The sequence below is a fragment of the Plecotus auritus genome (assembly GCF_963455305.1).
Source record: "Plecotus auritus genome assembly, chromosome: 11".
Classification (NCBI taxonomy): Eukaryota; Metazoa; Chordata; class Mammalia; order Chiroptera; family Vespertilionidae; genus Plecotus; species Plecotus auritus.
In genome coordinates, this window is record NC_137777.1 from 56,459,996 (window position 1) to 56,532,084 (window position 72,089).

Sequence of the window (72,089 nt, forward strand, 5' to 3'; positions counted from 1 at the left end):
CCTCCACCCAGCAGGGCTTGATAGGGGATCTGAGGATGCGCTCCCCACCCAGAGCCAGGAGGGGCTTGACGGGGGTGGGGCCAGCTGGGTCTGGGTCTCCTGTGATTTCGAAGCACATTCGGATGGGCAGGGACTTGACTCTGGGTCCCACAGCATGCCCCAGACTCTGACAGGAGGGAGATTTTCATATACATTTTAGTAATTTTCTTTCATCTCTGACACTTCTATTATAGAGAAAGGGAAAATAGCAATATTAAAATATTTCCTCTAATTAATTCCCTTTTAATGTGCACAAATTTTGTGCAACGGGCCACTAGTCCTATATAATAAAGAGCTAATATGCAAATGGTCATCATGCCCTCAGACCATCATACCATAACAGCTCAGACACTCAACACTGGGGAGAGAGGAATGGGGACCAGCCAGGCACAAATGAGTCACAATAGAGGAATGGGGACCAGCCAGGCTATGGCCCAGGAGAGGGACAAGCTGCATGCCCCACAGTCTCAGGTGCCAGCAGCTGGGGTTGCATCTCGGGAAAGGAACAAGCCTCCTGCCCCGCAATCCCGGGCACCAGCAGCGGGGGCTGTGGCCCAGGAGAGGAACAAGCTGCCCGCCCCACGGTCCCGGGCGCCAGTGGCTGTGTCTGCACCTGTGGCCTGGGAGAGGGACAAGCCTCCCACCCATGGTCCCCTCAGCTGCAGCCAGCCCAGACGAAGCCAGAGGGAGGAAATCCCGGATCCTGGGTGCCTGCAACGGACCAGAGAAGGGAATCCTGGGTCCCGGATGCAGGGCAAGGCAGAGGTGGTTAGGGATGATCAGACCAGCAGGGGAGTAGTTAGGGGCAATCAGGCTGGTAGGGGAGCCGTTAGGGTCAATCAGGCAGGCAGGCAGAGGTGGTTAGGAGCCAGGGGTCCCAAATTGCGAGAGGCAGTCGGACATCCCCCGAAGGGTCCTGGATTGGAGAGGGTGCAGGCCAGGCTGACAGACCCCCCCCCCCCATGCACGATTTCATGCATCGGGCCTCTAGTATAATATATGCCTATGATGTATAGATACATGCATATAATATATAGATACACATGTAATATGTTATCCATACAAGTAAAGTACGGATATATAACATATTAAATATCTACAATATATAGGTGTGTGTAAAATATAGATACATATACACTGAGTGGCCAGATTATTATGATCTCTGAACCCATAATAACCTGCCAGTGTGTGTGTGTATATATATATATATATATTAGAGGCCCAGTGCATGAATTCGTGCATGGGTGGGATCCAGCCAGCCTGGCCAGGGGGAGGGGACATGGGCGGTTGGCCAGCCTGCCTGCTGGTCGAACTCCTGGTCGAGGGGACAATTTGCATATTAGCCTTTTATTATATAGGATATACACGGAGTGGCCAGATTATTATGCGTTCAGAGATCATAATAATCTGGCCACTCAGTGTATGTACTGTGTCATACATGCATGCAAAATATAACACATACATATAATATACCTGTTATATATTACATGAAACATGTAGATGTATCCCTGTAATGTGTTTTATGTGCCTCTAATATATAGATTCATGCATGTAGCATAGATAAATACACACAATATGTATTATGTAATGCATAGATATGTTTGCATAATACATACATGAACATAAGACTATCTTTACTGACCGCAAGTACCTTACTTAAATAAACTAGACATCTATTCTAGGCACACATGGGAGCTTGGGTAAACCTCCTCCCTTCTGCTCACCCCCAAGTACAGCCAGTTCAGCAATTTTCTCACTGTATTCAAAAATCCCTCCTTTGCTCAACCTCCTTCATGCTAAGCATCAAGAGCCTGGCACCAAGCATTTCACATTCCTTTTATACGTCTGCCCAGCTTGGCTGAGAACCTACGATAGAACTGACTCAGAAGGTTCACAGGACACTGTCACTCACCCCCGGGACCCATGATCAGCTGCAGTCACACGCAGCCCAGCCCAGCCCAGCCCAGCCCAGGAACCTGGCTCAGACAACGCCTGCCAGACGTCCTCATTCTCACCCCAGGCTCCACACCACCACTGGGATGGCAGCCGTGTTTGCCTTTTCAATTAGCACGCAACTCCAAGGGGATTTTTATCTCATAGATCAACAGGTACCCTATTACTGTCCAACTGGCTTGTTTTTAAGAGCTGGCTAATGAGACAGCTCTGCCAGCGCTTCTGTGGGTGGCTGTTGGATCTCTGCACTTCCTGAGCACTAATGCATGCTCTCTCTGTGATACGAGAAGCTTGACAGTCAAAGCAAGCACCCCATAGGCCTGGGCAGCCAGCCTGTGGCGTTAGTGCCATGGAGGGAGGCTCGGGCCAAGGAGGCTCTGGGATTTCTTCCCTGCTGCAACGTGTAGGGAGAGCTGCATTCTCAAAGGACTCCTTGATCAGGCTGTGGCTTAACTGCATTCAAAGTCGTAGTGCTAAGCACTTGTTTAGTTTAGATGTTATACATGAGGTTATTTAAACAAGAACGAGTTACAGCAGGCACAGGAGGGATAGTAGATCAAAACTCACTGTGCACCAGATCCAAAAAGACAGTTTGGTTACTCTTCACACATTTTGCCAATGTTCATGTGTAAGATCACACGCTACATCATGTGAATGAAAGTGTTACAGCCAATTACCTGGTCTGCCTGTCTTACTTATGTCAGTCAGTGCAGATATATTCCTTGTGCTTCTCACAGAAGAGTAATCTTAGAAACTATGTCAACAGAAAAACATCCAAGGCTGGAATAAATGCTAAGCCTCTAAAACCTGTCCGGTCCTCTCTTGGAACACCTGGGAGGCAGGAAATACATTGCCTCTTTCTGTATGTGCCGCACAGCGTTCACCCTCAAATGACATGAAACCAGGACAAAAAAAACCGTAGGGTAGAGCCATGATTCAGAATTGAAATTAGTTCATGTGTCACATTGATGAAGCACTTCCAGGCATGTCAACTCATTCGTCCCCACTGTAACCCTCACGAACGAGGAAAGTGGATAGGTACCGCGGGCACTGAAATTGAGACTGCAACCAAGCACGCCCCTGCTAACGTGTTTTAGATGAGTGATTGAGACCGAGCACTGTGGAGACTCCAGAGCCTCTGCCCAGCGACCCACAAGTTACAGAGAAGGTATTGCAAACGCGTAGTATGGCACCTCCTCTGGGCAGGCTGGGTCTGTTCTGCCTGTTAGGTAAGTCAGGATTAGTAAGCCCACTTGCCAATAGCTCTAAGTCACATTCTTCAAGTTTCAGGAGCAAGTTCATATTGTGGTCCCCATCTCCACCGCTCTTTTGCTTACTTCTCAGTTGGTTCGGAACTTCAGATAAAGAATATCACTTTTTAGCTCCATCATATCTCAATAGGGATAACAGTTACACCACGAGGTTGTCTTAATAATGTAATATTTGGTAGAATGTAAGACATTTGTATCTATAGGAGTTAGTATTTCACTCTCAGCCAGTTTTTAAGGATTTAGTCATTCAATCAGGTGACAGTTTTGACTAATTCTACTAAGAGGAATAAACTTAAGTTTATATCTAATTATGCTTGAAATAAAACATCTTCCATACAATGTTGTGAGTTGTACATGGTTTATTTTTAAATATTTAATGCAATTTTAATTTTCTAAAAGGTGACAGAAAGTATTACTGCACTGGATACAGTCTAGAGTTTAGAAAATTGTCAGAATGTTGGCTGCAAAGATTTTTTTAAATCTGGTACTTTTTCATAACTTTACCTCTGTGAACTGTAATGACTTTTAAACATGAACTTGTAACTTTGAAAAAACTGAAACTTGACATGAACACACCTAATAATTCTGCATGCTTCTAACCCAAGAACAGCTGTCTTCACCTGGCCACCCAGCACGCTCCATGGCCTGCAGTGCACCCAGGCACTGTCTCACATTCCCGCAATGTCCTGGGCAAACAAAACAGAGACGGCCCTTGTCTTCATGGAGAGCGCATTGGAAACTAAAGTATGGCCACATCGTTTTGATTTGCAAATCACTTTTCAATATTTCATAAGCCAGCCTTGATCATTCTCACTAAACTAAAATTGGCAAGGCCCCAAATAGTTTGAGAAAGAAAATTAATATTTATTGTGTATAGCCTTATACACATAATCCTGTTTAATTCCCATAATAGCCTTAAGAAAGATATTTTTTCACTATTTAATAGATGAAGGAAGTGAGTAAGTCTTGTCAAAATTACGTAATACCAACGAAGTCATGCACTTTGGTTGCTGAAAGAGGAGACTTCTAACTCATGTGATCTGATTCCAAAGCCCCATAGTTTTATGCTAGAATGGTTCAGTTCATATCCCAATCAATATATATCCCAAGTCAAAATTGTTATTATGAGAAAGACTTTTAAAGAATAAAAATGATGTACATGACAACTTTCGTAAACTATTACTAGAGACACATCAATAGTTTGATTGCTAGACTGAACTTCTTTAAAACATATCCTTGCTCACGTGTACAATAACTCCTCATATAACAGTGTTGACCGGAAAAGTAATTCACTCTCCTTCTCTCATTAGTCTCACTGCCTGAGTGCAGTTGAACAGATTCAAGATGCAGTAATGGAATTTCCTTGGTTCAAATCCTGGCTCTACCACATAACAGCTGTGGGACCTCACACAAGTAATTAATGTTGCTGTGCCTGTTTCTGCATCTGCAAACATGAGAGGAGCATCTAGTGCAGCCGTGGGCAAACTACGGCCCGCAGGCCGGATCCGGCCCGTTCGGCTGTTCTATCTGGCCCACGGAGCTGAAAGAGCGGAGGGTTCTCTTGCTCTCCCCTCTGCTCCTTTACTTTGAATTTATATTAGTTCACACACACACTCCATCCATGCTTTTGTTCCGGCCCTCCGGTCCAGTTTAAGAACCCATTGTGGCCCTCGAGTCAAAAAGTTTGCCCACCCCTGATCTAGTGCCTAGTGCTTTGGTATTAAATGACCGAGATACAGATATGAGGGCTCTTGGCTGGGCCATAACTGCTCCATGAACCTGTCAGTGTCCTCTAGCCAAAGACCACCAGGGGCACATCTGCTGTTCTAGAAAGCTGCTTCCCTGCCTCACTGCAAGGAGAAAGGTACACCGTGGGGAAGCATGGGGTGTCTCAGTAAGAGGCTATTAGGAAAAACTTACTACAGGATAGGGCTTGTCTTAGGTAATTTGGGAGCATTCAAGGAAATTGGGGATCTTCCCTGCATTGGATGCTGTCTGGAAGCAGGAGAAATTCTCTGATTGGGTATCTTAATTCTTATCTGGGCCATGAGAGGAGTGAAATCAAGCTAAAGCTGCAAATGGTAAAGAAGCAGTAGGTTCTCATCATTAGCCAGGAAAGGGTGATGTGTGCTCATTTGGGGTGTGGACTATTTATTTGTCTTTTCAGATCTGATCATGAAGTGGCCTTATTTTTTCTTGCTCCACTGCCATCACAAAGTGGTCTTGTCTGAGGCTGGTGTTCTCTGACTGTGTTTATATTCAACAGGACTTCACAGATTCACAGTGAGTGACAGGCATGCTCCCAGCTGAGAGAGGCTGTGTTCTTCCTTCTTAAAGTAGATAAGAATTGTTATTATCTCTCTATATAAAACCCTAGTATGCAAATAGACCGAACAGTGGAACAACTGGACAACTGGTGGCTATGACATGCACTGACCACCAGGGGGCATGCGCAGAACATGGCGGGCGTGGGCCGCAGCGGGATGGTAGAGCAGGTGAGCAGGGGCGCCAGACCAAAGCAGGGCGCTGGTTGCTGTCATTGGGGCGAGCATCTGGTGGTTACTGAAAATTCTTTGCTCCTGCACACTGCAGTCCCGCCCGGCGCTTGCATCCACTGCCAGCGCCAGAGCCACTGCTTGCGCCTGCTGCCACTGCCAGCGCCCAGCACCGGTCCTGATTGCTCGGCACTGTCAGCGCACGCGAGCAGTGGCTGCCAGCACGATCGCACTCAGGGCTTCTCCACCTCCCCCTGCTCCTGAGGACAATCGGGGCCGGCAGCCGCCTCCCGCACCCACTGCCGGCGATAGCCCCGCTTGCACCCACTGCTGGCGCCGGCCCTGCTCACACCCACAGCCAATCCCAATCACTCCACGCTGTCAGCGGATAAAAGTGGGGCCAGCGCTGTCAGTGTGTGGGAGCAGCAGTGGCAGGAGTGGGGCTGCCAGCAGACAGGGGGCCAGGGGCTGAGGCAGGAGCGGCCAGGTGGGTGTGCGGAGGATGGGCTGAGACCTGCCCCTGTGCCCACAGCAGCCTTGCCACCCACAGTTCTTTTCAAGGTCCACAAATTCATGCACTGGGCCACTAGTTTACTTATACAGTAGGTCCTCGGGTTACTTCGGAGATCCGTTCCTACGGCACGATGTAGCACAAGTTTCGCCGTAAGTCAGAACCCACCTACATAACCACCTACGTCACTCACATGGAGCACAGACACAGCAGTAATGAAGTGAAACAGTAAAAAAAAAAAAATTTAAAGAAAGGTAACAATTCCTGACCTTTACTTGTTGTAAATAAATAATAAAAAACATAAAGCACATATGTACATACGTCAAAATGACGGACCTTTTTCTTTTTTTATAAATAAATGGGAGATGGCGACGTAACCATGAAACGACGTACCTCGAGTCCGACGTACCCCGAGGATGGCCAGTAAATGCCTTTTACAGTCATTGTGTATCTTGAGCCACTCGGAATCCCAGGAGGTAAGCAGGCCATAGGCCCCACAATGCACAGGTCCAGGGCCCATTCATAATGTGCTCCATGGGAAAGTCGCTCCCAGTGTGACGGTGATCCCTGGAGCTGTTTAACACGGCTGCGGCAGCAGGGAAGACATTGCCATTCGCTTCCTGAGAGTTCCTTTCCCAACAAACCTTCAAGTGCGCTCTGGCCCCTGTTCAGCTGCTGACGTGGGAGCCCTGATTCAGTCATAGTTTCCACACCCCTTGCCCTCTTATGACCTGGACAGCCTGGGTAGCACTGCCTCTTCCACAGCTTTGTCTGTGTTTGCCCAAAACAGGACACTACAAAGAGTGCTGAACTTACAACCTCTTTCACACAGTCAATTCCTAAAACAAAAAAAAGCGTGTGTGTTTTGCTTTAAAAAGTTAATATACCTTAGTATATTTTGCTCAAAATATTCTGCTAAATTCAGGGGCTGAACGTTTAAATGCAGACTGAGTGACTAGCAACATAGCTTTCCACACTCTTGAAAACCTGCCAAGTAAAATGTCAAAGGAAAGTGGAATTTCCCATGAAATACCTATTAATAATAAATTTTGCCCAGCACCATCTTTTTATAGCTGGGAAATTCCCTCTGGCTAGTAAATTTCTCTCCTGAGACATTATATAAAGTGAAACTGAAAGTAGAATACCCCACTGATAATTGCAAGCAGTTCCCGGAAAGAACATGGGCTTTGATTCAAACAGATTGGTTCAGGAATCCTGTCTCTGTAATTTACAAACTATGACTGAGCGATTTACTCTGCCTCTCTTTCATTACATCACCGTGCATGCTTCTCTCCTCTAGTACCTGAGCGCCCTGGACTCTCCTGCCAGAGCACACTTGGCTGTAATTGCTTCAGGTCTCTCTCCCTTAGAACACTAACAGCAGGGACCATGTGTAATTTGTTAGCCTTGTATTTCTAGCACCTAATGTTATGGCACATAAAATATTCTTTATTTGTTGCCTCAGGGGAGGTGGACTGGAGTTCTGGAGAATCTGGAAGGCTTACTTTTCATTTTCATATGTTTTTATAATTCTTGAATGTTTTACCATGCTGATTTGGTACATGTGCTTCTTTTTAATTAAAAATCATATTCATACAGTGAGAAACCAAGATGGTGGCATAGGTAAACACCTAAACTGCTGCCTCGCACAACAATTTCAAAACTACAACTAAAAGACAAAATGGACATCATCCAGGACCACAGGAAGGCTGGCTGAGTGGAAATTCTACAACTAGAAGGAAAGAGAAAAGCACACTGACACTCAGAGGAGCTGCAGAAGGCAGAGGTACGGAGACGCGCACGCGGAGAGGGCTGGCAACTGAGTATGCAGCTGGCTTTCTCAAACGGGAGGGAGACAAAAGCTCCCGACTGCACTGAACTCCAGTTCTGGGCGAGACTCTGGGGACCCAGACTCATACGGGGTGAAACTGGACTGTCCGGAAAGAGAAAAGCACACTAAGACTCAGAGGTACTGCTGAAGGCAGAGGTACGGAGACGCGCAAGCGGAGAGGGCTGGCAACTGAGTATGCAGCTGGCTTTCTCAATTGGGAGGGAGACAAAAGCTCCTGACTGCTCTGAACTCCAGTTCCGGGGGAGATTCTGGGGACCCAGACTCATTTGGGGAGAAACTGGACTGTCTGGCAGTGAGCAAAACTCGAGGGCAGCTTTCTCTCAGAGGTGCTTGCAGCGATTACTGCAGGACACTGAGACCCAGGGGCCTCTTAGGGCAGGGTTGACAGGAAGCCATTGCTGTCTGCTCCGCCCTAAGACTCCGCCCTATCCAAGTGGAGCACAGAAGCTTTTGCAAGTCTTATCTCATAAGGGTGTCTCCAGCACAGAAGTTCTCCCAGTGTAGACACAGCTGATCCTCACAGCCAATTGGCCTGGAGGTCAATTCCTCCCAGTGATACCAACAACAGTCAAGGCTTAACTACAACGAGACTGTGCACACAGCCCACAAAGGGGTGCACCAAGATTGTCCACATCAGGTAACTGGGGAGGCTGAGCCACTGGGCCCTATAGGACACCTAGCACACAAAGCCACTCTATCAACTCAGGGAAGCAGCCAAAATGTGGAGACAAAGAAATAGTTCACAAATGGAAGAAATGGAGGAAAGCAAATGACTGGATATAGAATTCAAAACCATGGTTATAAGGTTTTTCAAGAATTTTCTAGAAAAGGCCAATAAATTTAGTGAGACCCTCGAGGATATGAAAAAGGACCAACTAGAAATTAAGCATACACTGACTGAAATAAAAAATAATATACAGAGATCCAACAGCAGACTAGAGGATCGCAAGAATCAAGTCAAAGATTTGAAATACAAAGAAGCAAAAAACACCCAACCAGAAAAGCAAAAAGAAAAAAGAATCCAAAAATATGAAGATAGTGTAAGGAGCCTCTGGGACAACTTCAAGCGTACCAACATCGAATTATGGGGGTGCCGGAAGAAGAGAGAGAGCAAGATACTGAAAACCTATTTGAAGAAATAATGACAGAAAACTTCCCCCACCTGGTGAAAGAAATAGACTTACAAGTCCAGGAAGCACAAAGAACCCCAAACAAAAGGAATCCAAAGAGGACCACACCAAGACACATCATAATTAAATGCCAAGAGCAAAAGACAAAGAGAGAATATTAAAAGCAGCAAAGAAAAGCAGTTAGTTACCTACAAGGGAGCACCCACACGACTGTCAGCTGATTTCTCAACAGAAACTATGCAGGCCAGACGGGAGTGACAAGAAATATTCAAAGCGATGAATAGCAAGAACCTACAACCAGGATTACTCTACCCAGCAAAGCTATCATTCAGAATTGAAGGGCAGATAAAGAGCTTCATAGATAAGAAAAAGCTAAAGGAGTTCATCACCACCAGGCCAGTATTATATGAAATGCTAAAAGGTATTCTTTAAGAAGAGGAAGAAGAAGAAAAAGGTAAAGATAAAAATTACGAACAACAAATACATGTCTATCAACAAGTGAATCTAAAAATCAAGGGAATAAAAAATCTGATGAACAGAATAAACTGGTGAATATAATAGAATCAGGGGCATAGCAGGGGAGTGGACTGACAATTCTCAGGGAGAAAAGGGTGTGGGGGGCGCTGGAAGAGACTGGACAAAAATCGTACACCTATGGATGACGACAGTGCGGCGGGGGGCAAGGGCAGAGGGTGGGGTGGAAACCAGGTGGAGAGGAGCCATGGGGGGAGAAAAGAGGAACAATTGTAATAATCTGAACAATAAAGATTTATTTTTAAAAAATCATATTCATACAAAAGGAAGAAAATGTTTCTTATGCATTAATAAGCTAATAAATATTTAGTAGTGAAATAGTAAGCTCCTGATCTATCCAGCTTCCTTTTTTTTTAAGCATGGGATTAAAATAGTTGATTTTAAGGCAAATTGTTTTCTCCATCTTCTTCTACATAATAAGCCATATGTATAATTTGAGGACTAACATATAACTTCATTTGAATGTAGTTTTTCTTTTCTTATGAAAAAGGGATAGCCAGCCAGGTGTATCTTAGATTCAGAACATCCCAGTGTGAGGTTAGGTGGAGGAAGGCAGCAAAGGGGGGAGATTCCTTGGGCCTTTGGTTTCTCGCTCTATCAGCTCATCAGAGCTTTGAAAATAAACTACCCGTTATCTTCTTCTCTGTGTGTACAGATCTATCTGGGCACCTACTTCATGGAACAGTAGGCCTGTGGGTTATGGCATGATGTAATTAACCCCGAGTCCCTTGGCCTAATGCCACCAGATACCACCAAAATCCTTACCCCATTCACTCCACTCTGAACTTTTAGCAAGCAAGCTTTCCTGCATCGAATACTTCCAAAGACGTTAGCTGCTGATCATCATACTCTGAATGACCACCATAAACCCGTCAGCTTTTCCAAAGGACTTCCGTTTCTGAGCCACATAACGCAGATCACGCTGATGTGAAAAGATTTGAGTCAGAATGTATGTATCAATTGAATATTTTCTACAGTTTATGCTCTATATTTCCCATTTTAAAGGCTTATCAATATGATCGGTTTCAATGGGAAAATAAAATGAGAATTTGACTAGGCTATAATTTAACAGGTGAAGGGAAAATTTCCTGAGATTTTATAATCTAAGTGAAAAATAATTTCTAGATCCTAATTTATCTGGTTAATTAATGAAGAGAGGTCTCTAGTAGTTACCTTTAGATTCTGAACTTATTCTGGCCTACATTTTTGTTGACTTGAAAACACAGACGGGAAAGCAAGCAACATCTACTGAGGGTGTGCCATCTACTAAACACCACACATACATTACCTCATTTCATAGTTACAATGTTAGGTAGAGCAATACTTTCACAGAAGGAGAAAATAAGGCTCAAAGATGTGAAGCAGCTGCCCAAGATACACAGTTCATACGTCAGGAAGCAGAGAATTGAAGTCAGGTCGATGTTCTTCCAAACATCGTAATTCCTGAAAAAGACAGCCAATATAGCAAAATGCAGACTTAAGAGATTCGTGAAAAACTAGAAGAATGGAGCTACATCGATATGAGAAAAGTTAACATGATTAAGTTCAAAATTGAACTAGGTCTACAGGTGAGATATTACTCCACACTTACTAGACAGCTACATAGTAGCAATATTAAATGCTGATAGGATGCAGAGAGATGGAGCCTCTCATATACTGCTGGCTGGAATGTAAAATCACACAGTCACTCTGGAAAATGGTGTGGCAGTCTCTTCAAAAAGCTAAACATGCCCTTACTATTCACCCAGCAATTACACTCCTGGCATCTGTCTTATAAATGAAATGGATGTCTGCATGAAAACCTGCACACAATTGTCCTCACAGCATTATTAATAACAGCTGAAACCTGCAAACAACTAAAATGTCTTTCAATAGGTGAATGGGTAAAGAACCTTGGAGCGCCCTACCCTGAAATACTATGCTGCAATAATAATAAAAAAAGAATCAGTTACTGATACAAGATACAACTTTGGTGGACCACTCCTTGTGGACATTATGCTGAGTGGACAAAGCCAACCTCCAAAAATCACACACTTTCACTAACATAACATTCCTGAAATGATGAAATTATAGAGATGGGAAACAGATCAGGGGTCAGGGATTGGGGGTATGACTGTTAAGGGGTGGGATAAGGGAGATATCTGTGGTGAGATACTAGCTCTGCATCTTGATTGAGGTTCAAGAACCTATGATCATGACAAAATGCATGGCGCAATGTGCATGCATTGGATGAATGCAAAATTGCTGATTTTGATATTAGCTTTTCGAATTCCTGTTATCTATATTCTCCAAATGGAAAAAAAAAATGTACCTTGGGTGTTTTAGTTTCCTGGGCCTGCCATAAAAAAGAACCACAAGCTTGGTAACTCAAACCACAGATATGTATTATCTCCCATTTCAGGAGGCTCGAAGTTCAAAATCAAGATGCTAAAAGTGTTGGTTCTTTCAGAGGGTGGTGAGAAAGAACCTGTTCCATTCCTCTCCCCAGGTTCCTGGTAGGCTTACGCATTGCTTGGCTTGTAGATGGCTTTCTCCGTGTCTTTACAATATCTTCCCATTATCCACATGTGTCTCTGGTCCAAGTTTCCCCTTCTTATAAGGAAACCAGGCATATTGGATTGGGCCCATCCTAATGACCTCATCTTAACTTAATCAGAAGCAAAAACCCTGTTTCCAAATCCAGTCACATTCACATATACTGGAGGTTAGGGACTTCAAGTTGGGAGTACACAATTCAACCCATAATACTCAGTCTAAAACAGTCAACTGCACAAGTACAGGAGAGAAAACCTCATTTATAGGCAGTTTATAGCCCTAACTGGTTTGGCTCAGTGCATAGAGTGTTGGCCCGCGGACTGAAGGGCCCCAAGTTCGATTCTGGTCAAGGGCATGTACCTCGGTTGCGGGCACATCCCCAGTAGGGAGTGTGAAGGAAGCAGCTGATTGATGTTTCTAACTCTCTATCCCTCTCCCTTCCTCTATGTAAAAAAATCAATAAAATACATTTTTTAAAAAGATAAAGGCAGTTCATATTTTTTTTAAAAAGGAAAAAGAAAAGAAACAGTTAACAAACAAAAATATCTAGTTTTAGTTGACCACAGGCTCAACCTAAATTAATAGTTTAACAAGACGGCTTTAAAAAATGAATACTGTCTTCCAGGGCACTAATAGATTCAGATCAGAGGCAGGCACAGTCACTCTCCCTCCAACCTATCCAATCTCACATCAAATTTTCTAATCTGTTTGGACGTAGGAGAATAATGAGAAAGTAAAAGTGGATTTACAGGAGGACTACGGAGTCTGAAAACCAAATGGACGTAACTGAAGATACTGAAGACTAAAAATGACAATCTGTCTTCAAAGTACTCATCTTTCAAATCCCTGATACCACCTTAAAGTGTTATCTCCTTTTGTTTGTTGAAAGAACAACAAAGCTTAAATTGTCTAGATAGAATTAGACTTATTCAATGTAACACAAGCAGGTAATACTAAGAATAAAAGGACTTCCTAAAACTTAGAGAAATTCAACAATAGAAATCTCTAACCAATGAAAATGCTCAGCTCAAGCCCTAGCCGGTTTGGCTCAGTGGATAGAGCGTCGGCCTTCGAACTGAAAGGCCCCAGGTTTGATTCCAGTCAAGGGCACATGCCCAGATTGTGGGCTCGATCCCCAGTGGCAGACTTGCAGGAGGCAGCCAATCCATGAATCTCTCTCTCCCTCTTCCTTCCTCTCTGAAATCAATAAAAAAAAAAAAAAAAAAAAATGCCCAGCTCAAAATGCAGTGAATCCCCTATTGCTAGGACGTGCTCAGTGAGGTAGGTGTCTGACCCTTTGTCAGGTGTTCTAGCATTAGGTTGAAGAGTGTGCTGAGTGTCTCCACCTTTTGTTTCCCTTTTCAGTACTTTTCACAGAAAGATGTTAGTTTAACCTCCTTGGGAATTTTTTTTAATCCTCACCCAAGGATATGCTTACTGATTTTAGAGAGAGGGGCAAGGGGTTGGGGTGAGGGGGAAGAAAAGGAGAGAGAGAAACATCTATGTGAGAAAGAACATCAATTGGTTGCCTTCTGTACATACCCCTACTGGTGATCAAGCCCAAAAGTTAGGTATGTGTCTTGACCAGGAATCGAACCCGAACCTTCTGTTACACGGGACAATGTTCCAACCAACTGAGCCACACAGGCCAGGGCTTGGGAATTAAAAAAAAATAATAATTTCACTGTTTTCTAAATACTAAAGGATAAAGATGCAACTTTAGATTGAAATATATTTAGCCCTGGCCAGTGTTTCTAAGCGGTTAGAGCAGGGGTGGGCAAACTTTTTGACTCGAGGGCCACAATGGGTTCTTAAACTGGACCGGAGGGCCAGAACAAAAGCATGGATGGAGTGTTTGTGTGAACTAATATAAATTCAAAGTAAAGGAGCGGAGGGGAGAGCAAGAGAACCGGATAGAACAGCCGGATCCGGCACGCGGGCCGTAGTTTGCCCACGGCTGGGTTAGAGCATGGGCCCTGACCACCAAAGGGTTGAGGGTTCCATTCCTGGTCAAGGGCACATAACTGTGTTGAGGGTTTAATCCCCAACACTGGTTGGGGCACATGTGGGACATAACTAATTTATGTGGAGGCAATCAATCAATGTGTCTTTCTCACATCAATGGTTTTGCTGTTTCTCTCTCTTTTTCCCTTCTTCTCTCCCCCACTCCCTCCTTTCCACTCTCTCTAAAAATCAATGGAAAAAGTATCCTCTGGTGAGGATTAACAAAACAAAAAAAGAAAGAAAAGAAAAAAATGTTTAAGAAGTATTCTGCATCTTGATTTTAATATTATCTTTACTAGTAATTCAAGTGTGAGAAATATTTACTTTTTCCAACTGACATCTGAAGAATTTGTTTAGTTTAATTATCAGAAAAAGCATCATGTTATCAACCAATTTTTAAATGGCATCATGTTTAATCTCAGGTCTGAACATAATTAGAATGATTAAGTGAGAAACATTATTGTGCTCATTAACTGTAAAAATGTGTACTTCTCTGGCTCTTCATAACAATAGACTCCATGTCATCAAATATATCAAATATTTTTGAGATTGATTTTTGGGCAAAAGATACCAAATGTGCCCCAAATGTTAGTTTTCCCATGCAGAACATTCATTATTATGTAATTACCAGAGGCCCAGTGCACGAATTCATGCACCAGTGGGGTCCCTCACCCTGGCCTGCAGGATCGAGCCAAAACTGGCTCTACGACATCCCCTGAGGGGTCCCAGATTGCAAGAGGGTGCAGGCCAGGCCAAGAAACCCCAACGGTGCGCGATCGGGGCTGGGGAGGGACACAGGAGGTTGGCCAGCCAGTGAGGGGCCATGGGAGGACTCCAGGGCGTGTCCAACCCATCTCACTCAGTCCTGATCAGCTGGACCCCAGCAGCAAGCTAACCTACCAGTCGGAGCGTCTGCCCCCTAGTGGTCGGTGCATGTCATAGTGAGCAGATGAGCGGCCTTAGCATATCATTAGCATATTACGCTTTGATTGGTTGAATGGACAACTGGACGACTAGACACTTAGCATGTTAGCCTTTTATTATACAGGATAGAGGCTTCGCCAGTGTTTGCTTTTAAAACTTACTAGATGCTTTTGGACTAAAAATACAAAAATTAGAATATGAGATGTTTTAAATCCTTGACTTTTTAGGTAGTTTCTTTTTCAATTTTTCGGTCTTGTTTCTAAATTGAAGAGATAAGAGATTTCAAGCTACTATTTCCTAAAATAGCAATGGAAAAACAAATCAGTGATTTTATAGGATTTTCAACCGGTGAATTCATGTTATCCTAATTTGCATAATTACTTTCATTATTTTTTTCTCAGTCAATTGATGTAGTTTAGTATTCTTTAAGTTTTTTATCTTCTGCCAATTGATTATGGGAATTAAACTATATAAATAATAGTGTATGTTTTTAAAACTGTATAATGGTGAAAACCATCATGAAAGGTAAAGGTTTGAGGTTTCGGTAAACTGAAGATAGTTCTTCCATCCTGGGGTTCCTCCACCCACATTGTCCTAGTCCTTTGTCTTTCTCTTTGTTGACTTTCTCCCATGTTTGTCAGAGCACATCCTCTAGTAGTTTTTGTTGTTGTTTTAAGGTGGATAGATGGAAAGTACTTGCTTCCTTGTATGTGTGTTTTCATTCTGCCCTTGTACTTGATGGGCAGTTTGACGGACTGCAGAATCGAGGTTCCAGTTACTGCCCTTCGGGACTTAGAGACACTTCACTCACAGCTGCGCTTTCTTTCGCATAAAAATTCGGAATCCGGCCGTTCTGCCGTCTGAACCGCTTGGAGTCCTGATCGTGGTCCTGAGCTGCCTCATGAAGGCTTCGCGGGGTCCTCACAGGCTCCAGGGCTTCTGGCCCGGCAAAGCGTCTCAACTATTCATTTCTTTCCCACTGGTTTTCTGCTCTTCTTTTCTGGAAGTCTTTGTTACCTGGATGAGTGAATGAGTGAGTGCGTAAGTGCGGAGAGGATGTAGTGCGAGTGACTGACTGAGGGAGTGAGAGAACAGTAAAGTAACGAATGAAGAATGAATGAGTGCACACGTGAGCGAGTGAGCGAGCAGGGAATGAGTGAGTGGGTGTGGCTGGCTGACTGCGGAAGAGCGCGTGAGAGGAGGAATGAAATGAGTGCATAAGGGAACAAGTGAGTGAGTAAAGGAGTGAGTGAAGGAGTGAATGAGTGAAGGAGTGAATGAAGGAGTGAATGAAGGAGTGAATGAAGGAGTGAAGGAGTGAATGAAGGAGTGAATGAAGGAGTGAGTGAAGGAGTGAATGAAGGAGTGAATGAAGGAGTGAAGGAGTGAATGAAGGAGTGAATGAAGGAGTGAATGAAGAGTGAATGAAGGAGTGAATGAAGGAGTGAAGGAGTGAATGAAGGAGTGAAGGAGTGAATGAAGGAGTGAATGAGTGAATGAAGGAGGGAGTGAAGGAGTGAAGGAGTGAATGAAGGAGTGAAGGAGTGAATGAAGAGTGAAGGAGTGAATGAAGGAGTGAAGGAGTGAATGAAGGAGGGAGTGAAGGAATGAATGAAGGAGGGAGTGAAGGAGTGAATGAAGGAGTGAAGGAGTGAATAAAGGAGTGAAGGAGTGAATGAAGGAGTGAAGGAGTGAATGAAGGAGTGAATGAAGGAGTGAAGGAGTGAAGGAGTGAATGAAGGAGTGAATGAAGGAGTGAAGGAGTGAATAAAGGAGTGAAGGAGTGAATGAAGGAGTGAAGGAGTGAATAAAGGAGTGAATGAGTGAATGAAGGAGTGAATGAAGGAGTGAATGAAGGAGTGAATGAAGGAGTGAAGGAGTAAATAAAGGAGTGAATGAGTGAATGAAGGAGTGAAGGAGTGAATGAAGGAGTGAATGAAGGAGTGAATGAAGGAGTGAAGGAGTGAATGAAGAGTGAAGGAGTGAATGAAGGAGTGAATGAAGGAGGGAGTGAAGGAGTGAAGGAGTGAATGAAGGAGTGAATGAAGGAGTGAAGGAGTGAATGAAGGAGTGAATGAAGAGTGAAGGAGTGAATGGAGTGAATGAAGGAGTGAATGAAGGAGTGAAGGAGTGAATGAAGGAGTGAAGGAGTGAATGAAGGAGTGAATGAAGGAGTGAATGAAGGAGGGAGTGAAGGAGTGAATGAAGGAGTGAAGGAGTGAATGAAGGAGTGAATGAGTGAATGAAGGAGGGAGTGAAGGAGTGAAGGAGTGAATGAAGGAGTGAAGGAGTGAATGAAGGAGTGAATGAAGAGTGAATGAAGGAGTGAATGAAGGAGTGAAGGAGTGAATGAAGGAGGGAGTGAAGGAGTGAAGGAGTGAATGAAGGAGTGAATGAAGGAGTGAATGAAGGAGTGAAGGAGTGAATGAAGGAGTGAATGAAGGAGTGAATGAAGGAGTGAATGAAGGAGTGAGTGAAGGAGTGAAGGAGTGAATGAAGGAGTGAAGGAGTGAATGAAGGAGTGAAGGAGTGAATGAAGGAGGGAGTGAAGGAGTGAATGAAGAATGAAGGAGTGAATGAAGGAGTGAAGGAGTGAATAAAGGATTGAAGGAGTGAATGAAGGAGTGAAGAAGTGAATGAAGGAGTGAAGGAGTGAATGAAGGAGGGAGTGAAGGAGTGAATGAAGGAGTGAATGAAGGAGGGAGTGAAGGAGTGAAGGAGTGAATGAAGGAGTGAATGAAGGAGTGAATGAAGGAGTGAAGGAGTGAATGAAGGAGTGAATGAAGGAGTGAATGAAGGAGTGAATGAAGGAGTGAAGGAGTGAATGAAGGAGGGAGTGAAGGAGTGAAGGAGTGAATGAAGGAGTGAATGAAGGAGTGAATGAAGGAGTGAAGGAGTGAATGAAGGAGTGAAGGAGTGAATGAAGGAGGGAGTGAAGGAGTGAATGAAGGAGTGAATGAAGGAGTGAATGAAGGAGGGAGTGAAGGAGTGAAGGAGTGAATGAAGGAGTGAATGAAGGAGTGAATGAAGGAGTGAAGGAGTGAATGAAGGAGTGAATGAAGGAGTGAATGAAGGAGTGAATGAAGGAATGAAGGAGTGAATGAAGGAGGGAGTGAAGGAGTGAAGGAGTGAATGAAGGAGTGAATGAAGGAGTGAATGAAGGAGTGAAGGAGTGAATGAAGGAGTGAATGAAGGAGTGAAGGAGTGAATAAAGGATTGAAGGAGTGAATGAAGGAGTGAATGAAGGAGTGAAGGAGTGAATGAAGTAGTGAAGGAGTGAATGAAGTAGTGAAGGAGTGAATGAAGGAGGGAGTGAAGGAGGGAGTGAAGGAGTGAATGAAGAATGAAGGAGTGAATGAAGGAGTGAAGGAGTGAATGAAGGAGTGAATGAAGGAGTGAATGAAGGAGTGAAGGAGTGAATAAAGGATTGAAGGAGTGAATGAAGGAGTGAAGGAGTGAATGAAGGAGTGAATGAAGGAGTGAAGGAGTGAATGAAGGAGTGAAGGAGTGAATGAAGGAGGGAGTGAAGGAGTGAATGAAGGAGTGAAGGAGTGAATGAAGGAGTGAAGGAGTGAATGAAGGAGGGAGTGAAGGAGGGAGTGAAGGAGTGAATGAAGAATGAAGGAGTGAATGAAGGAGTGAAGGAGTGAATGAAGGAGTGAATGAAGGAGTGAATAAAGGATTGAAGGAGTGAATGAAGGTGTGAAGGAGTGAATGAAGTAGTGAAGGAGTGAATGAAGGAGTGAAGGAGTGAATGAAGGAGTGAAGGAGTGAATGAAGGAGTGAATGAAGGAGTGAATAAAGGATTGAAGGAGTGAATGAAGGAGTGAAGGAGTGAATGAAGTAGTGAAGGAGTGAATGAAGGAGTGAAGGAGTGAATGAAGGAGGGAGTGAAGGAGGGAGTGAAGGAGTGAATGAAGAATGAAGGAGTGAATGAAGGAGTGAATGAAGGAGTGAAGGAGTGAATAAAGGATTGAAGGAGTGAATGAAGGAGTGAAGGAGTGAATGAAGGAGTGAATGAAGGAGTGAAGGAGTGAGTGAAGGAGTGAAGGAGTGAATGAAGGAGGGAGTGAAGGAGTGAATGAAGAATGAAGGAGTGAATGAAGGAGTGAAGGAGTGAATGAAGGAGTGCATGAAGGAGTGCATGAAGGAGTGCAGCCGGGCTGACTGAGGCACCCCCGCCAGGCACCCCGGGATGGACACGGGCGCCCCTGAAACTCGGGCTGGAGGCCGCGCTGCCCGCATCTCCGTCACACGAGCGGCCGAGGCCGCCCTGCTGTGCTCCGCAGTGCGTCGCTGAGGCGGGTGGCCCGGGGGCGACGGGTCCGCAGTTCACGGGCTCAGGAGTGCGTGAGCCCGCCGCCCTCTCTCCACCCCTCCCCCCACAGCAGACCCAGCGGAGGCCACACCTGGGCTCGCGCTCCCTCAGGTGCGAGGCCGCGTCAGCGCCCGAGCCTCCCGCGCGGCTCGTCAGGCAGCGGAGCGGAGTGGAGGGGACAGCGCGGTTCCACCGGGCAGGGGTCGAATGGCGCCCGGCTCCTCCACGGCCCGCAGGGTCGCCCCGCCAGCCAGCGGGTGAGAAGCGCGAGAGGCGCGGAGGAGTGGCGCCGGGAGCAGCCAGGCGCGTGGGGGCGGGGCCGGCGAGGAGCCGGGGCGGGTGGGCGGGGCTGAGGAGGAGCCAGTGTGAGAGGCGGGGGCCTGCGAGGGGCCGAGGGCGGGACTAGGGAGGAGCCGGTGGCGGGTGGGCGGGGGGTGGGGAGGAGCCAGCGGAGGGGCGGGGCCGGGGGGCGGGACGGGGAGGAGGCGCCTCACCGCTGCGGCCGCTGGGCCACCAGTCTCAGCCCGGGCTGCAGTCGGTACGACTCCGGGAAAGCGGCGGCGGGCAGCCGCGCGGGCATGGGCGACCTGGCGACCTAGTGCCCACCTGCAGCAGGAGGTCTGGCCGCCCGCGGGGCGGGGGCGGAGCCGGAGCCGGGCGTGGGCAGCGGGAACGGCTGCGCGGCCGGAGCCATGAGCGCCGAGCCCATCTGCAGCGCGCTGCCCGCCGTGCCCTCCCACAAGCTCGCCGACCTGCGCTTCCTTAGCCGCGGCGCGTCCGGCACCGTGTCGTCCGCGCGCCACGCCGACTGGCGCGTGCAGGTGGCCGTGAAGCACCTGCACATCCACACGCCGCTGCTCGACAGGTAGGCGCCCCGCCGTCCCCTCGCCCCCTTGCCCCCTCGCTCCCTCGCTCCCTCATGACCGCGGCTGCGCGGGCGCCGGGCTCCGCGTCTGGTCCGGCTCGCGCTCTAGGCTGCGCTGCCCCCGGCGGAGCGCCGTGGGTGGCCCGGGTCGGGACGTCTGGGCTGGGCCCGCTGTGGCCGAAAGCGGCGCGGTCGCCCGCTAGACGGCAGCCGGCTGTTCTCGCGGGAGAGCCCGCCCCGGGAAGGACTGTGTTCCTGCCGACGGCGGCCTCAATCCGCGCTACCACAGGGCCGGAAACGCGGGCCGCCTGGCACGTCCCGCCCGCGACGCAGTGCGACGCGCGTGAGGTTCTGGAGAAGCGGGAGTTCGTTTCTGTTGCCAGGGAGCGCCGCAACCGCACGCACCGCCGTGACCCCGCAGTGCTCAGGGTCCAGACACTGCCGAGCTCGCGGCCCTGAACCCGCGTCCCTGCCGGGCGGCCGGTTTCCGACTGCCCTGGCGTCAGGCCCGCACGGCCCAGATCGCACGGGAGGCCTGCGACACCCCTGAGGCGGTTCCCTGCCGGCTCACACGCGGATCCCGGCCTCGTCAACACTGGGTGCGGCCTGTTTTCGCCGGGCCTTGAATGCTGAGCACGTTCAGGGCGAGTGTGCAGGTAACTCGGCGACCTGCGCAGGCAGGCGGAGCGGCCGATGTGCTGTGGAATGGACTCTACACATGCGTGGGGTCCAGCGCCGAGGGTCCTGTTAGTTAGAGTCATTCTAAAGCGAACGGAGCCTCCCGTGGTGGGTCGTAATTAAAGTTTTGTGCCACGTGGGGCCAAGGAATGAAGAGGAAGTTCCCTTTCCTTACTCATTAACACTTTCCATAATCTAAAATCCTCCACTACGTGGGCAGGAAACTAACTGTTGTCAAAGCAGCCATGCGCCCGGTGAGACCCGGCATCAGGAGCTTCTCCCACTGGCTTCCGGGATGCGAACAGCCGCAGGGGCTGCACTGCCTGAGCACCGGCTGCTCCGCACGGATCAAGTGGGAATAGTCAAGACAGGGACTTGCGGTTTCTGGCCTGGATGATGTCTGCATGTGCTTTGGGGTCACTTGAAAGAAAAGCTAGTTTACGTTTAGGGATTGGTCAGCCCTCCACACCCGATTTCTCCCGGAGAGGGCCTTCCCCAACTCCCAGCTCCTTGTGAGTAGATGGGACTGGTTGGTTGGTCAAACACCCTGTAGACGCCATAATTGTTTTTTGGCTGGTAATTTTGGTGATATGTCTACAGAAGCTGTATTTCACAGTTCTATGTTTAAAAATATAAAAACCTATTTTAAATTGTTTTGGCTTTTTCTGTTTTCCCACTCACTCAAAATTCCCAAAACCTGATCTTAAGAACCCTCTTCTTCTCTGATCACACACGGAATGGAAAGAACACAGGCTTTAGAGTCCCACCAGGGCGATTCAAATCCGACTCCACGCTGCCCCTTGCTCTTGGTGTAACCTCTAGAAAAGTAAGAATGGACCGCAGCCTCAGAGCCCTGCGTACAGTGGGGTAGTGAACCCACTTTAGAGTGATGTGCTGTGATAGTGCCTCCGAAGTGGCTGGCACACAGTAGGTCAGAGTAGAGGGAAGAGTACCTCATACCCATCCTGGGAGGAGGGCTGTGCCACCCAGACTCCCACGTACTCCGTCTGTACTCGTCTGTCTATGGTCCTTTCTCAGAGTGTCCAGTAGTCTCAGGTGGCTCACGTCTCCCTGCCTGCGTGCTGCCCAGTAACTGTTTTGTTGCGAATACAGAACTGTTTTAACTTAGGGAATGTAGGGTTACTTAAAACTGGTCTCACAAACTGATTTAATTGGTTGCTTCACGGTTGGGATATAAAGTGGCTGAAGAAAAGGGTGTGCCCTTTTCCAAGTCTTCAATTTTAAACATGTAAATATATATATATACACATACATATATAATTTATTCAAAACATAAATGACTAAGATTTTTTTGGCTTATTTTTCTCTGTTTATTTTTAAAGCAGGCCTCATTATCTGGTCTGGAATGTCTGCTGCTTTTCTTATTGCAACAGCCATTATGGCAGAGCTTGGTGGCAGACTCATCACCATCACTTACCTAGTGGCTTCTTCTTGCCATGGTTCTCTTCTGTTAGTGCTGCTACCAACCCATTCTTCCCGGGTGAAAACTGATGGCGTCTTCAATTCCCTTTCCTTCCTTCCTTCCTTCCTTCTTTCCTTCCTTCCTTCCTTCCTTCCTTCCTTCCTTCCTTCCTTTCTTTTCTCTCTCTCTCCCTCTCTCTCTCTCTCTCCTCCCCCCCTTCACCACAACAGCCTGGACATCCTAGTCAGCTGGTGTTTTTCTTTCCATTTCCACTGTGGCCTTTACAGTTTCAGACTTCCATTGCTTCACATCTTAACTAGTATCATAGCTAACGCCTGACTCAAGCTCTACCTCTTTCCGCTGATCCTACATCCTGCTGCCAAGTGAATCCTAAAAGTTTGTTCTGCTTATGTCATTTCTCTGCTTAAAAACCTGCAGTCCCAACTCAGAGACTAGCAAATAAAGTGTCAGCGCCCTCCTCCGGCTTTAGGACTCTGAGACATGGCCCTGCCGCCCTGGTCACCTCCACCCTTTCCACCACTGCTGTGCGGCCTGATTCACAGGAAACTGAGCCCTCACTCCAACTTCCTTGAATACACTTGGTGCTTGTCTATTAAACCTCTACTAAGTGCCAGCCCTGGGGATGCACAGATGAAAAGGCAAGGTCCCTCTCATCTTGGAGGCCACATGGGTCTTAGATGTCCTTTCTCCAAAGGTTGAGATTCTGTCCATTCATAAAATGTAGTTGAAAGCCACCTTCCTGAAGACAGATGACTCCCGAGCCCAGTGTTTCCTGTCTTCCCCTGGGTTCCCACAGTCCTTTATTGATTCATTTAGTTATGTGTGTGTTTGTGTATGTGTGGCACTAATTACATTCTGCCTTATATTTTAAGTTTTAACTTTTTTAATTCTTATTTTTAATTTTATTAATGAATAATTGCCTTATATTTTGTGTTTATTTTTCTTTTTAAATTTCCTTCCTTATTTTTAATTTTATTAATGAATAATTGGCAAATATAATTGATATAATTGTATACAATCATGTGCTACTTAATGACAGGGATACAGTAGAAGAAATGCATCCTTAGACGATTCTGTTGTCGTACGAACATCGCGCCTGCTGCTCCCCTGGGCTGCGTGGCAGAGCCCATTGCTCCTGGGCTATAAGCTGTGTAGCGTGTCACTGTATAAAACAGCACATGGTTAAACCTCAGGATGGCTGCAGTGTCACGAAGCCATAGGGATTCTTCAGCTCCGTTATGATCTACAGGACCACCATCCTGTGTGGCCATGGACTGCCTGTATGACTGGTTTTTAAAGTATACTACATAATGATTTGACACACATATATTGTGGAAAGGTTACCAAATCACATAATTAACACATCCAAAGGCATATGTTGGCCAACAGGTATTTGAAAAGGTGTTCAACATCACTTACCACCAGGAAAATGCAAATCAAAACCATAATGAGTATTTATTTTTCTTTAAAAAGATTTCTGGGCAGCTTGAGAGCACAGACTATGTTCTTTCATCTTTATATTCTCCATAATGCTGGCACTTTTTATTCTTAATTAAGGTTCCATATTTATTTGTTTTATGTAAGAATAAGCAAATGGACCTGGACCCTGAGGCCCCCAGGCATCTGTTAGAAGCACTCACCTGTTCTCAGTGTTCTCTTTCTGGGTCCTAGAGGATAATTCCTAAGTAGCATTGACCCTCATGCAACTAGTACCTAGTTATTTAAATCTACAACTCAAGATGTCTTAATAGTCAGGATATTTGGGGAAATTTTACATGGTATGCAACTATAAATTTAATATAATCGAATCAAATCTGATCATCTTAATACAACATAAATGTAATAGTTTAATTATTTCACACACCAATCGTTCTAATACTATAGACTTTGTAAACTTACCCATAGTGTTCTTTCCTTTTCCTAGGAAAGTATCATTATGATAGCCTACGCGTAGCACTTTTTCCTGTCAGTGGCTTATAGACGTTATTTTGGTCTGTAAACAAACCTGTAGACTATACAGGGTAGGTGTTTTCCCTACTTTAAATATGATGAAACTAAAGGACCGAGAGTTGCATAATTTACAAGAAGTCAAAAGCTAATTACTGAAAAAGTCCAGGCTAACTTAATATCATGGGCATGATAATTGTGTATTTTCCATTACTTTAAGATAATTTTGCTTTTTTTTCTTTAGTGAAAGAAATGATGTCTTAAGAGAAGCTGAAATTTTACACAAAGCTAGATTTAGTTACATCCTTCCAATTTTGGGAATTTGCAATGAGCCTGAATTTTTGGGAATAGTTACTGAATACATGCCAAATGGATCATTAAATGAACTCCTACATAGGGTAAGTATTATACATTTTCAGTGGCTGTAATTCTGTTAACAAAGCTATAAAGTGTTTAGTTATTTGGGGATCAATATAGATGAATCAAAATAAGAATAATGAAAAACAACGCGGTGCTAAAGTTTCACCATCTATGGCTTCTTTTGTGTTGTTAAAAGTAATGTGAAGTCAGGCCTTGTATGCTAAGGAGTCAAGGTTCTTTTGCTTAGGTTACTGAGTTCTACACTGAATTCCAGTGTCCACGTGTATAATCAGGTGGGCATAAGAGAGAGAAAAGGTAAAGGGCACACTGCATGGTCCACTGTCAGGCCGGGTTTTATCTTATGTTAAAGACAACTTAGGATTCAAACTAAATGTCAATAGTACCAGTTCATAAAATTCTCAGTTACTAGGCCAAATAAATCTATCTCTGAGTACCGAATGCATTGGCTTTTCCATGACTGACAATGGTGTGAGCCATTTACTTTTTTTCTCAAGGTACCAGTTTCTCTGGCTTTGATTGTGAATCCCATCAGTAAACAAATTTGGGGATCCTCATTCTCAAAATATGTGTATGCATCTATGGTTGTTTGCTTGAGTTGATGTGATCTCCAACCTGCAGTTTCTTTTAATAAATCTTTTTAAAACGCTCAGTCCAGCCCTGGCTGGTTTGACTCAGTGGATAGAGCGTCAACCTGCACACTGAAGGGTTCTGGTTCGATTCTAGTCAGGGCACACGCCCGAGTTGTGTGCTCAGTCCCCAGTAGGGGGCATGCAGGAGGCAGCTGACCAATGATTCTCTCATCATTGATGTTTCTATCTCTTCCCTCTTCCTTCGTCTCTGAAATCAATAAAAATATATTAAAAACCAACAACACTCAGTCTATTTAGCGAGGTTGGTTTAGTTAAAACTTGGTAATATAAAGTGTAAAATCCTAAATGCCTATCCATCAGTGTTCTGATGGGAAAAAGGGGGCTGCTGGCAGCACAGCCTCTGGGGGAGGGACTTCCTCTTTGCCTGGGACACATCACGTTCTATGTATGGTGTGAGCATCTAAAGCAGGATGGGGTCAGTGTGTGAGGTGTGTGTAACCACCACCGCAGCCAAGATGCAAGTATTAATCCAGCACAACTTCTTTTTGAGAAAGAAGTAGGAATTCTAATGTTTACTTCCCACACCCAGCACCCAGTAGATGTTCTGGCAGCCAGGTCTGAGCCTCTAGAATTCTAGAGCCTCCACAGGGGACTGCTAACTCCTGGAAGGAGCCATGACCAGAAGTTCCCATTTCACACATGTGCAGAGAGGACTTCTCCCCCCTGTCACCTACATAATTTCCAGAAAGTTACCTTTGTATGGAGGAAAAGATTCAGCCACTTAGTGGACGGGGCTCTGTATATACCAGGGGAACTAATGTTCGACGTGCGTATTTGTGTTTTTTTGGTTTCCTGTGTTGCGTCATTAGGTGGGATTGTCTTGACGCGCCCTCCCCCACCCTCATGGAAGATTGCTGAAATAAGTCAAAATACAATGTCAGCACAAAGTATTTCGCCCACTTTCATGCCAGGTGATCACTGAACTATAAGCTGATCCATTTGCAGAAAAAAAATCTCAAGAACAGTTTGGAGCTTTCATAGAAGCATACTGCTTCCTGTCATGTAGAAAAATATGCCCAGTGGCATGGTGCCTGATGATTCACTGGAGAATCTTCCCCAAATATCTGACTTTTCTGAGTATACTCATTTTCCTAAGGTTCTGCATTAAAATTTTATGTTCAGAATTTTTTAATCAAAGTTCGAATGGATATCACTTGTAAGTACCAAGAAATATAAAACATTGCTTTAAATGTCTGTATTATATATGCTTTATAAATAAAGATGAACTTTGCCTCCTTCATAAAAACAAAATTCAAGGCTAATTTTTCAAGTTGAAATGCAAATAAATTAATTATATTAGTAAAAGTGTGAAATATTAATGCTTAGTCAATAAATATAATATGGTCATACTTTTTAATAGATATAATGATTAATTTTATATTAATCAGAAAATTAAAACATTAATTTGAATAAATGGTTTGGTATGTACTAGAAACAAATTATGTGTGTGTGTGCGCACGTGTGCGCACAGGCTACTTGATATAAGCCATAAAATGGGGAGGTGGGTGTGGGTATGTGTGTACGTGTATGAGTGTTACATAGATTAAAAAGGAATTGAAACTGTCAACTGAAAAAAGAAGAACCAATATCATGTAGTGACATTACCAATATAGACTAAAAGGGAATAAGTATCAGTACTATAAAGTTATTTTCTCTAAAAAGTAAAGGAAATAGGATACAGTGATGTTGATGTCAAATTTGTTACTATGTAAAATAAATGAGCATATGTTTTGACCTTAGTTTATGCTATATTTCTCATGGAATATTTAATTTCCTAAGTGTGAATGTATGGAAATTTGTCCACTGACTTTGGTTTTGTGTCTTCTTGCATATATGAAGAAAACAGAATATCCGGAAGTCGCCTGGCCACTGAGATTCCGCATCCTGCATGAAATCGCCCTGGGCGTGAACTACCTGCATAATATGAACCCTCCTCTTCTGCATCATGACCTGAAGACTCAGAATATCTTATTGGATAATGAATTTCATGTTAAGGTCATTACTTTTTTTTAAAAGTTAAGGGCATTCTTGTGATTAGTAGCTCTGAAAAGACTTCAGTAATTTTTTCACCTGGCCAGATGAATCTCTCTCCCTTTTCCATGGCCCTATTTCACTACAGAGATAGACCCATTACAGCACACAATACAAAATGGTTACATTCTTGATTGAAATTGTGGAGCACACCTTTTTTAACTTTCATTTTGAATTTGTTATAGATTCATACCAAGTTTCCAAGATAATACAGAGAGGTCCCATGTGACCTTTACTCATTTTCTGCCAATGGTTGCATCACACATAATGACAGTACAATTTCAAGATCAAGAATTTGGCATTGGTACGATGGACATATGTAGTTCTGTGTCACTTGATCACCTGTGCTCAGTGCCCCACACCACAGAGAGCGCTCATGCTGCTCCTTCCAGCCACACCCCTCCCTGCCCTGCACCATCTCTGGCCCCTGGAAACCACCCATCTGCTTTCCATCTCTCATTTCGTCATTTGGAGGATGCTTTATAAATAGAATCATATAGTGTGGGATATGTTGCGATTGGCTTTGTTTACTTAGCATAATGCCTTTGAGATCCATCCAAGTTGTTACTTGCATTAGTAATTGTTCTTTGTTTATTGCTGAATAGTATCCCACAGTATGGGAATACCCCCTTGTTTATTCGCCTGTTGAGAGACATTGGTCATTCCAGTCTTTGGCAATTACTAGAAAGTTCCCACGAACAATCCTGTACAACTTCTTGAATGAACATTAATTTTCATTCCTCTAGGATAGATGCCCAACTGCTTGGTCACATGGTAAGAGTATGTTTAGCTTTTTTAAGATCTATTTTATCCAACTACTTTACATCCAGAGTGGCTGCACCATTTTATATTCCACCAGCAATGCGTCCTAAGACCCAGCTTTTCCACATCCTCACCAGCATTTGGTGTTACCACCAGTTTTTATTTTGGCTGTTCTGACAAATGTAATAGCTCATTGTGGTCTTAATTTGCATCTTCTTAATAGCTAATGATGAGCACCCTCTCATGTGCTATGTGTCATCTATGTACCTTTTCAGTGAAATGCTATGTCTGAAGCCATTTTCTAATGGGATTTTTGAGGTTTTCTTTACTGTCAGTTTTGAGAGTTGTATGTGTTTTCTTGATATGAGTTCTTCATCATATATGTAGTTTGCAAATATTCTCTCCTGGTCCATAGATTGTTCTTTTCATTCTTTAAACAGGTTCTTTCACAAAGCAAAATCTTTCATTTTATGAAGTTCAACTTACCATGTTTTTCTTTTAGGGTCATGCTTTCTCTGTCATGACTAAGCGCTCTTCAGTAAGCATAGGTATTGAAGATTTTCTTCTAGGTTATCTTCTAAAAGTTGTATCATTTTATGCTTTTGAGTTAATTTTTTTACTTTGAATTAATTTTGTATAAAGGAAAAGATGTAGGCATCTAAAGGCAGCAGATATAGGGATTTCAGTTACCCTTCTTAATACTAAATGCAGCTCTTTTCTATATAATATTTTGCTACATTTCTTACAATAATATATATGATTGAAGATTATTGTAAATATCAAAAATGTTCAAACAAATAACTAATAAGGAAATTGGAACAACAGAAAAATTAGTACAAAAAATGTAAGAAAATTTAAGTGAAAAATAAACCTTTACTGACAGCACTTCCTCAGCCTTGCTAGAAAGAGACTAGTCGATGACATCAGTTAGGGAACCCTGCTTCAGCCCCTGCAGCCTCACTGCAGCCATCCCTAGCCCCCATGGCAGTTATCCCGTGACAGGAGTCTCAACATCCATCCTGGAATGACTGACATTTTCTTATGTGATCAACCAGAACTCCTCCCCTGCTGCTTCTGCCCGCGGGCTCCAGTTCTGCCTCTGCAGGACAGCCCTGCCCCTATTTGAGGATGGCTATTGCTCTGCCCTCAGACTCCCTGCTACCACCCCTAGCTCTTCAACCAGTTTCCTTCTACCCTGGATTGAATCCCAGGTGCTATCTAGATGAATCTGTGTTTCAATCACTCTTAAATTTTGACCCTCAGAACTGAACAAAAAACTCTCCATTGTAGAATTGAAGGGAAGTGTCCTTTACCCTAGTCCTAAAGACGTTACTTAACAGTTCCTTAATAATTTGTTAGCTTTGGGGGAGCAGCCATATCACCACAGTCAGCTTTCGGGGTCAACAGAAAGCCCTGAGAGGTTCTTTCTTTCATGTATTACCGCTTGAGCCCCATCTCCTTACCATGTGCTCTGCAGAGTACATTCTGGACATCAGAGCTTTGTCTTGTTAAGCCTGAGCGATCACTTTACCCTTGAAGACCTTTCTGAAAGCTGTTTCTGTATTCCACGGGTTGCGGTTTGTTTCCCAGCTTTGTGTCATCCTAAAATGTAATTAGCCAGTTTTTTGTGTGTTGTGTGTGAGTCATGATTAATTTTAACGGTGCAGAGTTCTGATCAGAGCTGCACTACGCGGCGCTAAGAACTCCCTCAGGTCCCTGTCAGTCAGCACTGCTGGGGAATAATCCTCGTTTGTTTGGAGTAACCCTAAAAGCACTGGTATGCACCCATATGTCCCCATTTTGTCCATAAGAATATCATGACTGTTTTCCAGACATCCGCATGGCTCTTCCCGGTCTGCAGCCTCATTTTCAGGTGGCTGTCCCTGGACCCCTGCCAGGTCCCCTTCCCCTCGTGCCTCCATTTCAGCTTCTCCACAGTGGTTTTCACCATCTGACATACATTTTTTATTAATATGTTTACTGGCCAGCTCCCCCAGTTGGCATGTGAGCTCCAGGAAGACATAAATGTAGTCTATTTTGCGAACTGCCATATAGAAGGATTCGGTAAATATCTGTTGAATGACCAAAGGAATGACTTTCAGATCTCTGTACCAGAGAGGCCTGCCAGCTTACGGTCAAGGATGCTGTTATTAAGCACTTTGGAATGTTTTATGATATACAACTTGCTTTCATATTGACTTTGTCAGTAGTAACACTTCGGAAAGAGGAATGGAGTCCGCATTCTTTCCTTCAGTGAGCAGTCCTGTGAGCACTGTGCTTCGGGGACTGTCCACGCGTGGCACAGCAGTAGCCTGAGGTCTGAAATTGACTGCTGGTTTCAGTTTAACTTTTATTTTTCATGAATTCTTGCTGGCTTTTTCATTAATTGCTCATAGAGTATCCCTTTTATAAAATTTTCTAAAATTTTTAAACCAGGGGTTAAGGATAGTCTCCCGCCAGTATGTAGACTTGAGAAATCAATATTTTTCCTTTTTAAAAATCAGAATGACTTTCACTTTTCTCATATGCTATCCCACAAATAACACTGATTGTACTGGGAAGTATTTGCAAATTCTCAAGAACCTGAAGTGTATATAAAATACCTAAGACTTGCATTTTATAACCCTTTCAACCTCCTTGGACTTGGCTTTCTGCATCTCAGTCCAGAGAAAACAGAAGCAAAGTAACAGGCGATCATCTTTCTCTTCTTCATTGATCAGTAGAGCACCCTTGGCCTCTCTTTGATATGAATAGAATGTTTAAATAGTTTGGCTTAATGTATTTTTGTAAATTTTAATTAACTGTAGCACATACAAATAGAACTGTGACTTTTCTAATACTATTCTTATAAATTAGCCACATTCTCTTGTATGTAACTGTGTGTCTTCACTTTTTATTTTATACAAGTCCCTTAAAAGCAAAAAGTCAGCCTGACCAGTGTGGCTCAGTGGCTGAGTGTCAACCCATGAACCATGAAGTCATAGTTCCATTCCCAGTCAGGGCACTTGCCTAGTTGCAGGCTCGATCCCCAGTAGGGGGTGTGCAAGAGGCAGCCAGTAATGATTCTCCTCATTGATGTTTCTATCTCCCTCTCCCTCTCCCTTCCTCTCTGAAATCAATAAAACCATATTTTTTTTAAAAAAAAAGCAAAAATTCACCAGGGAACCTCCAAACCCAATAAAAACTGTAAATAGCAGCCATCTGCAGATCCCTCTGTAGCTCCTGCCAGGTGGCCCCAGGCAGTGGCTGACTTTGCACCTCCCTGGAGGCCCTAGAGCCAGTGCACCCATAGATAGCTTCAGACCACAGCAGATTATAACTCTGCACAGCCACAAGTGACACACTGTGGCCCTGTCCATGCTTAGTGGTTAGAGCATCAGCCCAAGGACCGAAGAGTCACAGGTTTGATTCCCAGTCAAGGACACATACCTGGGTGGCAGATTCGATCCCCAGCCTGGGTCGGGGCACCTGCAGAAGGCAACCAATCAATGTGTCCCTCTCACATCAACATTTCTCTCTCTCTGTCTCTCCCTCCCTCCCTCCCACTCTCTCAAAAAATCAATGGTAAAAATATCCTCGGATGAGGATTAAAAATATATATATACAATAAAAGTAAAAATTCATCATGACTCACAAAAATGTAAGAATTATCGATCTACTTATCTTCTTGGAAGGACCTTTAAATGAAGTGCAAAACATCTGTAAAAGTACTTAATAAAATTAAATGTAAATTTACACCTTTTTACAGATTTTTTAAGTACGATTTCTTACTGGAATGCTAACCAGAAACATAGTATCTAAAAGAAAAATGTTGAAGTATGAGAAGAACCAAGATGGCGGCATAGATAAATGCCTGTACTTGCTGCCTCCCACAACCCATCAAAATTACAACTGAAATACAGAACAACCATCATTCAGAACCACCTAAAAGCTGGCTGAACAGAAGTCCTACAACTAGAGAGGTAAAGAAGAAAGCACACTGAGACTGGTAGGAGGGCAGAGGCATGGAACGGGCTGGTCCGACACCCATGTGTGTGCCATTTCTTTAATCGGGAGGGAGATAATCTCAATGGAGGCCTCCCTTGAGGAGCAAAGGGTCCAAGCCCTACACCAGCCCCCCAGGCCAGGGCTCCAGAGCTGGAAAGAGAAGTCGCTATAACTTTAGGATGTAACAACCAGCGGGGACTGTGGCTGAGGGACACGGAGGCCTTCTCCCAGACAGGTGTTCTTGCAGGGGTCATTGTTCTTGTGCTGGGACCTCCCCTATCACAGGGCTGACTAGCAACCATATGGGAATCTCCAGCCTAGAGCACACTGTTCGCTCTGCCCTTGGGATTTCCTGAGACCCTGTCCTATCCAATTCACAGGCCCACCCAAGCTGTTTGGAGCAGCTTTTCTATATGAATGGCCTGTCCTGGCTTAGGCTTCAGACTTTGCTATATTTTCTTAAGCTGCAGCTGGTGACAGCATACCCCAAAAATCAATAAAAGGCCCAAGACCTGCCACTAGCAGCAGCCTGCCTTGCTGTATAGCTGGGCCTCACCTGGGCACCTCCAAACCCAATACAAACTGCAAATAGCAGCCATCTGCAGATCCCTCTGTAGCTCCTGCCAGGTGGCCCCAGGCAGTGGCTGACTTTGCACCTCCCTGGAGGCCCTAGAGCCAATGCACCCGTAGATAGCTTCAGACCATAGCAGATTACAGCTCTATGCAGCCACAAGTGAGACACTCCAGGGGCAGACTCAGTGAGCACCAAAGCCCCACTAAAGCAAGAGCTGCTCCATAGAGGTGTTTCCTGCACAGCAGCTCTTCCACTGTAGCTGCAGCTGGTCCTCACAGCCAGTTGACCTGGAGGTCAATCCCTCCCAATGATGCCAACAGCAGTCAAGGCTCAACTACAACAAGACTGTGCACACAGCCCACACAGGGTCTGTGTACACAGTCTTGTTGTAGTTGACCCCACACAGGGTCACACCTAGAGTGCCCAGCTCAGGTGACTGGGGAGGCTGAGCCACTGGGCCCTATAGGACACCTACTACATAAGGCTACTCTACCAATTCCAGGAGACATAGCAGCTCTACCTACTACATAGAAACAAACACATGGAAACAGCCAAAACGTGGAGACAAACATGTCACAAATGAAAGAAATGGAAGCAAGCAAATTATTGGATAGAGAGTTCAAAAGCATAGTTACAAGGTTACTCAAGGATCTTCATGAGACTTTCAAGGATCTTAGTGAGAATACCAAAGACATGAAAAAGAGCAGTCAGAAATTAAGCATACACTAACCGAAATAAAGAATAATTTACAGGGATCCAACAGTAGAGTAGAGGATGCTGAGAATCAAATCAATGATTTGTGGAATATGAGGAAGCATAAAACGCCCAATCAGAAGAGCTAAAAAAAAAAATAAGTTTCCAAAAATATGAAGATAGTGTAAGGAGCCTCTGGGACAACTTCAAGCGTACCAACATTCACATTATGGCAGTGCCAGAAGGAGAAGAGAGAAAGCAAGATATTGAAAACCTATTTGAAGAAATAATGACAGAAAACTTCCCCCACCTGGTGAAAGAAATAGACTTACAAGTTCAGGAAGCACAGAGAAGCCAAACCAAGAGGAACCCAAAGAGGACCACACCAAGACACATCATAATTAAAATGCCAAGGGCTAAAGACAAAGAGAGAATCTTAAAAACAGCAAGAGAAAAGCAGTTAGTTACCGACAAGGGAGTACCCATACGATTGTCAGCTGATTTCTTAACAGAAACTATGCAGGCCAGACGGGAGTGGCAAGAAATAGTCAAAGTGATGAATAGCAAGAACCTACAACCAAGATTACGCTACCCAGCAAAGCTATCATGTAGAATTGAAGGTCAGATAAAGAGCTTCACAGACAAGAAAAAGCTAAAGGAATTCATCACCACCAAATCAGTATTATATGAAATGCTGAAGGACACTCTTTAAGAAAAAGAAGAGACAAAAACTATGAACAATAAAATGGCAACAAATACCTATCAACAATTAAATCTAGTAAAAATCAAAATAAACGAATAAGAAATCTAATGCACAAAATAAACTGGTGAATAAAATAGAAACAAAAGCATGGAACGGACTGATGAATCTCAGAAGGAAGTGGGGATGGGGTCAGGAAGAGGTTAACCAAAGATCTTACCTATGGATACAGACTAAGGTGGTGAAGGGGCGGGGTGGGAACTGAGGGGGGGGGGGCATCTGTAATACTCTCAACAATAAATATTTTTTAAAAGAAAACAAAAATGTTTACTGCTAATTAAGCTCAATTGAGACTTTTCCACTTTAAAAAGTATACATTCCATTTGGTTATCTGTTTGTCAGGTGTCCATTAGGGGGTCTTAGATACAAATGAAGCAGTGACAGGCGTCTTTGAAAATAAAGTGTGTGTCTCTCTGCAGTTCTGTCTGTCCTCCCTGGAGCCAGAGCACTCAGAGGGGCTTCCTCACAGCTTGTTTGCCTTGCACAGAGGGACAGTATGTGTGAACGAAGGGAGCTGATCCAGTAGGCTGGTGGGATTGTGGCTGATTGGCATGAGTAGTGTATTTTCACGTTCTCTAATTTGAGAAGAAAACCTTTAGCTTGGAAATGCATGTGGAGATCCTGTGTAGGGGGACGCTGCTGCTCTGCCTGCATTGCTGAGGGGGGTTATAAGGCCCCTTTTCCTTCTACTGGAGTCCCAGCCTACGAGCCTGGCCTTTCGTCTGGGACGCTGTGTGACAGGAAGGGGAGACGCCTGGGCTGTGTGAAAGACAAACTCAGTCAGCAGGAGCGAGGATCCTGGCACGTGTCCAGGCCGGGTGGGAAAGACGAAGAGGAGGCCGTGTGGGACATTCAGGAGCAATGGGAAGCACGCTCAGGCTGTGCTTGCTCCCACCCCACCCAGGCCAACACGGAGACCAGTTGTTTGCAAATGAGGGCTCAGGTATAAATGAGGCTACACCCTAATTTTTTAGCACTTTTCTCTCTGACAAGGATAAACTTGACTGTCCTAGAATGCTTCTTACCCTTCAGATGGCGTCCGGAGTAGTGTTTTGCCTTCAGAGGTGAGGGGAGGAGCAGTTTCAGTGTTGGGGGGGGGGCGGGTTGAGTGGGATGTGCGCTCCCTGGAGCCCTCACACCCAGACCCTTGGCCTGAGCCTGGCTCTGTGATTGGTGTACTGTGTGAACAGAGCAACCTTCAGGGATGGAGTCCTGTGAGGAGCACCTCAGCAATACCTGTTTAGCCCGTTTAGTTCCCTCAGTACAACCCCATGCTACACAGAATTATCACTCACAGGCCACAGACGGGTCATTGAGGCTCAGGGAAATGTTAACACTTGCTCTTGTCCCACCCCTCCCTCTTTGGAGTGGGACCATATTGTATCTCAAATTCATCTACACACTGAACAAAAGATTTCTTCTGTTAAAAATTGTGAAAATACCCGCGTTAAACAACAAGCACAGTGGTGTCCTGGCTGGAGCTGCCCACTGCTCCTGGAAGCTCCGCAGCATCGGGTCTGAAGACCCACAGCAATGCTGCAAGGCCACAGCCTCTCGCCCACTGAACTTGTGTCTGTTCTTATCGTTTGTCTTCCATTTTTAAAAATAAGGTACCTTTTAAATACTTAGTTGTCAGATATATTGTAACATATGCAGGGGATTTACAAACAGCATAAAACTGAAGGACAGGCAGAAGCACAGGCTTGGTCCGTGGCAATTCTTTAGGTGCTCGTTGGCGTGGACATAGTGCTTTATGTGCTAACTAGTGGCCCAGTGCACGAAATTCATGCACATTAAAAGGGGATTAATTAGAGGAAATAATTTAATATTGCTATTTGCCCTTTATAATAGAAGTGTCAGAGATGAAAGAAAATTAGTAAAATGTATATGAAAACCTTCCTCCTGTCAGAGTCTGGAGCACACCATGGGACCCAGAGTCAAGTCCCCACCCACCCACCCACATGTGCCTCAAAATCGCGTGAGACCCAGACCCGACCGCACCCCCCCCTCATTGGGCTGGATCCAGACCTGGCCAGTCCCACCCTTGTCAAGCCCTGCAAGGCAGGGGGCATGCCTTGAGGTCCCCCATCAAGCCCTGCCAGGTGGGGCGGCGGGGGGGGCACGCAGCCTCAGGTCCCCCGGCCCAGCACCGGGAGGGGTCGCATCCTCAGGTCCCCCATCAAGCCCCACCGGCGGGGGGGGGGGGGGGTGCACGCAGCCTCAAGTCCCCTGTCAAGCCCCACTGGGTGGGGGGTGTGGCCTGAGGTCCCCTGTCAAGCCCAGCCAGGCAGGGGGGCGCAGCCTGAGGTCCCACTCAAGCCCCACTGGGCAGGAGGTGCAGTCTGAGGTCCCCCGACCCAGCACTGGGGGTGCACCTTGAAGTCCCCTGTCAAGGCTTGCTGGGTGGGGGGCATAGCCTGAAGTCCCCCAGCCTGATGCCAGGGCAGGGGGCGTGGCCTAAGTCCCTGTCAAGCCCAGCCAGGCAGGGGGGCACAGCCTCAGGTCCCCTGTCAAGCCCCACCGGGCAGAGGGTGCAGTCTGAGGTCCCCCGGCCTGATGCCTGGGTGGGGGGCATGGCCTGAGGTCCCCTGTCAAGCCCTGCTGGGTGGGGTGTGCAGCCTGAGGTCCCCTGTCAAGCCCTGCTGGGTGGGGGACACGGCCTGAGGTCCCCTGTCAAGCCCCACGGGGGCGGGGGAGGGCATAGCTTCAGGTCCCTGCTGATTGCTCATTAAGGCTCTTTATGGTAACTTGGCCTCAGCTGTGGATGCAGCCATCTTTGTGATGGAGTGATGGTCAATTAGCATATTCCCTCTTTATTAGATAGGATGATAATGCTGCCCACAGACATGGTTCATCTGAGAGGAGCATAAATCATAGAATAATGAACTGTACACTATAGGGATTCTGCTTTTCTCAAAATGCAAGGATGCTATTTTTAGAGCGTTACAAATCCTATCTAATAAAAGAGTAATATGCAAATTAACCATCACTCCACTACACTCACAAGCCACGCCCACCAGCCAATCAGGAGCGAGTATGCAAATTAACCCAACCAATATGGCTGCAGCCACGGAGCGAGCAGGAGGCTTGGGTTTCCATGGCAATGGAGGAAGCCAAGCTTTCTGCACACCCTGGCAGGCCCAGGCCTCCACTCAAGGCTACAAAGTTTCAATTATAGAAGATAAATAAATCCCAACAAAAATGGCGTTAGCCACGGAGCTGGAGAGAGCAGGAGGCTTGAGTTGTCCCCAAGGATGGAGGAATACAAGCTCCCGCAGCCCTGGCAGGCCCAGGCCACTGCTTAAGGCTACAATGTTTCAATTATAGAAGATAAATAAACCCCAGATACCAGGGCCTCTGCTTGGGTCACCAGGGGGCGTGGCTGGCCTGCAAACCACCACAGGCCCCTCACCCAGGCCACCCCATGCCCCAAGGGAGCCCCCACCCTGATCTGGCACACCCTTCAGAGCAAACCAGCTAGCTCCCACCCGTGCACCAGCCTCTATCCTATCTAATAAAAGAGTAATATGCAAATTGATCATCACTCCAACACACAGGATGGCTGCCCCCATGTGGACACAAGATAGCCACCACAAGATGGCCAGCAGGGGAGGGCAGTTGGAAGGGACCAGGCCTGCAAGGGAGGGCAGTTAAGGGCAAACAGGCTGGCAGAGGAGCAGTTAGGCATCAATCAGGCTGGCAGGGGAGTGGTTAGGGGTGATCAGGCTGGCAGGCAGAAGCGGTTAGGGGCAATCAGGAAGGCAGGCAGGCGAGAAGTTGGGAGCCAGCAGTCTTGGATTGTGGGAGGGATGTCCGACTGCCCGTTTAGGCCCGATCCCACTGGGATCGGGCCTAAACGGGCAGTCGGACACCCCTTGAGGGGTCCCAGATTGGAGAGGGTGCAGGCTGGGCTGCGGGACACCCCCCGTGCACGAATTTTGTGCACTGGGCCTCTAGTAAGAACATATAAGCCTGAGTGATAACAACTTGAGTGACGCTCCCATGCGATGAGGAGGTTAGCTCTGTGAGCTGCAGGTGGATTTGAAAAGCACATGCTGTGAAGCCGCTTGTCAGAAACGGTGTGTGCACTCACTCAGAATACAGGGAAAACACTCTTTTCTTTTCCAGAGCCTCCCTCTTGAAACCTGTGATACTGTGCTAAACTTCCGTCGGTGTGTTATTGGGCTCGGCACTATGGAATCCAAGAATCTAGTGGAGTCTGTAGAAATAAAATGTTAACATATATAATATTGTTTAAAGAGAACATCTTTAAATTCGATCCCTGACTCTTTTCCCTCACAGATCGCAGATTTTGGTTTATCGAAGTGGCGCATGATGTCGCTGTCACAGTCACGGAATAGTAAGGCTGCCCCAGAAGGAGGGACCATCATCTACATGCCGCCCGAGAACTACGAGCCAGGGCAGAAGGCAAGGGCCAGCGTCAAGCACGACATATACAGGTGCGGCCACTGCTTGCTCAGAGCTCACCGCTCTGAGAGCCAGAGCAAGCAGTCAGCATTCGGAAGCTGCATTTAAAGGGTGATCTTCATTCTGCCCCACATGTGGGGAAATAAAGGAGAGCCCACGGTGACAAGTGTTTCTGAATTTAACGATGCCTTGCTTTAAGCCACATTGAGATCCTTGAAAACATTTGAAGCACATCTATTGTCCTGTCCATTTATAATGTAATGCTCCAGGGTTTTATCACTAAAATGTGACTTTGATGTAGGTGGGGGAGGGGACACTACCCAAGAAGGCAGAACAAAGTCCATACAAAAAGAACAGCCTTTTTTATTGCTCTCTATTTTGTGTGAATAATAAAATCCTATAATTAGGGGGTATAGCTAATCTAAGTATTTAATAATGATTATTAAATGATCCATAAGTTATTTATGCATATAACTTCAAGTTTTTATAACAGTAACTTCCTAATTTTTCAAATTAAGATTAATTCCCTTTCTTTTTTTCTTTTTTTTAAATCCGTACCCAAGGATATTTTTCCATTGATTTTTAGGGAGAGTGGAATAGACGGAGAAATATCGATGTGAGAGAAACACATCAATTGGTTGTCTCCTGCACATGCCCCAACCAGGGCCCAGCCAGGAAGAGCCTGCAACTGAGGTGTGTGCCCTTGACCGGAATCAAACCCGGGATCCTTTGGTCTGCAGGGTGATGCTCTATCCACTGAGCCAAACTGGCCAGGGCAAGATTAATTCCCTTTCAAAACAAACTGAATATTCATCATCTTGGTTGTATATGCTGATTCTTAATACAGCAGCTCACTACCTTGTCCCTTTCAAAAACAGTATCTCCACAGTCAGCTTTTAGATTTGGTGTTACAGTTAACCATGCAGGGCTGCTTTGTAATCTACTATGTACATTTTATATTCAACAGCTATGCAGTCATCATGTGGGAAGTCTTATCCAGAAAACAGCCTTTTGAGGGTGAGTGTGCGCTGACCTCCTCCTCAGTGATGTCCTGCTGGTAGGCCACATGCAGAATCTCTACGGCTCGTCTGCATTAAGTCTGCCCACCGTTCATTCTGTGGAAAACACACTAAAAAAGACAGAACAACTCACCGGGAATCCAGTGTACAGTGAGCAGCTACTAGGTTCAGGGTCAGGAAATTAGATTCTCATTCTTGCTCCAATAGTAATTAGTTCGATCATCAAGCTGTTAAATTTCTTGAGCCTTTAGTTTGTTCTCTGTAAAATGAAAATTTGTAATTCCTATTCCTAAGATTCATTCCAGCTATAAAACTGTTCATATGAAAAATTAATTAGTGCTCCCATATAAAGACCAGGAAACACTAAAGAATAATTCTTTCTGAAAAGATTATTTCTTAATATTTTTTTTGTTAACCTTTATGGGAGGATATCTTTTTCATTGCTTTTTCAGAGAGAGGAAAGGAAGGAGGGGGGAGGGAGGTAGAGAGACAGAAACATCGATGTGAGAGAGACTCATCGAATGGTTGCCTCCCACATGAGCCACGATTGGCAACAGGGAGCAAACCCACAACCCAGGCACGTGCCTTTGACCTGGAATCAAACCTGTGACCCTGCCTAGCTGGCGTGGTTCAGTGGTTGAGCTATGACCCAGGAGGTCACGGTTCAGTTCCTCGTCAGAGTACATGCTGGGGTTGTGGGCTCGATCCTCAGTATGGAGTGTGCAGGAGGCAGCCAATCAGTGATTTTTCTTATCATTGAAGTTTCCATCTCTCTCTCTCTTTCTCTCCCTTCCTCTCTGAAATAAATGAAAATATATATATTTTTTAAAACCCGCGACCCCATGGAGAAATAGCTGATGCTCTAACCACTGAGCTGCTGGCTGGGACCATTTCTTATTTTGAAGTTTATATAAGTCACTTGCTGTGCAGCAGACAACCTCAGGGTCTCACCAGCTTACAAAACAAAACAGTATTTCTCAGTTACATTGGATGTTAGTTGCTGTAGCCCAAGCATTTCAAACTCAAAGGCTAACATGGGCCAAATGAACAAGGTTTACGTGTATGTGGGCCGCAAAAAAAACAAAAGCTTTAATTTTCATAAAAATGTAGGTTTATTTCAATGGAGACATGCTGAATACAAAGGGCTAAAATAAATGAGTCATCATTAACATAAAATTATAGAATATTTTAATAAAAATTAATATTTTTTCTTGAACATTAACTTACCAGACACTGAATAACTGTACAAATTAATAAGCATAACCCAAATAAACCTATTCTCCAAAAGCAAAATATTTCCTGTTGTGCACACCAAACAAGTCAGTCCAAGACCAATGATGTGGCAATCAGCTGCTAAAATATTTGCTGCTGGTATTAGTAGAGAGAAATGGTGCACCTACTAGTAAGGCGCATAAGGGAAATGAATGCAACACCATTATAGTAATCAGTCATTAGCGAACGTTGTAGTTCATTATTAATAACTAGAGGCCCAGTGCACAAAATTCGTGCACGGTGGGGGGTAGGGGGGTGTCCCTCAGCCCAGCCTGCGCCCTCTCGCAATCCGGGACCCCACAGGTAGGGTCCCTAGGCCTCGCTGGCGATCAGGGCCTATCGGGGCTTTCCTTCCCCAGCTGCCAGCAGCTGGCCCCACCTCTGCCGCTGCCACTGCTTGCCATCTGTGCGGCACTGCCCGCCACCCCCCCCCCCACCCCCGCTCCCACCACTGGTTGCCTCCCTCTGCGGGCAGCAGGCGTGGGGTATGATCACTTGGCTGGCCTGGGCCTCCCTCTGCAGGGCGATCGCGGAGCCCTCCTCCCCCACCCCTCCTGATCGATTGCCCCACTGGCCAGTGGCCTGGGCCTCCCTCTGCAGGGCGATGGTGGGGGCCCCCAACCAATCGCATTGTACCCGCCTCGACTGGCCTGGCGCCAGTGCATGTCAGTGTGGTGGTCCGGAAGGTAGACCAGATGGTCATTCTGCTGTTCAATCATTCGGTTGATTTGCATATTATACTTTTATTATTATAGATTATGTATAACAGGATATTGTAAAAATTAAGTTATTAAAACGTTTCTTGCATACCATTATATTGGCTGGGCTGCAAAAATATTCGTTGTGGGCCGCATGTGGCCCACAGGCTGTGAATTTGACATGCTTGCTGTAGCCCTTCCTGGGTCTAATAAGTTCAGCTCAGCTCAGCGCTGCTCACAGCCTACTGCCCAGATCAGTCCCACGCCCAGCGCAGTGCAGCAATGCTTCACACTCCGCCGAGGAGCCAGGCAAGCCCGCGATGGCTGGGATGCACCTGTTTCTTTAGCAGAAAGGGCGTGAATTAGTCCTAAGACTTTAAGGGTCCCTCATTTTCACTTGGTGGGTTTTAGAATGCATTTAGCATATTGGATCATAAAAATTCTCATGAATGGCGTATATTTGTTTCGATAGACGTCACCAACCCTTTACAAATTATGTACAGTGTGTCACAAGGACACCGACCCGACACCAGCGAAGAGAGCCTGCCCCCTGGGACTCCCCATCGAGCACGGATGGTCTCGCTCATCGAAGGCGGATGGGCACAGAACCCGGATGAACGGCCATCCTTCCTCAGTGAGTCACCCCTGACCTGGACCCTGAGTTACAAGCAGTTCAGATACTGTGAATAAATATTCCTTAAAAAGTTTCACAAGTGAGATAGCCAACTCAAAGTTACTGTTTTTATTTTCTCCCCTCTTGTTAGTCACGGCATTTATACAAGGGTCACTGCTGCTAGAGCGGAACTGAGACTCCTAATAGAAAAGAACTCTGAAAGGGACAATCATCCATTCCTGAAGCCTCAGGTCCTTCCTGAGCGCCTGCCTGGTGCACGCGCTGAGGTGGTGCTTGGGGAACAGAGTAGTGACCGTGACTAAGTAGCTCAGTCCCGGAAGCACATCCTGGCTGAAAGCAGAGAAAAAAACAAACAAATAAATAACCAAGCCAGACATTGTTCAAGTCCTGCAAGGCAGTGAGCAGGTGGCAGGAGGTGAGGGAGGGGAACGAGAGCCTCTTACTTAGAAGTGAAATTCGAAGCTTGAAAAGGAGGCAGCCCTCTTAACGCTGAAGACAGCGTGTTCCAGGCAGAGAACACAGCCAGGCTGAGCGGCTGGAGAGGAAGTCCACGTCCTGGAGGAAAAGGGAAGGGCGTCACATGGGATGCGCGTGGAGAAGGGAGGAGTGGCTGCCGCTGTCATGAAGGATTGACTGTTCCCAGGAAGTGGGGAGCCATGGAGGGGTGTCTCATGGACAGCTGATCCACTGTGAGTTTAGAAGTCACTTCTGCTGCTGTGTGGCCTGAGGCAGAGACCAGCCAGGAGACTTTCCCAGCCAGTGCTGGTCCTGCAGACAGGAAATGAGGCCAGTTGAGATCTGCCCGGGAGGCAGAGCGGACCTCAGGCAGTGCAGGCACAGGAGAAGGCCTGACTGACCCCTGCATGACCTCGGGGCAGAGCTCTAGGGTGAGACCCAGGCAAGATCCATGGAAGAACTGAGACTTGGCCTTCCCAGAAATTGAAAATTTTTACATTTCAAAGATTTATAAAAAATAAAGGGACAGCCACACACTTGGCATATTCATTCCAAATAAGCAATGAAATATATTTGCCATTCAAAACTTCTGTCCAGTGCTCATCAGCATTGTAGTAAAAGCCGGAAGCTGCTAAGATAACGGGCTCACAGTGTCTCTTACCTCCCACAGCTGTGGGAGGGCACGCACCTCCCTTGTCCCCAGTGCCCTTCGAAGCAGTTACTTCTTCCCATTCCCTGAAAGCCTGGCTCTCCTGCCGATCATGCGCCAGCAGCACCCACTTCTCCACGCACCTCCTGGGTTTCCCGTTGCTCCTGACGACTGGGTGATGGCTAACTGACTCCCGCACCCCCATGGGTCAGTGCTCTGGCCCCCAGAGGAGCCCGCGAGCATCTCTGGCCTTCTGTGTGCTGTTCCTCTCTGCCTGTGAACTGTCTGCCTGTCCCCAGGCTCCGCCTCACGCAGGTCCCTCTCAAGGCAGTAAGCCTGCAGTCCTAAGGCTCCCTCATTCTCCGATCATTGTCCTTTGTTGCCCGATAGCCGCTGTCTTAAAAACCACTCTTTTGCATGGCCGGTGTGTCTCAGTGGTTGAGCATCAACCCATGAACCAAGAAGTCATGGTTCGATTCCCAGTTGGGGCACATGTCCAGGTTGTGGGCTCGATCCCTGGTAGGGGGCGTGCAGGAGGCAGCCGATCAGTGATTCTCTCTCATCATTGGTGTTTCTATCTCTCTCTCCCTTTCCCTTCCTCTCTGAAATCAATAAAAATATATTTTTTAAAAACCCACTCTTTCATATATTTTGTCTGGCCTTTTTGGTTTTTTCAGGGAGGAGGGTAAATCGGTCCCTGTTCCATCTTGGCCAAGTGGAAGTCCCTGGTTTCTCTTTATTTTATTTTATTGTTTTTAATCGTTATTGAGGATATTTTTCATTTTTAGAGAGAGTGGAAGAGAGAAAGACAGAAATATCGATGTGAGAGAAACACATCGATTGATTGCCTCCTGCACGCACCCGACCAGGGCCCAGACCAGAGAGGAGCCTGCAACCGAGGTCCGTGCCTTTAACCAGGATCAAACCCGGGACCCTTCGGTGCGCAGGCTGATGCTCTATCCACGGAGCCAAATCAGCCAGGGCCCTGGTTTCTCTTAATCAATGGCCCAAACTGGGCGCTAAAACTGCTTCTGAAAGATCTGAACTTTCCCACTGAGGCACCCACTGTCTTGAGGGGCGGGGCTCCAGGGGTTGCTCCCCGAGACTCGGGTTCTCAGAACCAACACTGTTTTCAAAATAATAAATACAGGACACGCTTCCCTTTTTACTCATCCTTCAAGAGTGGATTTTGCAGAAGCTAAACAAGGTGTGATGGTATCATTGCTCTAACAGATAACACAATGTGTTCTCATATACTCTTGTTTTAAGCTTTTCTGTTTTAATTTCTCATATACTAAATATCAGGAGACATGGCCACATGTGCAAAAGCTCTTGGGATGCTGGGTAATTTTGAAGAGTCCCGAACCCTAAACGCTCGGGAGTTGCTATCTTAGATGATCATCCTGATGTCTTCTCCTCTGGTGGTTTCAAGACACAAGAGAATACATCTCCTCCTTCATCATTTCTCTTCCTCCCCTCAACTTCTGTCAGAGAGCCTCAGCCCCCATCCAGGTCCTCGTCTCCTTGCTCCATACTCTGCCGGGTGCCGCAGGCCCGCCATGGCCCTGTCCACCACCTCCGTGTGAGTGACACTTCCTGTGTGGCCCTGTCCACCACCTCTGTGTGGCGCTCAGTTTTCTGTCGGGAGCGCTGGCCTCTCCCTCAAGCAGCAGGTTCATTTCCTCTGAGTGATGATGGTAATTCTGAGTGTCCCCACGAGTGGGCCACTGGGAACATTGCTGCTGTGACTTCTCACCTGCCGATCTGTGTGAATGTGTTTCCATTGCTCTCAGTAACTACCTATGAGTGAAATTGCTCAGTTTATGATAAATTTGTCTGCCATTTTTTAAAAGCTGCCAAACTGTTTTCCACAGTGGCTGCATCATTTGCGTTCCCATCAGCAGGCATGAGGTTGTGTCTGCATTGCTGTCAACACTTGCTGCTGTCTGCACTTTAATTGCAGTTCTTTTCGTGGGTATGGAGTGCTATCTCATTGTCGTTTTAATTTGCATTTCCTAATGACTGATGTTAAACCTATTTCCATGCGCTTTTACTCATTTGTATCTCCCCTTTGGTGAAATTTAACTTTTTGCCCATTTTAAATTGGGTCATTTGTCTGATTAAGTCGCCCAGCGTTCTTTGTATATTCTAGACGCAAGTCCTTCAGCAGACACGGGACATGCAGAAGTGGTCTATCAGTCTGTGGCTAGTATTTCACTTTTCTTAATAGTGTCTCTTGAAGTATAAAAGTTTTCAATATTTTGAAGTTCAGTTGTCGATTTTGCATGGACCCTGTTTTTTTATGTCATGTCTAAGAATTCTTTGCCTAACCCAGGGCATGAAGACTCTCTCCTCTGTTTCTACTTCAGTGCTTGTTCCGTTTCAGGGTAAGTCCACATCTGGTGTGAGGGGAAGAGCAAGTTTATGTGTGTCCATGTGGCTCTCCGACTGTCCCAGCACCATTGGTGGGAATGACTATCCCGTCCCCGTTAAATGTCCTTTTCAATTTTGTCAAAAAACAGTTGACCATAATTGGAAGGATTTAACTTTAGACTCTCAGTTCTGTTTCTGTTCCATTGATCTAGATGTCTATCTTATTTTTTCCATCTCTCTACTCCCCTCCCCTTTCGCAACCATCCGTTAGTTCTCTGTATCTATGAGTCTGTTTTGTTTCTAGAGTCCCCATATAAATGAAATCATATGGCATCTGTCTTTCTCTGTCTTACCTGTTTCACTTAGCATAACACCCCCTAGGTCCATCCATGTTGCCTCAGATGGCACGATTTCCTTGCTTTGTATGGCCGGTCTGTGCATTCCATTGGGAAGTGTGCCGCAGCCTGATCCCCGGTCAGCTCCCATGTCAGGGCTGTTGTAAACAATGTTGCAGTGAACACAGGAGTGCACATATCTTTTCAGGTTTGTGTTCTTGTTTTCTTTGGATAAATGTTAGAAGTGGGATTGCTGAGTCATATGGAAGTTCTATTTTTAATTATTTGAGGAACCTCCATATTGCTTTCCACAGGGCTGCACCAATTTCCAGTCCCACCAACGGTGCACAAGGGTTCCCTTTTCTCCACATCCTCACCAGCACTTCCTATATGTTGATTTTTTTCTTTTTCTTTTTTGCTATTTGTTGATTATTGATGATCAACATTGACAGGTGTGAGGTGATGCCTCATTGTGGTTTTAATTTGCATTTCCATGGTGATTAGTGATGCTACGGATCTTTCATGTTTCTATTAGTCATCTGTATGTCCTCTTTGGAGAAATGTCTGTGCAGGGTCTCTGCCCATTTTTCAGATGGATCGTGTTAAGTTGTATGTGTTCCTTATACTGTATATTTTGGATATTAACCCCTTACTAAGTTTAATCCATTTTAAGTTTACTTTTGTTTATGGTGTATATATGATATCTTTATGCCTGTAATAAAGGCTGTTAAGACAGTTAATTGTCATTAGTGGGGGAAATTGACTTAGGACCTTATCAGTTAAATATTAGCATTTATATTATTCAATTTAATGACTAGATGCAATCTGAACTCTAATTTTTTTCTTATTTAGAATGTTTAATAGAACTTGAGCCAGTCCTGAGAACATATGAAGAGATAACTTTTCTTGAAGCTGTTTTGCAACTAAAGAAAACCAAGGTAAATAATTGCTAAATGAAATGCTGGAAATCAGACTTTAAACAACTATGACTTTCAGTTTAGTTTGTAATTCTTACCTGTGTACTTTTCACAAGTATAGGGCTACAGTATTGGGGCGGAGTTTATCAGAGATTATAAATGCTGTCCTTCTGTCACTGAAGGGCTTTTCCATGCCATTCAGATGGCCACCTCCAGATTCCAGGCATTTCCAGAACTCCTGTATATTACATTTTAATATAAAATGTATCATGACACTTCTCCAAAGTGGACATACAGATGGCTGAGAGACATACGAAAAAATGCTCAAAGTCACTAATTATCAGAGAGATGACAATGAGGTACCACCTCACACCTGTCAGATTAGCTAACATCAACAGATGACAAAGTGCTGGCAAGGATATAGAGAAAAGGAAACCCTCTTACACTGCTGGTGGGAATGCAGACTGGTGCAGCCACTGTGGAAAACACTATAGAGTCTCCTCAAAAAATTAAAAATGGAACTGCCATTTGACCCAGTGATCTATATCCCAAGAAAACAGAAACATCAATCAGAAAGGATATATGCACCCCTATGTTCATAGCAGCACAATTCACCATAGCTAAGATTTGGAAACAGCCCAAGTGCCCATCAGCAGATGAGTGGATAAAAGAACTGTGGTAATTTACACCATGGAATACTATGCAGCTAGTAACAAAGAAAGAACTCTTATCTTTTAAGGATGGGCCTGGAGAGCATCATGCTAAGTGAAATGAGCCAGTCAGAGAAAGACAAGTACCACATGATCTCACTCAGATGTGGAATCTTATGAACAAAATAAACTGATGAACAAAATAGATCCAGAGACCTGGAAGCATGAAACAGGCTGACGTGTTTCAGAGGGAAGGCGGGCTGGGTGCGTGGGTGGGGTGTGATCAACCAGAGAACTTACATGCACTGTGGACACAGACAGTAGAGTGGTGAAGGCCTGGGAGGGGCGGGTGCGGGGCGGAGGAGTTCAGTGGAAAAACCAAACACACATGCCCAGCCGGGTGACTCGGGTTCAGCATCGACCTATGAACCAGGAGGTCATGGTTCAATTCCTGGTCAGGGCTCAATCCCCAGTGTGAGACATGCAAAAGGCAGCTGATCAATGATTCCCTCTCATCATTGGTGTTTCTATCTCTCTCTCCCTCTCCCTTCCTTTCTGAAATCAATAAAGATATATTTTTTTAAAAACAAAGTGGGCATCTGTAATACTTTCAACAATAAAGGAAAAAAAGAGAGGAAAGAAAAGAAATAAGACAGAAAGGAAAAAAAAAAAAACACATGTCATGAATGCCAGTGTGTACAATGACTTCCCTAAATCAGCTTTTTAATCCACACGTGTTTCCCTAAAGCCTTCAGAGTGATCGATGTCTGGGTCCTTACACTCCTCTTGTCCAGTGTCCTGGGGCTTCTCTGTGACTTATAGTAAGTTAAGCTGTAGGATTTTTATTAAGTGCATTTTGTTTTGTGTATTATTTGAGGATTAATACACAAGATGTTTATTTTTTAAATTGCTTTTTGGTTTTGTCATCCTATCACTTGATGTTGCGTAGACCCATCTCTGTTGATGTGGATCCAGGGCAGTTGTCTTCCTGGCTCTGGCAGATGAGAAGAACTGAAGGGACCCAACACTGCAGGGTTTTCTCAACATTAAAGTTGTGTAAAAAGCCACTGTAGTCCCTCGGGGGCAGAGAAGCACAGTTCAGCACTTGTCGGGTTCCTTATGTTGCCTTTGAAATGCGATATGATCCCGTTTGCAGGATTGATTGACACAGCCTGTGATGTAGAAGGGACACGCATAAAGGAAACGGTTTCCCTTAACCAAGCTAAGAATTGATGGGACAATGCTAGTTAGTGCCTGAGTGTTCTAAGGAACTAAAGAGAAACTGTGTTAATTCTTCTGATAACTTTTTACTGACTTATCCACTTCTAAGTAGGGACAGTGTTTTCCAGAACATTCCATTTTCTCCACTTCTTAGTAGATACAAACTCAATAACATTTCTTTTGCTTTATCTTTTCAGTTCTCTTTTCTTTCCTCATAACTTTCTCTTTTTCTAAGCAAGGTGGACAGAAGGATCTGCTTTCTTGGTTTTAAAATAGAAAAGAACCATTCCAGTTCCTTTGTCCCCAAACAACTCATATTAGGATCTATATTTAAAACTGTTAATTTTTAGAAGTTTTGGCTTTTTAAATAAAGTACTTTAAGTTATATAATTTTAAGTACTTGAATATCCTATATAATAAAAGGCTAATATGCAAATCGATCGAATGGCGGAATGACCGGTCACTATGACGCACACTGACCACCAGGGGGCAGACGCTCAATGCAGGAGCTGCCCCCTGGTGGTCAGTGCGCTCTGACAGGGGGAGCACTGCTCAACCAGAAGCCAGGCTCATGGCTGGCAAGCGCAGCAGTGGTGGCAGGAGCTTGTCACACCTCCGCGGCAGCGCTAAGGATGTCTGACTGAGCGGGCCTAAGCCGTCAGTCAGACATCCCCCGAGGGCTCCCGGACTGTGAGAGGGCACAGTCTGGGCTGAGGGGAACGCCACCCCCCCCATGCACAAATTTCATGCACCGGGCCTCTAGTCATTTAATAATAGAATCACTTTCATCATTGTTCTTAACTTACTGTATTGTTTTCACTTAGAGTTGTCATAGTTATTCTTTCATTTTTTAAAAAAATTTTATATTGCGTGGCCGGTGTGCCTCAGTGGTTGAGCGTCAACCTATGAACCAGGAGATCATGGTTCAGTTCCTGGTCATGGCACCTGCCCTGGTTCCAGGCTCAATCCCCAGTAGGGGATGTGTAGGAAGCAGCCAATCAGTGATTCTCTTCCATCATTGATGTTTCTCTCTCTCCCTCTCCCTTCCTCTCTGAAATCAATAAAAAAGATATATATTTTAAATCCTTATATCAGTACTGTGAAACTCGTAGGACAGGAATCTCGTTGCCATCGCACTGGTAAGATCACAGAGGTGCGTGAATGTCAGTGACACAGCACCCACACAGCCAGCCCACGCAGGGCCAGGAACAGAATATAAATTTAAGGATTTTCATAAAGAAATTGTTGAAAACAAAGATCACCATTTAGGATAAGCTGATTTGTTTGAGAATTTTACTCATGTGAATTGTTACTCCAGTTGAAGCACATGTATGTGTCCGCTCCAGGTGCAGAGCGCCCTGAGTGCTGTCCGCTTAGGTGACAAGAAATCGGAGGCGTCTCTGAACCTCTCTCTAAGTCACGGTCCACAAGAGGTAAACACAGCTTAGGCTGATAAACTCAAAATGCAAGAAGAATAGGGAAGGTCATCCCATCTGCGTCCTGGGGAGGTCCTGGGATCTGCCCATGGCGCAGGGCCGCGCCCGGCTGGAAATCCCTCATCCAGTCCCTGTCCTCGCCCAGCCAGCCCTCGGCCTGTGTGGCGCGCTGTGTCCACCGCGGGTCGGCGTGGGGGCCGTTGCTCCGGTGGTGCTGGGCCCGTCCTGACCGAGCTCTGCACTGTCCGTCTGTCTGTCCTTCCTTCTCCCGGGAGGAGCGGAAGGAGGGCGCCATGGTGATGCTGTGCGCGAGGAAGGTCTGAGAGGCACTCACCCGGCTTACTGCATCGGTCACTTAAGAACACACATGTTCACTTTACAGAGTCAGAAAAGACCAAAATGAGCGCTGCCGCACAGCACATGGGCTTTAGATCTGCTTCCCAAACCAGCTCCTGCTCTCAGAGCCCCACAGGCACACTGTAGACAGAGAGGACAGATAGCACCGGGAAAGCCCGGCGCCCGAGGGTGGAAGCCTGGTCGAGGCGCATCCGTAACTCTGCCACTTCTGTGGGCCCCGTGGGGGTGGGGCTGTGGGCAGAGAGGAGGCACCTGCTTAGGTAACCAGAGGTACAGATTTCAGATTTCTCATCGACTGTACAGAGTCTCTAAAATCATATAGCAAATACTGGGGAAGTTATGATTTCTAATATATTTAATTATTGTACACCCCCTAATTTAAGTTGATTTTAAAAATCAGGTTTTTTTATTTATTTGATATATGTGGCTTTTTACTTTGTAAGGTATAACCGTCGTTTTGATTCTTTGTTTATAATAAGCCACAAGCAAGAACTGTTTAGAAATTAAAGCTGTGTAACTTTTAAATGATTTTCTTTAACCTAAACCGTGCGTCCCTCTTTACCCCAGGAATCGTGTGGGTCTTTTCAGCATCATGAATGCAGCAGTTCTCCTGGAGCCGCCGGGTTCCTGTCCGCGACTCAGCACAGTGGCTTTGCATCTAGTACGTACGGTTTGTAGTCGGTACAGCTTACAGTTTTCCATTTTCTTTCAAGCTGATGTTCTTGGCAAACAATCCTGGTTTGTATGGCACGCATCTCCCATTTGCATCCATGGCGCATGTTCAAAAGGGACAGACAGTCCAGTCCTGGGATGTTCAAGAGACCCCTTCACGTGTGAAAGGCATGCTGCTGGGCAGTACAGGGAAATACGGAACAGTCTCTGTGAGAAAGAGGAGCAGTGTGTCTGCGTGCGCACAGTGTGGCCGCAGGGGGTGCAGGGGAGGTGACGGAGCTGTGGATGGGGGAGCGCGTCTTCCCAGCAGCTTAAGGGACTCTGGGTCCCATGGTCAGGAGCTGCACGTCCGCGCTGGGAGCAGGTGTTTTGATCCGTGTTTTCATGTCGCTCTGCTCGGCTCTGCCATCACCAAGAACTTGCTGGCGGAGGCTGGACCCGTTGTTACGCAGGGTGGGCATTCCAGGCCGAGCGACAGCATCAGGGCGCATCAGGGCTCGGGTTTGCCGGGCGCACGGACAGGGAGGCCAGGTGTGGTGAGGCTGACCAGGCTGCGCTATCTGGCTTTCCCTTGGGTGGGGAGCCAGCAAGGGAGTGACAGGGTGAAGTCCTTTGCTGTAGGAAGAGTCGTCCTGGCCAGACTCTAGTCTATTTGGGGAGAGCAAGGAGACGAGGTGGGGGACAGCTGGGAGACTTGATCTGTTGCTGTGGCACAGCCACAGCACGGGTGCTAGGAGGCCTGATCAGAGCACAGGAGGGGGCGGGTGTGGTCCCCAATAGGGTGAGGCCCCTCCTCTGGCAGGAGGGACAGAGAAGCCGGGACTGGGAGAGCGTTGGTGCTAATGACTAAGACAGGTTTAAAGTTAAGATGAGTATTAAGTTTTAATGTTTTTAATGAGGCGTTCAGCAATGTGCATGAGGGTGATGTCCAGTTGGCTGCTTAAAATGGGAGACCAAGGTTCCATGAAGTCAGAAAAGGTAATTACGCGGACTTGGGAAGAGAGGTGACCGCTGAGACCCTGCGGTGACTGGGTAACGAGAGCATAGGAAACACGTCACACACCGAGTTAGAGGACAGTTCAAACTGCGGAGATGCAGAGGAGGGAGGGGGCGACGAGAGAAGTAAGATCCCATGATGTATCACTTACATGGGACAGACAGACAGGGAGAGTCTGGTAAAGCATTCGGTGTAAGCCCTCCTGATCTCAAGAGCGTTTACTTCCAAGCCAGGTGTGCACGCAGCGCGAGCAGCAGCACAGTGGACACTGCTGCCCCCCCCCCATGTGACCCATGCTGACAGCGCTGCAGGAGGAGCTGGGACACCCTCCCCAGCGGCAATGTTGTCTTTCAGGAAAAACTCAGGAGGGCCCCACCCTGCTTCCCCGCCCGGCCAGCCACAGCTGGGATGGTGTGTCCGCGGCTCCCACTGCCCTGTTCTGTGACCAGGAGACTGCCCCGTGCTCCTTGGCAGTACACCCCCTCTCAGCCGAAGGAAACTCAGGTAAATTTTGGCTGCGAGACACGCATCAGTGATGCCGCTCAGCTCTGCACTCTGCCCAGTAGGTCTGCCAGGACAGTGGTACTGTCTTCACTCCCCAAGATGGCAAACACGTGCACTCTGCACTCGGGAAGCACTTCCAGCCCTAGCATCAGGGGCCGCGTGGTCACAGCTCAGTGGCGATCCCTCAAGGTCTGGGGAGGGAAGGCGGCTGGGCGCAGGGTTGACCATATACGTTACTAAAGGCAAAGTTGCTTTTGTTTATCTAACAAATATGCAGGTATCTTTTACACATTTTTTTTAAACCTGGAAAATGGTTTTGTCCCACGATTTATAGCAGATAAAAAGGCATTGCTTTTCCAGGAGGGATGAGAAGAGATAACTCAAATATCTGAATGTTTCCTGAAAATTAACAGCATCCCCCAAAACATTGGTTTTCCATATTAGCACAGTCACAGTAAACATAGGTCTGTGCCTCCTCGTTTATTTTTCATCTTGTTTTCTTCCTTGCACGTGTCTGTCCTCACCTTTCCCTGTCCCCCGGCTCCGTGCAGAGCGATTGCAGCCCGGGGTGGCCCAGCAGTGGATCCAGAGCAAAAGGGAAGATGTCGTGAGCCAGATGACCGAGGCCTGCCTCAACCAGGCGCTGGACGCCCTGCTGTCCCGGGACCTGATCATGAAGGAGGACTATGAACTCATCAGCACCAAACCCACGAGGACCGCCAAAGTCAGGCAGTTACTGGACACCACTGACATCCAGGGAGAGGAATTTGCCAGAGTCATAGTGCAGAAGCTGAAGGACAACAAGCAGATGGGCCTCCAGCCCTACCCGGAAATACTGCCAGCTTCTCGGTCGCCATCCTTACTCTTTAATTCAAAATAAAAGCTTATAGGGGACTCTTTTTCAAGAAGAAAAGTCAGCTTATTAAAAGGTATTTTATATTTCTCTTGCCCTGATCAGATGGTTTTTATGAAATCCATGTGAGTCTTAGTAGGTTAATGAAGTTTCTCCTTCAGGTAAATATTAGTCTCCTCCATGACATTACAGTCTTTTTAAAATTAAAATAGTAGAAGGTATGCATTTTGCTACATAGTTCAATTTTTGTCTCTTTGGTTAATTGAAGCTATTTTTTTTGTCTTATTTATTTTTATTGATTTTAGAGAGAGGGGAGAGGAGAGCGAGAGGGAGGAAGAAACATCGATTGGTTGCCTCCCATTCACACCCTGACTGGGGATCGAAGCAGAAACCTAGGTATGTGCCCTGACTGGGAATCAAACCTGCAGCCTGTTTGTGGCGCATGGAACAATGCTCCCACCAGCCGAGCCACCACCCAGCAGTGGCGATTGAAGCTATTTTTCAATGAAATATTGTGCGCTTCCTGTACACAGTGATTGTGTCGGCATCGGCACGTCCATGGAAGCTCTCCTCACATTCACTCTGGGTTCTGCATGGCTTGTGTGAGCTGTCTGGCGTCTGCACTGCGCTCTCTACACTCAGCAGAGCGCACAGCCTTCTGACCGGCCGTCCAGCTCCATCCTCTCCCACAGGGTGTGCATTAGACTGTGGTCCAGAATATGTTTTTGTTTTTAATATATTTTTATTGATGTCAAGAGAAAGGGAGAGGGAGAGAGAGAGAAACATCAATGATGAGAGAGAATCACTGATCAGCTGCTTCCTGGGGACCAAGCCCGCAACCAGGCATGTGCCCTGACCAGGAATCGAACCGCGACCTCCTGGTTCCTAGGTCGACACTCAACCACTGAGCCACGCCGGCGGGGCCAGATTACATTTTTAAATGTTATTTATTGAATTCTTCTTTTAAAACTTGTTTCATGGGTAAAACAATACAAAATATATAAAGAAAAATATTCATCTTTCAACATGTGTTTCTACCTCCATTTCTGACCTCAGCCGACAGCCTGGGTGTGGACAGGTGCTGGTCCTGCCTCCTCCTTCCCTCACCTGGGGAGGCGTTTCTTCGCAGCATTGCAGCAGCAGCCTGCTCTGTGCCCAGAGCAGCCTCGAGTCCGGTCACGCAGTGCCTCGCCCATCCTCTTTAACGGCTGCATAATACCACCAGGGCGACGTTTTTCTTTTCCCTTTTTTTAATATGTTTTATAGATTTTTAGAGAGACCGGAAGGGAGAAGGAGAGAGAAATAGCAACATTGATGAGAGAGAACCATCAATCGGCTGCCTCCTGCATGTCCCCTACTGGGGATTGAGCCTGCAACCCTGGCATGTTCCCTGACCAGGAATCGAACCCTGACCGGGAATTGAACCCTGACCTCTTGGTTCCTGGGTTGACATTCAACCACTGAGCCACACGGGCTGGATGGCTTTTTTTTTTTTTTTTTTTTTTTGGTTAATTGGGTTATGTCACTAAGTAAAAATGTACAAGGAATAATGCACTTTCCTGAAAATGTTTATTAGCAATGTCAGCAAAAAGCGTGATACAGGACAAATGTGAAAGCACAAGCTTTCAGGAGCACCACACCCTCAGTGTGAAAAAATGAGGAAAAGCAGAAATGACTGATGGCGTTGGGACAACTAAATATTTTACTAAAAATGTGTATTTCCATCTCCATGTTGGAGCTTGACATTAACCTGCGGTGCCTCTGAGAATATGGAAACTAACGTGAGAGATGGAAGCAGTGTGTGAGTTGTCTGTTATTACGCCTATCGTTTTTAAAGTGCGAGGATAAAGATTCAATTTGAGAAATAAATTGAGAAAAAGTGTCTTTTCTTTTGAAGGTTTTGCCCCTTTCTGTACACATATTCTAATATTCCAATTATTTTAAATCTTGATGGTTTCCAATTGGCCTTCATATTGGTTTTATGATGTGGTCACCTGATGGGTAAAGTGAACATTGCCCTGCGTCTTCCATTCTGCCTAGATCTAAACACTCGGCCTTGCCGCCAACTGCGTGTGGTCCGTGCACAGCAGCCGCTGTCACCCATGACTTAACATGAGGGAGCACGTAGCCGTGCGCAGATAAGCACGCAGGGTGAGGCAGAAGATGGAGCCGAGGTCCCGGGGGACCTGCAGTCAGCCCCGTAGACCTGCTGCCACCCCTGGGGACAGGTTTCATTGTAGCCCATGTGCACCATGACGTCTAGGGAAAGGTTGGCAGGTGTGCAGTAGGTGTGTCTAGGGAAAGGTTGGCAGGTGTGCAGTAGGTGTGTCTAGGGAAAGGTTGGTGGGTGTGCAGTAGGTGTGTCTAAGGAAAGGGTGGCGGGTGTGCAGTAGGTGTGTCTAGGGAAAGGGTGGCGGGTGTGCAGTAGGTGTGTCTAAGGAAAGGGTGGCGGGTGTGCAGTAGGTGTGTCTAAGGAAAGGGTGGCGGGTGTGCAGTAGGTGTGTCTAGGGAAAGGCGGCCGGGTGTGTAGTAGGTGTGTCTAGGGAATGGTTGGCGGGTGTGCAGTAGGTGTGTCTAGGGAAAGGGCAGGTGTGCAGTAGGTGTGTCTAGGGAATGGTTGGCAGGTGTGCAGTAGGTGTGTCTAGGGAAAGGTTGGCAGGTGTGCAGTAGGTGTGTCTAGGGAAAGGTTGGTGGGTGTGCAGTAGGTGTGTCTAAGGAAAGGGTGGTGGGTGTGCAGTAGGTGTGTCTAGGGAAAGGGTGGCGGGTGTGCAGTAGGTGTGTCTAGGGAAAGGGTGGCGGGTGTGCAGTAGGTGTGTCTAGGGAAAGGCGGCCGGGTGTGTAGTAGGTGTGTCTAGGGAATGGTTGGCGGGTGTGCAGTAGGTGTGTCTAGGGGAAGGGTGCCGGGTGTGCAGTAGGTGTGTCTAGGGGAAGGGTGCCAGGTGTGCAGTAGGTGTGTTTAGGGGAAGGATGCCATGTGTGCAGTAGGTGTGTCTAAGGGAAGGGTGCCAGGTGTGCAGTAGGTGTGTTTAGGGGAAGGATGCCGGGTGTGCAGTAGGTGTGTCTAAGGGAAGGGTGCCATGTGTGCAGTAGGTGTGTCTAAGGGAAGGGTGCCAGGTGTGCAGTAGGTGTGTTTAGGGGAAGGATGCCGGGTGTGCAGTAGGTGTGTCTAAGGGAAGGGTGCCATGTGTGCAGTAGGTGTGTCTAAGGGAAGGGTGCCAGGTGTGCAGTAGGTGTGTTTAGGGGAAGGATGCCGGGTGTGCAGTAGGTGTGTCTAAGGGAAGGGTGCCAGGTGTGCAGTAGGTGTGTTTAGGGGAAGGATGGCGGGTGTGCAGTAGGTGTGTTTAGGGAAAGTGTGCACACCCGCCATCCTTCCCCTAAACACACCTACTGCACACCCGCCATCCTTCCCCTAAACACACCTACTGCACACATGGCACCCTTCCCTTAGACACACCTACTGCACACCCGGCATCCTTCCCCTAAACACACCTACTGCACACCTGGCACCCTTCCCTTAGACACACCTACTGCACACATGGCATCCTTCCCCTAAACACACCTACTGCACACCCGCCATCCTTCCCCTAAACACACCTGCAGCACACCTGGCACACTTTCCGCTAATCACACCTACCGCATACTCGGCACCCTTCTAGTCCTCTTCCTGGAAAATGGTTCTAACGGCCGCATCCTCGTTACCGATTTCCTTCTTCATCCCTTACATCTGATGCTATCAGTACCGAGTCCTGGTGGACGGGGACAAGCATGCCTGGATGTGCCTCAGAGTCCCCCACAGGAGGCTGAGCGGCAGGACATTCCTCTCATAAACTCCCCCTGATGGAGGGAGCTCTCACTCACACAGCCCCTCCACCGCTGTGCCCCTCCACCAATGGCTGTGCCCCCTCCCCCTGATGGCTGTGTCCCCCTTCTCCCCCTGATCGCTGTGTCCCCCTCCCCCCCATGGCTGTGTCCCCCTTCCCCCCCTGATCACTGTGTCCCCCTTCTCCCCCTGATCGCTGTGTCCCCCTCCCCCCCCCATGGCTGTGTCCCCCTTCCCCCCCTGATCACTGTGTCCCCCTTCCCCCCATGATCACTGTGTCCCCCTTCCCCCCCCGCATGGCTGTGTCCCACTTCCCCCCCTGATCACTGTGTCACCCTTCCCCCCCCCATGGCTGTGTCCCCCTTCCCCCCCTGATCACTGTGTCCCCCTTCCCCCCCCATGGCTGTGTCCCCCTTCTCCCCCTGATCGCTGTGTCCCCCTCCCCCCCCATGGCTGTGTCCCCCTTCCCCCCCTGATCACTGTGTCCCCCTTCCCCCCCTGATCACTGTGTCCCCCTTCCCCCCCCATGGCTGTGTCCCCCTTCTCCCCCTGATCGCTGTGTCCCCCTCCCCCCCCATGGCTGTGTCCCCCTTCCCCCCCTGATCACTGTGTCCCCCTTCCCCCCCTGATCACTGTGTCCCCCTTCCCCCCCTGATCACTGTGTCCCCCTTCCCCCCCCATGGCTGTGTCCCCCTTCTCCCCCTGATCACTGTGTCCCCTTCTCCCCCCATGGCTGTGTCCCCCTCCCCCCCCATGGCTGTGTCCCCCTTCCCCCCCTGATCACTGTGTCCCCCTTCCCCCCCCCCCATGGCTGTGTCCCCCTTCCCCCCCTGATCACTGTGTCCCCCTTCCCCCCCCATGGCTGTGTCCCCCTTCTCCCCCTGATCACTGTGTCCCCTTCCCCCCCCATGGCTGTGTCCCCCTTCCCCCCCGATCACTGTGTCCCCCTTTCCCCCCCCATGGCTGTGTCCCCCTTCCCCCCCTGATCACTGTGTCCCCCTTCCCCCCCATGGCTGTGTCCCCCTTCTCCCCCTGATCACTGTGTCCCCCTTCCCCCCCCCATGGCTGTGTCCCCCTTCCCCCCCGGATCACTGTGTCCCCCTTCCCCCCCCATGGCTGTGTCCCCCTTCCCCCCCCGCATGGCTGTGTCCCCCTTCCCCCCCTGATCACTGTGTCCCCCTTCCCCCCCCCCCATGGCTGTGTCCCCCTTCTCCCCCTGATCACTGTGTCCCCCTCCCCCCCCATGGCTATGTCCCCCTTCCCCCCCCATGGCTGTGTCCCCCTTCTCCCCCCATGGCTGTGTCCCCCTCCCCCTGACAGCTATGTCCCCCTTCCCCCCCCCATGGCTATGTCCCCCTTCCCCCCCCCCCATGGCTGGGTCCCCCTTCTCCCCCCATGGCTGTGTCCCCCTCCCCCTGACGGCTATGTCCCCCTTCCCCCCCCATGGCTGTGTCCCCCTTCCCCCCCTGATCACTGTGTCCCCCTTCCCCCCCCATGGCTGTGTCCCCCTTCTCCCCTGATCACTGTGTCCCCCTTCTCCCCCTGATCGCTGTGTCCCCCTTCTCCCCTGATCACTGTGTCCCCCTTCCCCCCCATCGCTGTGTCCCCCTCCCCCTGACGGCTGTGTCCTCCTTCCCCCCCCCATGGCTGTGTCCCCCTTCTCCCCCTGATCACTGTGTCCCCCTTCTCCCCCGATCGCTGTGTCCCCCTTCCCCCCCATCGCTGTGTCCCCCTCCCCCTGACAGCTGTGTCCTCCTTCCCCCCCCCATGGCTGTGTCCCCCTCCCCCTGACGGCTGTGTCCCCCTCCCCGCTCCCTCTGAGGGCTGTGTCCCTCTGAAGATTGGGCCCTTCCCTGGTGACCTCTCGCCAGCACAGGGGTCCGTCCATATCACTAATAAACCAAGAGCCACATGCCAGCAGTCACATGTCACTGTTGAATTGACATTTAACTGTCAGCCAAAAACCTCTTATCATGATGTTTTTGCTTTTCTTCTCCTTTCTTATACTCAGAACTAGAGGCCCAGCGCACTATTAAATCTGTGTGTATAGGGTCCCCCAGGGCCATGTCCGCTGCCCCTCGATGCCTCGTATGCTCCGCGGACGCTGCCGGCGCCCCACGACGCTCCAGAAGTCCCGCCAGCTGCAGCTGCTGCGGGACCCATCAGTGTGCCTCCTGGTGAGTCCGGGAGTTGGTCGTGACGCCGTGTCGCAACCACAGGCCTTTTATGATAGAGATTGAATTGGGTTTTTAGGTCCCACATATAATACTTTGCCTTTATCCCCCTTAAACTAACTTTTCTAACTTTTGATCCCTAGACCCAGTCACTCAATATAGTTTGATTCCTAGATCTGGGATCTCCAGCTGGTCACACACAGCTGACAGAGTTGCCTTTTAAAATTAGGATGTTGGATGGGCCAAGGACAAAGTCTGCAGGTGCCACAGGCTTCCTCCCAACTCAGCAAAGCTCAGCGGTCACCACTGTTTGTTTAAAGTGCGGACATATTATTCATCATTAAAGAAAGTGGAGCTATAAGTGTGACCAAAATTATCTCTCCTCCCAGGTCAGTTTTTAAAGCATTGGCGTGTGTGTGTGTGTGTGTGTGTGTGTGTGTGTGTGTGTGTGGTTTTGTTTTGTTTTCATTTAAAATGTGTGTTTTGATGTAAGCACATTATTTTTGGCAATGAGGGTATTAAGTATTAAAGGGACCTTCTCTTCTTCTCACACAGAAACAGAAGCACTGCTCAAGCTCTCCTGTGACACCCTTGTAGAAAGAACCCCCAAATTCAACATCTGAAAACAAACAAATCTTAGAAAATTAAAGATTAAACAGGAAACAACCCTAAAACCTTAAGTAATATTTTAGAGATTTTGAGTGTGTATATCTTTAAAAGTAGAAGTTACTATGCAATAGACACACCTGTGAATCTGAAAAAGTTCTGAACTATGACCCGCAAGGTAACAACCCCAAAACTTCTTTCTTGACAGCTGTCCCACTTCCTCTTGGTCGCCCGACCCGGTGACCTGGGCAGGTGGCAGCCCAAGCCACCTGCCTCCCCTCGGCTTGATTCCTCCTGGGACGCTCAGAGGCCTGAGGCGGGACCTCCAGGCCGAGGCTGCAGGGGCCTTTCCTCTCAGTCTCAGAGTCCCCGCTAGTGGCAGTGCCCCCCACGCCGCCCTGCCCCACGCCGCCCTGAGCAGTGCCCCCACGCCGCCCTGAGCAGTGCCCCCACGCCGCCCTGAGCAGTGCCCCCACGCCGCCCTGAGCAGTGCCCCCACGCCGCCCTGCCCCACACCGCCCTGAGCAGTGCCGCCCACACCGCCCTGAGCAGTGCCCCCACGCCGCCCTGAGCAGTGCCCCCCACACCGCCCTGCCCCACGCCGCCCTGAGCAGTGCCCCCACGCCGCCCTGAGCAGTGCCCCCACGCCGCCCTGCCCCACACCGCCCTGAGCAGTGCCGCCCACACCGCCCTGAGCAGTGCCCCCACGCCGCCCTGAGCAGTGCCCCCCACACCGCCCTGCCCCACGCCACCCTGAGCAGTGCCCCCACGCCGCCCCGAGGCTGTGCTGTGACTGAGGGCTGAGCTCACTAAGAAAGGCTTGGCTGGCAGGATGGCCACACCCTCTCTTCCACCTCTGCCCTCAGTAGATGGTGCACAGTTTAAAGGGACAAGAAAACAAAGTTGGAAAATGAACTGTCTGTGGTTTGGGGGACAGAACTGTGCAAGCACAAGAGAGGGAGCTCTCTCGGCCTCCAAAGAAGGTTAAAGGAACTCAGGGTTCTCCATTTCTGTCACTCCTGGCAGTGCTAAGAGATTCAGAATTTTGGGCTCCTGTGGGCAAGGAGCTGACCAGCCCTGGGAGGGAGGGGGATGCAGGGGCTGGCCCACTTGTCCAGGCTCCACAGGACAGGGCCAGGCTGGGGAGATGTTTTAATGCTAATTTATTTTACAATCAGAAGGAAAACATGACTGTAACAGCAACAAATGCAGCTAGTACGGAGCTAGTCTTTCTAGGAATGTGGTCGTAGAACATCCTATTTTCTGTTTTGCTTGGAGGGCAGGAGCCTACAAAGTCCCAGCGCATCGGGAAGCTCTCCTGTGTTGTAGGGACTGAGCCAGCAGGTGCGGCCTCCCAGGTGCCGGCGGGCAGGCAGGTGTGGATGGCCTTCGGGAAGGACCAAGCCCACAAGCAGCAGTCAGACGCTGGCCAAAGGGAGGCTGTGGGGCAGAGGAGCGCTCTCCCGCCCACCTGCCAGCGGCACAGCCCTCAGCACTCGGACAAACACTGGTGCAGACTTCCCACCAACCCCTTCAGGCAGACTGGGCCAGATTTAACTAGATGTAGAGATGTGTCTCCTTCCTGAGGCCATAGCAACACTCCTATCATCAGGACCAGAGGGTTCTAGGAGGAAACAGAATTCCTAGGGAGGACACATGCTCTGCTGAAGGCCCTTGGTGACAGCCCTGCCCAGGAGCACCTCCCTCCAGCTCACAGCTCCCCCCGGGAGCACCTCCCTCCAGCTCACAGCCCCTCCCGGGAACACCCCCCTCCAGCTCACAGCTCCCCCCGGGAGCACCTCCCTCTAGCTCACAGCTCCCCCCGGGAGCACCTCCCTCCAGCTCACAGCTCCCCCCGGGAGCACCCCCCTCCAGCTCACAGCTCCTCCCGGGAACACCCCCCTCCAGCTCACAGCTCCCCCCGGGAGCACCCCCCTCCAGCTCACAGCTCCCCCCGGGAGCACCTCCCTCCAGCTCACAGCTCCCCCCGGGAACACCCCCCTCCAGCTCACAGCTCCCCCCGGGAACACCCCCCTCCAGCTCACAGCTCCCCCCGGGAACACCCCCCTCCAGCTCACAGCCCCTCCCGGGAGCACCTCCCTCATGGAGCTGCACTTGGAGCAAAGTCAGCTGTGTGTTCAGAACCTGCAGTAGAGGCCAAAGGGTCCAGGACCCAAAACACTACCCAGTGGCCCGTTGAGCATCTTCACCTGAAGGCCTTTAAGAAACAGAGAAGCAGGACAGCCCCCATCACCTTCTTTCCACAAACAGGTCGCAGACACCGCATGGCAGGTGCTCTGCCTGCGCCGGGAAAGGAGCGCTTTCCCACCGAGGGCACCTGGATCTGAGAAATCTGTACCCACAAACCCTCATCTTCCCGGGTACTTCTGCACTACTCCACCCTCCCCACACCCCCAGTCGTGCCAATGGCTCCTGTTCTGGAAATTTCCTTGGCCCTGGTCCTGCTGTGGAGGCTCCATGGAACCGTCAGTGAAATGGGTTGCTCTTCTCCTCATCTGCCTCTATCAGGGTGACGGTCAGCCTCAGCAGGGCCTCAGGGGTCGGGAAACCTGTCCTGCCCTGAGGCGCTGAGTCCCGAGTCCTAGGAGAGTATCAGGCACTTTATTCCTAGATTAGCCTCTGGCTGACGTTTGCCATTTCATAAGCACCGACCACCAACAGAACATGTGTAGATCACGTCCCCTTTCTCCGTTCCTGGTCTATCATCATTCTCACCACAGTCACTGAGGAAGGACAGTGACAGTTAAGTGATGAAACCCACCATGTCACTGCCTCGGAAGAAAGCAGATGTGATGTGTCAGACAGCTGTGCCGGTTCTTCCTGGTAAACTTGCTCCTTAAAGGGCCTGTTCAGGAGGCCCAGCTGGTGATGATATGGTCCCTTCTGTTGGTTATTTTAGGCTGCACAGTGCTTCCACCAAAGAGAAAGGGAAATTGATCAGCACATAAACAATTGCCCTCAAGATGCTGTCTGACCATGAAGGACAACTAAACTTTTTAAAAAATGAATGAACTAGATATTTTATTTATTTTTTTGGGGGGGGGGGTATATTTTCTTTTTTTCTTTTTTTTTTATTAAGGTATTATATGTGTACATATCTTACCCCCACCCCACTCCCATACATGCCCTCACCCCCCAATGTTTTGCATCCGTTGGTTACTCTTATATGCATGCATATAAGTCCTTCGGTTGATCTCTTATTTCCCCCACCTCTCCCCAACCTTCCCGCTGTAATTTGACGGTCTGTTTGATGCTTTACTGCCTCTGTATCTATCTTTTTGTTCATCAGTTTATAATGATTTTTATTATCCACAAATGAGTGACATCATGTGGTATTTTTCTTTCATTGACTGGCTTATTTCACTTAGCATAATGTTCTCCAATTCCATCCAGGTTGCTACAAATGGTAAGAATTCCTTCTTTTTTATGGCAGCATAGTATTCCATTGTGTAGATGTACCATAGTTTTCTGATCCAGTCATCTGCTGACGGACACCTAGGCTATTTCCAAATCTTAGCTATTGTAAATTGTGCTGCTATGAACATAGGGGTGCATATATCCTTTCTGATTGGTGTTTCTAGTTTCTTAGGATATATTCCTAGGAGTGGGATTACTGGGTCAAATGGGAGTTCCATTTTCAGTTTTTTGAGGAAACTCCATACTGTTCTCCACAATGGCTGCACCAGTCTCGATTCCCACCAGCAGTGCACGAGGGTTCCTTTTTCTCCGCATCCTCGCTAACACTTGTCGTTTGTTGATTTGTTGATAATAGCCATTCTGACAGGGGTGAGATGGTACCGCATTGTTGTTTTGATTTGCATCTCTCTGATGATTAGTGAGTTTGAGCAGATTTCCGTATGTCTCTTGGCCTTCCTTCTGTCTTCTTTCTAAAAGTGTCTATTTAGGTCCGTTGCCCATTTTTTTATTGGATCATTTATCTTCCTTTTATTAAGTTCTATAAGCTGCCTGTAGATGTTGAAGATTAAACCTTTATCAGTGATAACATTTGCAAATATGTTCTCCCATACAGTGGGGTTTCTTGTTGTTTTGTTGATGGTTTCTTTTGTTGTGAAAAAGCTTTTTATTTTGATGTAGTCCCATTTGTTTATTTTCTCTTTGGCTTCCATTGCCCTAGGGGAAATATCAGTGAAGAAGTTCTTTCGGCATATGTCTGAGATTTCTCTGCCTGTGGATTCCTCTAGTATTTTTATGGTTTCCCATCTTATGTTTAAGTCCTGGATCCATTTTGAGTTTATTTTTGTGTATGGTGTAAGTTGGTGATCTAGTTTCATTTTTTTTGCATGTATCTGTCCAATTTTCCCAACACCATTTATTGAAGAGACAGTCTTGACTCCATTGTATGTTCATGCCTCCTTTGTCAAATATTAATTGCGCATAGTGGTTTGGGTCGATATCTGGATTCTCTATTCTATTCCATTGATCTATATGTCTGTTCTTGTGCCAGTACCAGGCTGTTTTGAAAACAGTGGCTTTGTAATACAGCTTGAAATCTGATATTGAGATCCCTCCTACTTTATTCTTCTTTCTCAGGATTGCTGTGGCTATTCAGGGTCTTTTTTTATTCCAGATGAATTTTTGGAGAGTTCTTTTAATGTCTGTGAAATATGCCATTGGTATTTTAATGGGGAGTGCATTGAATCTATAGATTGCTTTGGGTAGTATGGACATTTTAATGATGTTGATTCTACCAATCCATGAACATGGTATGTTCTTCCATCTGTTTACGTCTTCCTCTATCTCTTTTTTCAGTGTCCTATAGTTTTCCGCATATAGGTCTTTTACCTCCTTAGTTAAGTTTATTCCTAGGGAGCACATCAGAATTAAAACTGAATTATAGAACACCCATCATAGAGAACCACCTGAAAACTAGCTGAGCAGAATTTCTCTAACTAAAGGTGTAAAGAAGGTGCCTCAACAAGACAGATAACTTGGCAATATAACTAAGGCCCATTGTGGCCACAGGGCAAGAAGTACCCTCTACTCATCAAAAGGCCAGTATACGGTCATCTCAGAGCCCAAGGGCTGATACCATCACGCCTCCTTGGGTAGCCTTCCCCAGCCTCATACTACTCTGGGCAGATGTTGTAGTTTCTCAGACACGCGTGACTGGAGTGGTGGGACAGTCTGTCACTCTACCCTGTAGCTATTCCACAGCTCAAGAAATCGCACCCATGTGCTGGGGCCGAGGGTCATGCCCTTTATTCAAATGGTCAAATGAACTTGTTTGGACTGATGGCTACCGTTGTCACCTTTGAGAAGGACAAGTGTTATAGGGCACTTGGAATCATTTCCAGAATGCAGCCCTGTCTGACACTGGCACACATTGTTGCCGTATTGAGTTCAGAGGGTGGTTTAATGATTATAAAAAGAACATATTTTTGGAGATAAAGCCAGCTCCAACCACTGCTCCAACACCACCTAAGGTCTTCACTTTTGCTCCTACAACTCCAGCGACCACGAAGAACCTTAAGACAGCTCCACCTAAGGTCACCAGTGTTCCAACACCACCTAAGGTTTTCACCTCTGCTCCTACAACTCCAGCACCCACACTGAACCTTAAGACAGCTCCACCTAATGTCACCATGGGCCCAACATCACCTATGGTCTCCATGTCTGCTTCTACAAAGCCAGCAGGAGGTCAGTGGAAATTCAAGACAGAAACCACTTCATCTTCTGCAGTGCAGACAACAGAAACCCAGCCTATCAGACCACAGGAAACAAGTACAACCAGCTCATTGTTGAACTCTTCTGGCCCAATAGATGGGAATAGCACTGTGACCCAGCCTTCAGACTGCCGTTGGCAATACAATGAAACTCACATGAGCTTGAAACAAAATACACAGAGGAACACCAGTAAGTTGTACATTGGACTCTCCATTGCTGCCATGGTATTGCTCACTATTTTGGCTGCCATACTTAGCAAAAAATATTTATATGGGAAAAGAAAGGTGTTACAAATAAGCAAAGAACCTGTGACCGGAACTTCGCAAAATGAAACTGCAGTGCACTACCAAGCACAGGAAAATATTTACTTTGAGAATAATCTTTACAACGTGCATTAAGACCCAGCAGTTCTCCAAGGCTTTAGGCCCTTGACTGCAGAAGACAAAGACCAGATCTCACCATGTCAGTCCTTTTAAGCTCCGGGATGATTTTTCTGTCAATATTTCATGACATTCCATCATGTCTGTGATGTTGGTTAGAGTGTCTTTAGCTCACACTGTGTAGTCAACCTCATTGGTAATTAGTCTTATTTTTTTATACTAAAATTGGCTCAATCTTTCTGGTCATAGCAGAGCCCTCTCTTAAATATGAACTGAACACTTTAGAATTGTATATTCTATACAGACCTTATGAATCCTGTATCCATCAAGAATTCTCATCAGGTAGACCTGAAATGAACCAATACCTTGGTCACTAAAGCTGTCACAAAGAGGGGAATAGGACTTAAAATCAGAAAATTCTATTTGGTACTTAAATGAATTCACTTGGAAGCATTTCATGATTAACTCTTTTTTTTTTTAATCTTGCAATCAAAACATTACATTTCTTAAGTTTCCCCAAAGGTTTCAAGTTATGGAGGAACACAGATTTTTATTTCCTTCAGGGGGAAAGAAAGTCAGTGTGATTTCACCACTAGATCTGTTTTTCATGGCTCTAAAAATATGAGGTTTTAAGTGCTTTCCTTGGGGCCAGGGTGGGGCTTTTAAAAGAAGAAGCTAGGATGGTGAGTGGAGCAAGTAAATAGGTGAAGAAAATCAATGACCATGTGATTTAACACATGTATGCTACTTCTGCTACATCTGTGCCATAGATAGACAGCCATCAGGGATTCTGAACTAACTTTTAGAATGATGCAGTACAGAAATAAATAAAAGGGCAAACGAAAGGGGGAGGTTAGAGAAAAAGGCCTCTGCTTTAGAAAAGTAAGTGTACAAATATAATAGTGCTGTTTGAGAGTGCTACTAGTTTCAAACGGAATTCTAAATTGTCCCCAAACCACTTTGTTTATTAAAATTATTTTAGAAGGATGCATTTTTTTAATATCATCAATTACAATGCTTTTTCTTTTCCACCAATCAATTAAATTTTTGGTTTTGCCAAGAGAGTTAACGAAAAAAAGGTAAAGATATTTTTAGCCACCAGAAACATTTTTTTTCTTCATATCAGAAACATTTTGACATGAATAGTTCACAAGGCTGGGTACTAATTTCAATTTGAATTAATTCTGAAATAATTCACACTTGAGGTTCAGTGCTACACACACCGTAGTGGCCTAGGAGGGCAGGATTATTGTTTTTGAAGACAACATTTTTGACATGTAGCTGCAAAACTCTAGAAAATTAATAGCACCTCTGAAAAAAGGTTATATGGGCAAATAATATTGTTAAGCATTGTCTACTTGGTTTCCCAAATAGGATGAGATTAATATGGTTTATACATTTTTTTCAAACTACAGTGTTTTTCTTTTAAATTCAAGACAACATGCAGGAGGCAGCAGATGTATGTTGCACATTGATGTTTTTTTCTTCTTCCTCTCTCTCTCTAAAAATCAATAAACTATTATTTTAAATAAATAAATAAGCAAGAAAAAAAAGTTTATTCCTAGGTATCTTAATTTTTTTGGTGCGATGGTAAATGGGATTGCTTTTTTAGTCTCTCTTTCTGTAAGTTCACTATTGCTGTATAGAAATGCCATAGATTTCTTGGTGTTATTTTGTATCCTGCTACATTGCCGAATTCATTTATTAAGTCTGTTAGTTTTTTGATGGAGTCTTTCAGGTTTTTTTATGTACAATATGTCATCTGCAAATAAGGGCAGCTTTACTTCTTCTTTTCCAATTTGGATGCCTTTTATTTCTTCTTCTTGTCTAATTGCAATGGCTAATACTTCCAGTACTATGTCGAACAGGAGTGGTGAGAGTGGGCATCCCTGTCTTGTTCCTGTTCTTAGGGGAAATGGTTTTAGTTTTTGCCCATTGAGTATGATGTTAGCTGTGGGTTTATCATATTTAGCTTTTATTATGTTGATGTATGATCCTTCTATTCCCACCTTGTTGAGAGTTTTCATCAAGAAAGGGTGTTGGATTTTGTCAAATGCTTTTTCTGCATCAATTGATATGACTGTGATTTTTATCTCTCAATTTGTTTATTTGATGTAACACATTTATTGATTTGCAGATATTGTACCATCCTTGCATTCCAGGGATAAATCCTACTTGGTCATGGTGTATGATCTTTCTGATGTACTGCTGGATCCAATTTGCTAAAACTTTGTTGAGGCATCTACATTCATGAGGGATACTGGCCTGTAATTCTCTTTCATTGTGTTGTCTTTATCTGTTTTTGGTATTAGGGTGATGCTGGCTTCATGAAGGAGCTTGGAAGTGTTCCTTCCTCTTTAATTTTTTGGAATAGTATGAGGAGGATAGGTTTTAGTTCTTCCTTGAATGTTTGGTAAAACTCTCCTGTGAAGCCATCTGGCCCCGGGCTTTTGTTTGCCGGAAGCTTTTTGATGACCGCTTCAATATCTTCCATAGTTACTGGCATATTGAGCTGTTTAGATTCTTCCTGATTGAGTTTTGCAAGGTTATATTTTTCTAAGAATATGTCCATTTCCTCCAGGTTGTCCAGTTTGTTGGAATAGAGTTGTTCATAGTATTTTTTAACAATCCTTTGTATTTCGGCGGGATCTGTTGTTATTCCACCTCTTTCATTTCTGATTTTGTTTATTTGGGTCCTCTCTCTTTGCTTCTTGGTGAGCCTGGCTAGAGGTTCATCAATCTTGTTTATCCTTTCAAAGAACCAGCTCTTGGTTTTGTTGCTCTATTGTATTGTTTCTTTGGTCTCAATGTCGTGTATCTCCTCTCTGATCTTTATTATTTCCTTCCTTCTGCTTACACTGGACTTTTCTTGTTACTCTTTTTCTAACTCTTTGAGTTGTAGGGTTAGGTAATTTATTACCATTGTTTCTTGTTTTTGCAGTATGCTTGTAGAGCTATGAACTTCCCTCTCAAGACTACTTTCGCTGTGTCCCATAGATTTTGGATTGTTATGTTTTCTTTTTTTTTTTAAATATATTTTATTGATATTTTTACAGAGAGGAAGGGAGAGGGATAGAGAGCTAGAAACATCGATGAGAGAGAAACATCGATCAGCTGCCTCCTGCACACCTCCCACTGGGGATGTGCCCGCAACCAATGTACGTGCCCTTGACCGGAATCGAACCCGGGACCCTTCAGTCCGCAGGCCAACGCTCTATCCACTGAGCCAAACCGGTTTCGGCGGATTGTTATGTTTTCATTGTCATTTGTTGCCATGATGTTTTTTATTTCTTCCTTGATCTCTCTGGTAACCCAGTCATTTTTTAATAGCATGCTGTTTAGTCTCCATGTGTTTGATTTCTTTGGATTGTTTTTATTGTAGTTGATTTCCAGTTTTATGCCATTGTGGTCCGAGAAGATGCTTGATATGATTTCTATCTTCTTGAATTTGAAGAGACTTTGCCTATGTCCCAACATATGGTCTATCTTTGAAAATGACCCATGTGCACTTGAGAAGAATGTATATTCTGTGGCTTTGGGGTGAAATGTTCTGAAGATGTCAATTAATTCCATCGTGTCTAGTGAGTCATTTAGGATTGATGTTTCTTTGCTGATTTTTGTTTAGAGGATTTGTCCAATGGTGATAGTGGGGTATTAAAGTCTCCTACTATGATTGTATTGCTGTCAATCTCTCCCTTGATATCCTCCAGGAGATTTTTTATGTATTTGGGTGCTCCTGTATTGGGTGCATATATGTTTACCAGAGTTATTTCTTCTTGTTGGATTGCTCCCTTTAGTATTATGAAGTGGCATTCCTTATCTCTTGTTATGTCCTTCACTTTGAGATCTAATTTGTCAGATATAAGTATTGCTACCCCAGCTTTTTTTTTTTCAGTTACATTTGCCTGGAAAACCTTTTTCCATCCTTTCACCCTCAGTCTGTGTGCGTCTTTTTTTCTGAGGTGGGTTTCTTGTAGACAGCAGATATATGGGTCTTGTTTTCTTATCCAATCCGTTACCCTATGTCCTTTGATTGAGGCATTTAATCCATTTACATTTAAATTTATTATTGATAGGTACTTATTTGTTGCCATTTTTATTCTTTACTCCTGTGTTCCTTCTTCGCTTCCTATTTCTTTTTTTTTACAGCAGACCCTTTAGCATTTCCTGCATTGCTGGTTTGGTAGTAATAAATTCCCTTAGTCCTTTTTTGTCTGTGAAGCTCCTGATTTCACCTTCAATTTTGATTGATAGCCTTGCTGAGTATAGTATTCTTGGATTCAGACCCTTCCTTTGCATGACTTTGTATATTTCATTCCATTCCCTTCTGGCCTGATGAGTTTCTGTTGAGAAATCAGTTGCTAGTCTGATGGGGATTCCTTTATAGGTAACTTTCTGTCTCTCTCTGGCCACTTTTAAGATTCTTACTTTGTCATTGGTGTTTGCCAATTTAATTATAATGTGCCTTGGCGTTGGTCTTTTGGGGTTCATTTTGCTTGGGACTCTGTGAGCTTCTTAGATTTGTGTGGGGTTTTTCTTCCCTATATCAGGGAAGTTTTCTGTCATTATTTCTTCAAACAGGTTTTCTATTCCTTGCTCAGTTTCCTTTCCTTCTGGAACCCCTATTATGTGGATGTTTTGTTTCATGGTGTTCCAAAGTTCCCTTAGACTCTCCTACTGCTTTTAATTTTTTTTTTCTAGAAGCTGCTCTACTTGGGTTTTTTTTTTTTTCCTACCTTGTCTTCTAGCTCACTGATGCGGTCCTCTGCTTCTTCTAGTCTACTCTTGATGCTTTCTATTGAGTTCTTTACAGCAGCAATGTCATTTTTCATTTCTTCTTGGTTCTTCTTCACTTCCTCTTGGTTCTTACTCATATTGTCGAATTTGTCTTCCATTCTTTTCAGCCACCTTATGACCATTTCTCTGAATTCTTTCTCTGGCAAGTTGCTTGCCTCCATTTCGTTTACTTCCTTTTCTGGTGATGCCTGCTTTTCTTTCATATGCGGGCTGTTTCTTTGTCTCCCCATGGTCTCTCTTCTCCGGGTGTCTGGTTATGTAGTTCTCTCTCTCCTGCATTGACTTAAAGGCACAAAATACAACACAACCAGGTACAACACAGAAGGCACTGAACAGAAATGTATTCACGATATTAATAACCTCCAATAAAGGTGACCACCAGAGAAAAGCAAATTAGGGGATAGGAGAGAAAGAAGAAGTGGAAAAAGAAAGAAAGAAAAAAAGGAGTGTCAAAATGAAATTGGAAAAAGGAAAAAAAAGTAAGAGAGAAAAGAAAGAGACTAAGAGAGAAAGGGAAACAAACTATATATATATGGGGAGAAAACTCCAATAGAACAACCACTAATCCCAGCAAATGCTAGCAACAAGTACCTGGGGATTAATACAAACTACAACACCAACTAATATCAAGTGAGGCAAGGGAAAACAGAAGCAAAAAACAAACAAAAACAAAGGAAACAAAAAAACAAAGAAACAAAAAAAAAGAATAAGCAAAACAATCTCACAAAAAAGCATAAAAATTCTATATAATCTACATTCAAGCAAACAACAATAAAAGGACAGAGAGAAAAACAATT

General features: G+C 46.4%; 1 protein-coding gene across 1 annotated transcript; it reads left to right on the forward strand.

Moving 5' to 3' along the window:
• The first annotated feature begins 20,030 nt into the window (after positions 1–20,030).
• RIPK2 (receptor interacting serine/threonine kinase 2) lies at positions 20,031–55,646 on the forward strand. The gene is given in 12 exon segments (XM_080647111.1): positions 20,031–20,431; positions 24,745–24,898; positions 27,371–27,526; positions 38,641–38,798; positions 39,734–39,783; positions 42,228–42,389; positions 47,055–47,140; positions 50,337–50,423; positions 51,351–51,444; positions 52,807–52,956; positions 53,508–53,818; positions 53,820–55,646. Coding segments are annotated over 12 exon segments (1,608 nt in total). The 5' UTR covers positions 20,031–20,258; the 3' UTR covers positions 53,847–55,646.
• The last annotated feature ends 16,443 nt before the right edge of the window (positions 55,647–72,089 follow it).